Source organism: Triticum urartu, chromosome 3 (genome assembly GCF_003073215.2).
Source record: "Triticum urartu cultivar G1812 chromosome 3, Tu2.1, whole genome shotgun sequence".
In the NCBI taxonomy this organism is placed as follows: domain Eukaryota; kingdom Viridiplantae; phylum Streptophyta; class Magnoliopsida; order Poales; family Poaceae; genus Triticum; species Triticum urartu.
In genome coordinates, this window is record NC_053024.1 from 619,826,639 (window position 1) to 619,897,909 (window position 71,271).

General features: G+C 47.8%; 3 protein-coding genes and 1 pseudogene across 6 annotated transcripts; 3 read left to right on the plus strand and 1 right to left on the minus strand.

Annotated features, from left to right (window-relative positions):
* Nucleotides 1-5,993: 5,993 nt before the first annotated feature.
* On the plus strand, nt 5,994-10,617 carry LOC125545405 (protein NRT1/ PTR FAMILY 5.10-like). The gene is made up of 4 exons (XM_048709330.1): nt 5,994-6,155; nt 6,273-6,490; nt 9,081-9,571; nt 9,645-10,617. The coding sequence occupies exons 1-4, from the start codon at nt 6,083-6,085 to the stop codon at nt 10,432-10,434; spliced, it is 1,572 nt and encodes a 523-aa protein (XP_048565287.1). The 5' UTR covers nt 5,994-6,082; the 3' UTR covers nt 10,435-10,617.
* A 5,137-nt stretch (nt 10,618-15,754) lies between these two features.
* On the plus strand, nt 15,755-34,665 carry LOC125545404 (protein NRT1/ PTR FAMILY 5.10-like). Of its 4 annotated transcripts, XM_048709328.1 has the most exons (5): nt 15,756-15,941; nt 16,028-16,248; nt 18,270-18,760; nt 18,879-19,081; nt 19,182-19,494. In XM_048709328.1, the coding sequence occupies exons 1-5, from the start codon at nt 15,827-15,829 to the stop codon at nt 19,238-19,240; spliced, it is 1,089 nt and encodes a 362-aa protein (XP_048565285.1). In that variant the 5' UTR covers nt 15,756-15,826; the 3' UTR covers nt 19,241-19,494. The 4 variants fall into 4 exon arrangements, with proteins under 4 accessions (XP_048565284.1, XP_048565285.1, XP_048565282.1 ...); XM_048709327.1 differs by lacking the exons at nt 16,028-16,248; nt 18,270-18,760; nt 18,879-19,081; nt 19,182-19,494 and adding exons at nt 31,568-31,785; nt 32,905-33,395; nt 33,519-34,665 and having other exon boundaries at nt 15,755-15,941; XM_048709325.1 differs by having other exon boundaries at nt 18,879-20,443.
* Nucleotides 34,666-48,557: 13,892 nt separating this feature from the next.
* LOC125545407 lies at nt 48,558-51,228 on the minus strand (annotated as a pseudogene).
* A 397-nt stretch (nt 51,229-51,625) lies between these two features.
* Nucleotides 51,626-53,617, plus strand: LOC125545408 (protein NRT1/ PTR FAMILY 5.10-like). Its single transcript, XM_048709333.1, has 4 exons — nt 51,626-51,850; nt 51,936-52,153; nt 52,248-52,678; nt 52,772-53,617. The coding sequence occupies exons 1-4, from the start codon at nt 51,727-51,729 to the stop codon at nt 53,559-53,561; spliced, it is 1,563 nt and encodes a 520-aa protein (XP_048565290.1). The 5' UTR covers nt 51,626-51,726; the 3' UTR covers nt 53,562-53,617.
* The last annotated feature ends 17,654 nt before the right edge of the window (nt 53,618-71,271 follow it).

Sequence of the window (71,271 nt, forward strand, 5' to 3'; positions counted from 1 at the left end):
ATGATTGGCCTCTTGCGCCGGCCACGCTACACATCAGGGAGCGGTAAGAGGGGGGCCTGTATGTGATCACGGATCTGAGATAGGACCTGCTCGAGCACGGTAGGCGGGGTGGACGGGCCGGATGCAGAATCTCGAGCGGGGGTGGCCAGCATATGGGGTGACGAAGCGGGATCAAAGGGGCTGCTGCATGGGGGTGTAGCTGGGTGGGCCAGAGCTGCATGGGTACTTATTGGTGAAAGCCCGCGTGGGTCTGCCTGGGGAGAGCAGCGCGCATGCAGCGGGGAGACCGATGCCTCGAAGGCGGGGCCAAGGTCAACTGAGAGGCGGACCCCGCCCGAGCCGGTGCTGCGGACCGCCCAGGAGGCCGACCAGGAGGCAGCAGAAGCATCACGAGAGCGCCCGCGCGCCCCTGCCGAACTGCCACGTAGAGCAGCAATCATACTGCCCACCTCCGCGGATTGGACGGACGAGCCGCTACATGCAGAGGGAGTGCGTCCAACATCCATCCGATCTATATCCACTCCGGATGACCCGCCCGAGGCGGGCCCGAGGCCGGTCCGTACCCGCGATTCCTGGTACCAGGTCCCAGAGTCCATCGTGGTCAAAGCCCGCATGGCCTCAACGGGCCCCATGGCAGCGCAACCTGGCATGCACATAGAGCCAGCCCCACACGGCGTGATGTCACCAACGCCAGCGCCGGCAGGCGCCCGCCGACGATGATCCGGAACCGCGTCCACCTTCCCGGCGTAGGAACGCCGGAAATATCCACCGCTGGGCTCCTCCACGCACCTCGCAGACGAGCCACCCTCCATCCAGCGTCCCGACGAGCCAGCATCGGGGCCATGGCCATCAGCGGAAGGCGGGGAAGGAGGCGGTGGCGGCGGTGGCCGTGGTGAGGAGGGAGGCTGCAGCGGGCGAGGCATCGCCGGGAGGTCGCCCACCCGACGGATCTCGATGGGGTACCGCAGGGTACCAGCGCGAGCCCGAGAGGAAACCCTCGGGCGGCCACGCGCCGCCGGCGCGGACGGCAGGGCCGGCTCCTCCACGAAGAGGAGCTTGCGGGACGGAATGCGGCAGAGGTCCGCCGTGCGAAGCCAGACGCAGAAGTGAGACATGTCGTTACGGCTCGACTTTTCCTCCGCCACGTCCACCACGAACCCATAGCCGTCTAAGATGACGTCCGCCGTCCTCCGCGTCCACGCGTTGGCCGGCACTCCGACGAGGTCAAGCGGAATGAGGAAGGGGAGGTTTACCGCCGTAGCCTGCGCCTGTCTAATCCAGGGCCTGAGCGTCAGTGTGAAGCCCGGGCCGTCCGCCCGACCGCGATCCGCCATGCGCTGCCGGAGGTGAATGGAGTCGCAGAGCACCAGGAAGTCCTCGGGGAAGAAGGCCCGGATGGACATGGACGCCGGCCCGACGTCGAACGCGGCATGAAGAGCCTCCGCCGCACTGGCCAGATCCATCGCCGGGCGATTTCCGACGATGGTAACCACAACCGCGCGCGCGAGCTCCGCCTCCAGCCGCTCCATCTCCTCGGAGCGCTCAAGGTAGCAGCAGGATGGCTCCTCCACCCGCTGCGCCGGCGGCAGCCTTACAACCTCCACCCGGGAGGGAGCCCGGCGAAGGGGATGGCGAAAGCCGGGCCATCCACCGATCCCTCACTGGAGCCCTCCCGCACAACATTGCTCCAAGAGCGCCCAAGCCGGACGGCCCCGGGTGGCGGGGGGCCCAGCGGCGGGGGCGGGGGGACCGCACCCAGCAGCGGCCTAGACGTCGGCGGAGAGGAGAAACGCTGCCGACGAGCAGGCGGCCTGGGGGAGCTGCCACCGGACGAGGAGCCACGTCGCAGCGGGCACTCCCTGGAGCTGTGCCCGGTGCCCTCACAGCGAACGCACTTGGTTGGGTTCGTGCACTCCCGCGAGATGTGGTCGTCTTCTCCGCAGTTGTAGCAGCAGCCGAAGAAGCGCGCCAGCAGCCGCGAGTGCGGCGGCGGCCTAGGGGCCGGAAGAGTGCGCGCACCCTGCGCGCGCGGGCGCGCCAGGCGACAACGCTCCCGGCGCCCCCGCTTCGTCCGCCACGGCGCGTCGCCGGCTGCCGGCACCGTCGGGCCGCCCGGGCCCAGGGGTCCCAAGGCGGAGCCCACCACCGGCACCAGCAGCGAGCGCAGGGGAGGGGGGGGGCGCCGGTGGGGAACTGGAACTGGATCCACCAGATCCCGAGAGGGCCACGCGCTCAGCCATGGCGCGGCGCTGAAGGAGGGGCGGGGGGAAGGGAGGGGGGAGGGGTGGCTGCCGGCACCGTAGCGGCGACCGGCAGGAGCAGTGGCCGCCGGCGCCGGAGTGGCGCGCGGCGCAGATAGCGAGGGATCAATTACAAGGGAGCGGAATGACAAGTCGTCCCTTCACTCACGCCTAACAATGCAAGATACTCGTAGTCGCAACGTTACTCGTAGTCGTCCCTTAACTGATGCTTTGTGCATGCAACGTTACTGATCCAACCCATGCTCATTCTAGGGTTTCGAGTATGAACTCAAAGATATTGTGCATTGGCAATCAATCTGCGAAGGTCCCAATGCATGGTACTACCATCGCAATATCACTATGAAAACTAAAGGAGTTGATGATGATGCGGGCAGTGTCAATCAATTCTTCGCTGAAGTCACACTTGATCAAAGCGATACGCCGGGATATTTTCTCAGCAGTTTCTGCAGAATCGACCCTAACAGCAAGGGTGGTGTACACTCTTATCTTAAATTAAGCATTTTTGGAATACTGTTTGAAATTAGCTGTTAGATATAGGTCAAAACATTGCGGCAGGATATTTTCTCAACAGTTTCTGCGGGGTTAACCCTGACGGCAAGGGTAGTATACACTCTTATATTAATTAAGCAGTTTTGGAATACAGTTTGAAATTAGCTGATAGATATAACTGCGAATGTGTTTCTGGTTATTGTGGAGCTGTTACTATTGACTGTTTGCCCATTTTGTGCCATCTTCTACCATACATAGCTTTATGTTTGTAATATCGCAATCGAACTGGTTCACACACAACCAGTTGTATGTGCTGCTGCAATCATGCTTTTTTTTTGCCACTTATTCAGCTATCCTCGTGTATCTGAGCCAGGCTGGTTATCTTGCACTTAAATGACAAATCTCACTCATATCTTCCTTTAGATGTTCACTGCCATGGTTGTACGAACAATGGAAGTATTCATCTGAAGCACCCCCCTACTCATTTTGATTGCGGCCACACTGATCTCTCCCTTGGTTATGATACATGTAACGACGAGGTGTGTCGCGACGCCCAGAACAAGGTATGGTAACATATATAATAGCTAGCGTTTTAGTATCTTCAGTGTTACTTACCTGTGGTCCATCTTTTGCAGTGGCATATTTGTTTTGCTGCGCCAACGTTAATTATGTGTTTTTTCCTCGGGTGCAGGAAGACGACGATGAAGAAGAAGAACTGAGAGAAGAGGAGGAAAGGATAAGAAAGTCATTTGATGTAATGCCATAAATTGTGTGGTAAAGAACCATTTTGTGGGAAATTGATTGACCAGTTGACTAATTATTTCTTGTGTGTTTATCTTCTGAAGTACCTTGACGATGTGGAATTTATGGAGAAACTCCGCAAGAAACGTGCTGAGCTCTTAGCCTTACATTCCAAAATCCAGGTTCGAGTCCCAATCTCCTTCAATTTGTTAGTGGGTGTATGTTTGTATAGTTTTTGTGCGGTTCACTGGTGTTTGTACCTCCTAAAACTTGATGATTGTATCTCCTAAAATCTGTTAGCTCTTAGCCAAATCTGTTTGGTGTTTGAAACTGGTCTGCTATTTGTTTTTCTTTGCTCTGTTTAGTTGTGCCATGTACAAGATTAGTGGTGCCGTTGCATGTTTTTGTTTAGATGACTCCATATACTCGTTGACCGTACTGAGAAAAGTAGTGTTGCTGCTGTGATTTCAGAACGTGAACCACTATGTAATCAAGAACCCTAGTTGGTCTGTAACAGGACTGGAATAGAACATCATGGTTGACTACCACTCCCTCCATTCCCAATTAGTTGACGCAGATTTGTACTAAATATGCGTCAACTAATTTGAAACGGAGGGAGTATATTGCGACTATATTTTTCGCCATCAGCCAAGCCTTTGAAATGTCGGTATGTCAGTCTTTCCCAATTCTCCATCTCTGATGTCATGTGGAGGCACTGCCAGTGTATGAAAGTGTTGAATATGTGACATCGCTGTAAAGTCGTTTAAATATTCAAATTTTGTGTTCTTTACTAGTTCTATCATTGCTGCCATCTTGTAGGAGGATGAAGAAACGACCTGTAAAGAGTGAAGAGTGGAGATGTCCCTGCTTATTATCACATGTTTTCATTTATGTCAGTAATTTGAACTCAGTGAAGCTTGCGAGTAATTGTTGTTTGTGAACTTGCTATCAAGTTAAACACTTTAGCTATTATGACGTTTGTGTGTTGTCATGTGTGAAGAAGGCTCTGGAAGACGGGTTAACAGCCCAACCCCATGTCACGGACGAGTAAACAGCGGCACGAACCCTAGAAACATCTAGTTGCAAATGGGGGCCCTCCTCCTCTCGACTCTGCCCTAGCACCGTCTCCTCAGGAGGCGGCCGGGGCGGCGCGAGCCCCTTTTCTCTTCGTCCACCCCCCCCCCCCCCCCCCCCCCCCCCCCCCCACGCCACCGCCGGCAAGCGCTCCTATATCTGGTCGGGTTGGTGTTGGCGGCGGCGGGACCTCCCATACCCGCGCGCGGTTCCCCGTCCCGGGGCAGAGGACGACGGCAGTAAAGCTCGGACGGTGGTGTTCCGGCAACCTAGAGACGGTGGCTGGCGGCGGGCGCGGTGGTGGCGCTGTGTGACGCCCCCGAAATTAATGGTGCACTAAACATCCACGCAGCATGCATGATCAAGATCAGTGACTCACGATATAATATCACAACACAACTCTATTACTCAAATATAAACAAAGAAATAGTATATTACAAGCCCTCTAACCAGGAATCCAGAAATAAATGCCACAATCCCTCTAACCATGAACATCAAAATACAGGTTGGTTCGCATGCTAGGAGAGTAGTTTTTTCGGTCCCATCGAGCCGACCAGTTAAAATCCGGACCAGACCGGATGTTCTTTCGGACTGATTTCACTAACCAGACCGGTCACAAATTTTGGGCGGGCCTTCCTTCTCCGGCACGGTGCGGTCCGGTCCACGAGCGGGACCCCAATCATGATGCTCCGGCGCATCGGCGTCGGCATGGCCATAGCGTCCGTCGCCATGGCTGTGGCGGCGCTGGTGGAAGCCGTGCGCCTCCGCTCGGCCAGGGACGCCGGCCTGGTCGACCGCCGGCAGGTAGCTGCGCCGCAGTTGGTGCTGATCGATCGGCTTCGCCAACGAGTTCACCATCGTCGGCTTCGAGGAGTTCTCCTACGACTAAGTGCCCGGCGCGCCACGGAGCGTCGGGCTCGCCTGAGCATCGCGGGCGTGAGGAGCTACACCAGCGGCACGCTCGTCTCGGCGGTTGACTGTGCGACGAGGAGCACGAGGGGGAGAGCTGGTTCTCGGACAACCTCAACCGGCTTTTTTTTTGCGAGGAATTTAGAGCTTTATTCAAACAAAAGCGTTCTCTGAACAGTCAGCTAAAAGACTGCTGATCAGGAAGCTCTTCTGCTGCTTTGGAGGTGCTCGGTTTCCTGTATTTTTCCAAGCGAGATACGTCTACACCAACAAATGCGAGCCTGTAATGTAGACTCGACGAGACGACCGGAGTGCAATCTGCATCTCGCCCCTGAAAAGTGAGAAGCCAACCGATCTGCATCTCACACTTGATTTCACGGAGAGACATGCCTTGATCCACACTCACAAAGTCACAATAATAGTGGGGCAGTTATTAATTCCATCGATTTAGACAGGCCCCTTCTCCATCACGAGAGACACGTGGATGGTAGTAGTGTAATAAGTACCGCCCAGGGCAGCTGTAACCTGCAGGTCCACCAGCAGAAGGCACACACTGAATAGATCACGCACCGGCACCACCTCCGGCCAGAGCGCCAAGGCGCGAAGCGATGGAGTCGGGCGAGCCACTCCCACGTCGCGACGGCCGCCGCGGCGGCTGGCGCGCCGCGCTCTTCATCGTCGGTAATCTCGCCGATCATTCCCCGCCGTGCGAGCTAATTTGTTTCGTCCTAAACGTCTCTCGCTTAATATGTGTTTAAAAGCCTGAACTAACCATCTGTGCGCCGTGCCTGCGTGCAGCCGTCGGGTTCTTGGAGCGCATCGGGTTCACCGGCGTGGGGGGCAACCTGATCACGTACCTGACCGGCCCGCTGGGCATGTCCACGGCGGCCGCCGCCGCCGGCGTGAACGCCTGGTCCGGGACCGTGCTGGTGCTGCCGCTCGTCGGCGCGCTCGCCGCCGACTCGCGCCTCGGCCGGTACCGCGCCGTCCTGATAGCCGGCGTGCTCTACCTGCTGGTCAGTGCTAGCACAAACTTCGCCCCCTCCCCTGTTCCGAGCATCTTTAGAGCATCATCCATGCCGCGCCTTGATTCCCTTGCCATTATTGCGCGGTAGGCGGTCGCGCGGCGGAGGTGACAATGATTTGCTCCACCGTAGAATTTCGCCAAGACTTCATTCTGGGGCGTGTGTCAGTACTATGCGAAACCTTTTGGAGTTGCCATCCAGCCACGGCAAAAGGTCTGCTTCAATTGCCGTCGGCGAATTGATGCATCGTCGCCTATCCTTGGCACACAACCGAGAAATGTCTGGATCGACCATCTCGTTGAGGTTCCAGACCGCGGGGTTAGCGGGGAAGTAACCAGAAGGCAACCGACAGATGACACATCCATGTGATGTGATGCGTACTGCTGCTGTCATTCTGAGATACTCCAGCGCTAGGAGCCAAGCTGGTCCCGTCCGTACAGAATTGGGCGTGGCTGGATCTCGTGAGTCAGCTGAAAATTTCTCTTGGGGTCAATCAATTTTGTGAACGTCAGATGCGAAATCAACGGACATAGCCTTTTTTTCAACCTCCCGCACATCTACTTTCTCCCCGCAGCCAGCTACCGCCGCCTCCTGCGGCCGGTGGCGCTCCCACGACCGCCTCGCCGTCCCGCCCTTACCTGAACCACTCCACCACCGGTCTTTCATCGCCCCCGGTCATCCCTCTAGCCACCCTCCCCTTCCCGTGTCGAGTTTTTTCTTCGGCGAAGCCCCGCCGCTGCCCCACCACGCCATCACTCTGAACCCTAAGATAGATAATGGGGTGATGACTTGTGAGCCCCTTCTTTAGCTCCGGCGAGGCCCTTCCTCTTTCTTCCGTTCAAAAATCGACCGACCTAATTGTGAAAATCAATCGACTGATATGTAGCTAAAATAGAAAAAAATAAATAGATACTCCCTCCGTCCAAAATGTAAGATGTTCTTACGTTTTGGGATGAAGGGAGTACATAAATTTTAATTTTCTCTAAACGATGGTTCTTGGTTGCCATATTGGTCGTCAGATAAAACGTAAGATTCTCCGTTAAAAATAAAAGATAAGATTTTTGGTTGCCGTAGTCTACTCTTTTTTTTTGTGAGAAACCACACTCTACTTTATCTGTACTGTTTGTAAGAGAGTAACATGCCAAAGTGTCCTTCTCAGTTCGAGCACAACAGTAAAAACAAATGAAAAATAAATTCAAAACATTCTGATTTTTGTGTGGCAAATACTAAGGAATGTTCGAGTGCTTGCAAAGTTCCAAGATGAAATCACATTCGTAGAAGTCGCAGCCAAACAAAAAAGCAGTGCTCCGAAATGTGTTCGGAATTTTTGGAGTATCATTTTTTCCCCATGACTTCCATGATTGTGATTTCATGATGAAACTATCCAAACGCCCAAAACTTTCCTCACTGTTTGTAAGAAAAATAGATTTTTTTTAAAAAAATAACCCTTTTCTCGATTTTACTATTTATACGGGAGCATGTGAGTCCAAGAGCAGATACTCTGGGTAACATGCAATCTCTTCAAATAAAAGATAAGATTGCCGAAAAAAAGATAAAACAAAAAAATTCTGTTATAGCACTCTATTTTACTTCACATATTAATTTTATTTGAAGTTTAACTTTCTGAAGTTCCACCAAGTTTACATAAAAGTATAATATTTTTTCAATTATCAATATACCATTTTTAGGGCATCTTCAACGGCAACCCGGTAAAAACCTCCCGCATCCGTCCGTGGACAGGGGTGACCAGTCCGCGAACACGGATACAGGAGGTAGCCATCCAACGTTAGCCGCATTCTGTCCGTCAGCAAATTCAAATTCAAATCTATGCTGAACCACACAATGCGTCGGATCACACCCGCCGAATCGCATCTCCGATCACAACCAAAAGGAGGCAAATATGCTTAGGTTTTACATGCACAAATTCAAAAGAACATCAGTCCGGCAGTCCGTGCATTTCTGCTGCTGCTAGTGATTTCGAGAAAGGGCTAGTATCCAAGGTGAAAATATCCTACGATACCATGTATCACGTGATACCACGTTACAAATTTTTTACATTTGTTGAAAATTTCTTAGTTTTTTTAATGTTCACAAAATATATTTCTACTATCCCCAAAAAGTTCAGATCAAAATTCAAAATACACATTAAGAGAAAAAGGATGAATGGTGTCAAAAAAGGCTGATGGAAAAAATGACACTATTCACACGGGGACTTCTATTTTTTGTTTCTCCATGTATATTTTAATTTTGGACTTGAACTTTTAGGGATTGTGGACACATGTGTTTTGAACATTCAAGATTATTTTTTTCATTTTTTTTGGATTTTTTTGAATAAATAAATATTCCCAATTAAAATGAAGACCCCTCTGTAATGCTTTCATGTGCATACTTTTATACAGTTTTGCTAATTGGTTATGTCTCAGTCGATGCTATATTCGTTCGAGCTTGTGTGAAGATTTATGCATTGTTTTCTTCTTATATACTATATGTCACTTGAGTGAGATTTTGTTAAATCTCTTAGTTGACTGACACCTAACCACACCCTACTTTACATCCCGTTACTAATGTTGATGATGAGCAGAGCTTGGGAATGCTGACGGTCTCATCCATGCTGCAAACGCCGCAACCTCATCCTGCCGGCTGCCACAGCACAGGCAGCACCTGCTCGCCGCTGCCCTCGGCATCATCGCCTGCCCGGCTCGCCTTCTTCTACACCGCGATCTACCTGCTAGCACTGGCGCAGGGCTTCCACATGCCATGTTCGGAGGCTTTGGGCGCGGACCAGTTCGATCCCAGCGTCGGTGCGTCCCGGAGCTCCTACTTCAACTGGTTTCACTTCTCCATATCGTGGGGCTACGCCATCGCGGCGATCGTGGTCACCTACATCGAGGAGAATGTCGGCTGGACGGAGGGGTTCGCCGTGTGCTGGGCCACCATGGTGGTGTACCTCGTCGTCTTCTTGCTCGGCACGAGGACTTACCGTGTAGAGCAGCCCGTGGACAGCAGTTCCTTGGCGCACCTCACCAAGAAGCTCACATTTGGAACCAACAATGCCACCACTGACACACAACGGTGAGTGCAAATTGACGTGACAGAGAGATGGTGTCATAGTAGTGAGTAATGGCGGATGTTTTTACTTGTGCAGGCTTTTGGCGACGGACCAAGATGTGGACGGCAAAGGGTTCCTCATTAAGCTGCTTCCTATCTGGTTGTCAAGCATAGTCATCGCCGCGGCCACCTCGCAGGTCTCCACCCTGTTCACCAAGCAGGGCAGCACGATGGACAGGCGCCTGGGCGCGGCCACGGGCCTCGTCGTGCCGCCCGCGGCGCTTCAGAGCTTCGTGAGCTTCACCTACATCGCGCTGGTCCCCGTCTACGACCGCGCCCTCGTGCCCCTCGCGAGGCGCCTCACCAGGCACCCAGCGGGAGTCACCATGCTCCAGCGCATCGGCGCCGGCATGGTCATGTCCTGCGTCACCATGGCCGTCGCGGCGCTCGTGGAAGCCAAGCGCCTCCGCGTGGCCGCTGACGCCGGCCTGCTCGACCGGCCCGACGTGGCGGTGCCGATGAGCCTGTGGTGGCTGGTGCCGCAGTACGTCCTGGTGGGCTTCACAGAGGTGTTCTGCTTCATCGGGCTGGAGGAGTTCTTCTACGACCAGGTGCCCGACGGGCTCCGCAGCGTGGGGCTGGCCCTGTGCCTGAGCATCTTCGGCGTGGGGAGCTACGCCAGCGGCATGCTCGTGTGGGCGGTCGACTGGGCCACGACGAGGGGCGGGGGAGAGAGCTGGTTCGCCGACAACCTCAACCGCGCGCACCTCGATTACTTCTACTGGATCTTGGCTGGCCTCAGCGCCTTGGAGGTGGTCGTGTTCTTGTATTTTGCAAACCGGTATGTGTACCGGAAGAATTCTGAGCAGCCAGTCGCCCTCCATTAGGGCATCAACAACTGGATGCACAACGGTGTCCAGTGGCATAGAAAGCTGCACTCTGCAGTGCGCTACAAACACCTTCCTACAGTGCATTGTCGATATATATAGATGCATATATGTATAAGCCTCCAGTTATGAAGAAACTCATAACATATGATGATCAAAAATTAATTTTATCTTTGTGCTGTACATTACATTACACGAGATGAAATGGGAAAAATCAAAGCTTGTCAAGCATCTATCGGCCCTGGTTCAAACCGAGCGACACAAAAGGGAGGAACCGAAGAACAGAAGCATCAACGCTCCCAAATCAAGAAGACCACAATAAACGCTAGACACAACCTTTTAAATATAGGCCGATACGACCAATATATGGGCATATTTATTGGTTTGGGAGATCTGGCGATGTAAACACGAATATCATTTTGTAAATATCATTTTTACATGTATCATCTGACATGTATTGAAATATCCACCGATATGGCATATATTTGGCCGATATGGCCACTGATATAGACCGATATGTAGATGACAATAATTCTTTATCAGAAAGTAACGAAAATACAATTATGTATTTACCACTTCATCATATTATCAAAGTCATGCTTAATATTTTGTAGAAAAGCATATATAACGTATTTTTTTATTTTAGATTAAGGATTTTGTGAATCTCTCTTAAGGACTTTCTTGATTAAGAAGTTAATAAAAGTAGAGTCTAAATTTGTTATGTCAGAGCATTGACATCAAATATTTTGTTTTACTAAAATGGTTTGCCCCCGCAAAAAAACGACATGTTTTGAACAAGAATAATGAAAACAATTCACATACATTCTCTCCAATATATTGACATATTGATAACCCACAAGTATAGGGGATCGCAACGGTTTTCGAGGGTAGAGTATTCAACCCAAATTTGTTGATTTGACACAAGGGGAGCCAAAGAATATTCTCAAGTATTAGTAGCTGAGTTGTCAATTCAACCACACCTGGAAACTTAATATCTGCAGCAAAGTAATTAGTAGCGAAGTAATATGATAGTAGTGGTAACGGTAGCAAAAGATAACAGTGGTAAAAGTAGTGTTTTTGGTATTTTGTAGTGATGATAGCAATAGCAACGGAAAAATAAATAAGCGAAGAATAATATATGGAAAACTCGTAGGCAATGGATCAGTGATAGAGAATTATGCCGGATGCGGTTCATCATGTAACAGTCATAACCTAGGGTGACACAGAACTAGCTCCAGTTCGTTGATATAATGTAGGCATGTATTCCAAATATAGTCATACATGCTTATGGAAAAGAACTTGCATGACATCTTTTGTCCTACCCTCCCGTGGCAGCGGGGTCCTTACGGAAACTAAGGGATATTAAGGCCTCCTTTTAATAGAGAACCGGAACAAAGCATTAACACATAGTGAATACATGAACTCCTCAAACTACGGTCATCAACGGTAAGTATCCCGATTACTGTCACTTCGGGGTTAACGGACCATAACACATAATAGGTGACTATAGACTTGCAAGATAGGATTAAGAACACTCATATATTGATGAAAAGATAATAGGTTCAGATCTGAAATCATGGCACTCGGGCCCTAGTGACAAGCATTAAGCATAGCAAAGTCATAGCAACATCAATCTCAGAACATAGTGGACACTAGGGATCAAACGCTAACAAAACTAACTCGATCACATGATAGATCCCATCCAACCCATCATCGTCCAGCAAGCCTACGATGGAATTACTCACGCACGGCGGTGAGTATCATGAAATTGATGATGGAGGATGGTTGATGATGACGATGGCGACGGATTCCCCTCTCCGGAGCCCCGAACGGACTCCAGATCAGCCCTCCCGAGAGGTTTTAGGGCTTGGCGGCGGCTCCATATCGTAAAACGCGATAATTTCTTCTCTCTGATTTTTTTCTCCCCGAAACTCAATATATGGAATTGGCGTTGGAGTCGGAGACGCAACAGGGGCCCCACGAGGTAGGGGGCGCGCCCCCCATCCTCGTGGCAAGGTGGTGGGTCTCCTGGCCTTCATCTTTTGTAGATATTTTTCTTATTTTCTGAAAAGTGGCTCCGTGAAATTTCAGGTCATTCCGAGAACGTTTGCTCCTGCACATAAATAACACCATGATAATTCTGCTGAAAACAACGTCAGTCCGGGTTAGTTCCATTCAAATCATACAAGTTAGAGTCCAAAATAAGAGCAAAGGTGTTTGGAAAAGTAGATACGTTGGAGACGTATCACATATCATCCGATATGTCGAAGCCAAACTGGCAAGAACCCAATGTCTGATATTTTGAACCTTGATGCTAGGCCCTGCCAATAAATATGAGAGGAAGGAAGGATTAAGAGAACCAATGGTTGGAGTAAGAACATCGAGGCATCTACGGGACCCACGCATATCCATATCCCGTTATCTAATTTTTGCTTTTGACCGCCTTAGTGCCCTTAGAAAAATCCCGTTGTCTGGGCTTTTTGTCTAAGAGCCATATAATTTTGTAAGGATATCTAAGACAAACTTTGTAAGGATATCTAAGACAAACTAACTTGCTCAATAGATATATATCAGCCCAATCATGATGTCCGCCTTTTCGAAGTCCATCCTGCCAGCTCATGCTTATTCATCATTTCCCTCATATTGTACTTCTACATATGGAAGGAGATTTCACGCACACAAGGGCGGGGGCACCAACCCCATTTTTTCTTTTGGCTTTCAATTTTCAATCTCTGTATCTTTTGAATTGAACGTCCAAATTTAGCGCCGTTTTCATATTCATGTTTCTTGTGACAAGGGCTTTGAAATAAAACCTATTTTGAATACATTTTGACGAGTTTTTAAAACTTCTTCAAGTTTTAACCGTTGGAACTTGATACAACAAACGACAAAAGTCACAACTTTCAGAAACTAAAACTTGGTGTGCCCTCATGCGAAATTGAATGACTTTGCGGATCGCGAAGCAATGCTGCGGCCGAGCACAGCTGATAATATGTGTGCCTCGACCCCTGCATGCTCCTGTGATTTTTCCTTCTACATGTTTGTCATGACAAGTAACTTCCATAAGGCTAACTTTTGTATTGTCTTCGAATCTAGCAACTACGTGCAACTTCCATATTTGTGTACTAGACCATGGCACATCAAATTTAATTAGAGTAAGTGTCCCTTAAATGCCTTCTTTCGTCTGCTTTACGGTGGCTTCTTATTAAATGAAAGACATCTCCACTACACTTGTGCCTTGAAACCTGAAAACAATGGTTATTATGACACGAGGTGAAATAGTTGATTTTTCTTCTCTTCCTCCCCTAGACCTACTGAAGTTGAAGGTATGTCCAATTATGAAAACAACAGGTCCGACAACAACTATCTATGAAGAATCTAATTTTTATCTTAGGATTTTGATCATGTGACTAATATGCTGGTGCACACATTAAACAGTCATGCCGACGGAGTGATATCAACTTCTTGTCAAGCTGAGCCCCCCCCCCCCCCCCCCCCCCCCCCCCCCACACACACACACACATCCCTCGGATTTTACTCTTGATGTTCTTGCAAACAATGTAACTATATATTGTTTCCAATCAATAAAATGTGTCATGAGGCTTCCCATAAAAATATGAATACCATGTAGTTATGGGTTAACAATGCTTAGAATTGCTAACGTAGTTAGATATTTTTCTATAAACACAATACAAATGCCATTAGATTTTGGAAGTCGTGTATGCACGATTTTTTATGTTGGACAACATTTTTTATGAAATTTGATAATAAAAGTATTATAGTGTCATTGAATTAAAAACAATCCAGGAATCAATCAAGCAATATACACTGTAGAACCTACTTCCTTGCCTTCCCATCATAAGCGGATAAGCCACATCTAGGGCAAACTCTTCCCCTCAAGGTTGCGCCGGTGCCTCGCCTCCGTCTACTAGTTTAGTTTAGGATTTTTTAGTCCTCGCAAGGGTGGTGCTCGGACGGATGATGCGCTTCTTCGTTGAGTTGGATTTTGGGCTCTGATCCTCCTCGAGTTTGTTTGTCTAGACGAAGTCAATAGAGCTCTGACATATATTTATGTCAGCTTGTTGGTCGGTGAGGTTAGGGTTTTCTTCATGTGTACATGATGCGCAAGATCTGGTGCCAAGCGTTCTGTACGGATTTAGGGGTTCGACGCAATGGCTACATGGCACTAGTCAGCATTGGCATGTGCAGAAAGACTTTTCGGTTTTCATCGAGAAGGCCAGGCTGACTCCTGTAGGGGAGCGACAACAACGACACGTCGGTGGCGATGGTTCTAGTCCCTCATTTTTGTTTTTACTCACTTTGTCTCTGAAAACAAGGCTTATATTTTTGTCTTAAGTCAAATGATGCAGATTATGATCAGATTTGTACGAAAAATCATCAACAACTACAAGCTTAAACATATACGCCCTCCAATTTGAATTAATTGACGCATCCTCTAAACAATATGTATTTTACATTGTATAAAGGTCGTGTCAGTTAATTCAGATAGGAGGGAGCATAAGATATGATGTATCTAATGATACGAATTTGGTGTCATAGTCTTGATAATCCTTTGCTACAAACTTTGTACCCTTATTTTCAGAAGAAGAAAAAAGTGCATGCTTTCTTTTAAGACATGAAGGGAGTATTTTGTTGAGCATTGTACTTTTAATGAACTTTATAGTAGATCTAATCCTTTTTAGCCTTTTTTCTAAGTTTTGTTAGGGTTTATGCCATGTTGAAGAAGATGAGGCGGTGGTGGCTTCTTGAATATGGAATAAGGTCCCCCGGCCTAGCCCTTGTCCTGGTGATGTTTCAAGCGTTGTTAGAAGGCGTGTGGAGGTTTGTCTTCGACGGATCTCGTGGGATCCGATCGACGTTTGTCTTCGGTGGATCCGACTCGATCCGGTCTTCGTTCGTCTACGTCCGTAGGGTTCTTAGCACGGCGACTTCCCGACTGTCTACTACAACAATGTTTGCCTGGCTCCGACGAGGGATGGGTGATGACGGCGGCGCAGCTTCAGCTCGCTCCAGTGATTGTAGCCGTCGCTAGGTGGTCTACGGACCTGGATGTAAATTTTACTCCTAATGTTCTTTGTACTACGTTGACAATTGATGAAGATCGAAAGTTTTTTCAAAAAAAAAAAATCAGATCTTTTTTTAAAAAAGTGTCACTTAGTTCATGTGAGACATGTGGTAAGCAATTAAAACAATTCAAAAAAAAAGTGTCACTTAGTTCTTTCTGCTGTATGGAAATTTAGGGAAAGATATTATCCATTGCGCCCTCGCAGCAAAGTGAGGTCAACAGTTTTCCTAAAAAAAGGGGGGGGGGGGGGGTCAAAGCAACCGGACGACCTCGGCCAGTGGAGAGGAGGGGAACAGGTGGACGTCCATGGACGCCACGGCGGATCCCCTGCTGCCCCAGCCGGCAGCCGCCGTGGACCACCTCGGCCGCCCAGTCTCCCGCCTCACCTCCGGCCGGTGGCCCGCCGCGTTCTTCATCATCGGTACCGCGAAGCACCAGCAAGGCAATCAATCAGCCATGCCCTCCCAGCCTCGATCCTCTTTGACCCGCTTGCCGTCGGTATCGCAGGCGTGGAGATCTCGGAGCGGTTCGCCTACACCGGCATCTCAGGGAACCTCATCGCCTACCTCACCGGACCGCTAGGGCAGTCCACGGCGTCGGCCGCCGCGACCATCAACGCCTGGAACGGCGTCGCGCTCCTGCTGCCGCTGCTCGGCGTGGCCGCCGTCGCCGATTCCTGGCTCGGCCGTTACCGGACCGTAGTCTGCGCCTCTCTGCTCTACATCCTGGTATGTGTGCCATACTGATGTGCTCTGGTCTCACGTGGTCGCAGCGAGTAGCGTGCGGTCTGGATCATCCAGCTGCTGATTGAGGCCGAGCACCTGATACTTGGTACTTTTGGATGATTTAAAATCTGGAAAAGTTAAAGCTATAGTTGACATTGACTTTGCCAATTGTAAGTCGAACCTTTTTGCCGGTGCTAATTTGGCATACAGAATAGATATCGCAAAAAGAAACGTCTGGAGTTCTGGAATAGAGTACGTAGCCTGGTACAAGAATGGATCTCTTGGGACTCTACACTCCTTCAAAGAATTCGTGCGCAATCTCATAAAACATAGGAGCGCATTCTAGTGAGCGTGTTACTAAGAGTGATGGTCTTGTGGTCTGCTTCACAAACTAGCAAGAAGAAGAAGGCCTCCTAAAAAGCTGTTGTTGAACCAGCTTAGAAGATGTACAAGAAGTAATAAAGTGCAGGGCGAGTTTGGGTATGCAGAGTTGCGGGCTCATGATCAAGTGCAGATTATGCTGTAACAGTTCTCTAGCAAATCTTGTTTTTGGTGTATGGCCTTTATCTTTGCCTTGGATTCCCCAGTTATATAATAAGTGGCATTAAGAAGTCTCTCATGGCCTGGCTTCCATTTGTGTTGCTTTTTTCCTTACCTGCCATCATTGAGCCGGCCTGGTCTCTCTCAAGCCTGCACTTTATTGATCCAGCACTGTTTTTCCTGATCCCCAGCGTACGGTTTGGGTGGTTTAGTGCCTCCTCCTTTTCCCCCATGGCTAAATAAATAGCATTGGAATATCTTAGATTGGAACATTAGAGGTAAAAATTCCAGTGATAAATGGGTGCATATTTACAATAAAAGTTAGGAATCTGGTTGCTCCTTTTTTTTCACTCCATTATTTGCTTCCAGGAAACTAAGAAAGAGTTTATGGAACTAGAATTCCTTAGGAATTTTTGTCCTAGAAAATTTGCTTTGGCAACTAGACTGAGTTACGTATGCCAAGTCCAATACCATTCCCATCACTATATCTGGTGACAGGGTCCTTGCCATTCACTTACCTTGGCCTCTCCTTGAGCACCACCAAACCCAGGAAGGAGTTCTCTATGCCTCCTTAGTTGTGCTCACCATCTAAGCTATGGAAGTAAACTTCAAGTTGTGAACTCTGTGCTTTCATCTCTACTTATATTTCATCTCAGGTCCCTAAAAACTACCAATGGGTTATTGATGAGCTGGATAAGTACATGAGGCATTGCTTATGGAGGCATGAGGATCTCCCAAAGAAAAATCCACCTCTTGCTGCCTGGTATCTTGTTTGTAAGCCAAAGAGCCAAGGAGGGCTAGCTGTCCCGAACCCGAGGGTGCAAAATGGTTGTCTACTGATCAAACACCTTCACAAATTCATTAACAGAACGGCCTCCTCAAAACATGGATATTTAGAACATAATTGCAGACCTAAGGCAGATAATTCAGCTACCATTTGCCATGGAAATTATCATGTTGATCAGTTGGGCAATCTGGATTACTAACAACTTTATTTTCAACAGAATTTCACCAATCCTCTATAGATGCAGGTTCAAGTTCAAAGCAGAAATATCCCTGTTAGCACATAGAGCCAGGAAGAAATCCCTTTCAGGTCTTCAATCCTGGGTTGAAGCCTTTTGTAATCTGTGTTTTTAGAGGCCTTGGGACTTAAACTAGGATTCCCCCCCCCCCCCCCCCCCCCCCCCCCCCCACCCCCCCCCCCCCCCCCCCCCGCGCTTCCTTTTCCCTGTACATATCCTGTAAATTTTGGACATTTTACAAAATATAAAAATACATACAGTAGGCAACCTACTATTCTTCCTCAAAGAAAATTCTGCAATACTTACTCAGGCATCATAGTACCTGCTTGACGTTTTCTTTCCTCCATGTAATAGCCTGGAATTTCCCCCCTTTTTGTAGTCTACTTGGAAAATTATTTAATTGACACACTATGCATCACTGTGCTAAAATACTTCTTTCATGGAATTAAATCCACCATCCAGGGCCTGGGCATGCTCACACTATCATCAATTCTTGCGACACAACTACCAGCACAACTTGGAGACTGCATGGATTCCGCTCTATACTCAACTTCGACTGCTCATTTACCTTTTTTCTACATCTCCCTCTATATGGTGGCCTTTGCTCAAGGTGGGCACAAACCTTGTGTGCAAGCATTTGGGGCAGACCAATTTGATGAGAATGACCCTGAAGAATATGCCTCGAGAAGTTCCTTCTTCAACTGGTGGTATTTTGGGACTTATGGAGGCACTCTTGTTACAGTTTCAATCTTGAATTACATTCAAGAGAACATAAGCTGGCAGTATGGGTTTGGAATCCCGTGCGTCGTCATGTCTCTGTCTCTTGCGGTTTTCTGGCTTGGGACCAGGACTTACCGCTTTTACCCTGTAAGAAGTGATGGAAGTCTATTTGGAGAGGTTCGCAGATACCTTTTATCATTAATTAGAACCTGGCATGCATCATGGTGTTTGAGGTAAGTTTATTCTAAATTCTGAAACTTCGTATCACTGTATGGAGTTCTTTGTTCAGAAACACTGACTTTATTCTTCTCTGTTTGGTGTGTGCGTGCACACTGTGATTTTGATTGGCAGATCAACCGATGATTCTGACTGCATGCCAACATCGACATCCAGCGGAGCCAAGGATAATGCAGAAATGATATGTTTCCCTGATGAAGCCAAGTCAGTGCTTAAGTTGTTTCCGATAGGGGCAACCTGCCTGATCTATGCAGTTGTTTTTGCCCAGTGGACCACGATGTTCACTAAACAAGCAAGTACACTAGATAGGCGGGTAGGTAGCCTACAGGTACCAGCTGCTGCCCTACAAAGCCTGATCAGCATGTCAATCATCATCTCAATTCCTATATATGACCAGATACTCGTTCCACTAGCCAGAAAATACTCAAAGAACCCCAGTGGTATCACACCCTTGCAAAGGATTGGAACTGGACTAGCCATCTCCGTGATCTTGATGGTTGTCGCGGCCCTCGTGGAGATGAGAAGGCTCAGGATAGCCAGAGAATATGTCCTAGTGGACAAACCTGAAGCGACCATTCCGATGAGCTTTTGGTGGATGGTACCCCAGTTTGTCCTGGCCGGTCTGGCGGACATGTTCACAGTGGTCGGCCTGCAAGAATTCTTCTACGACCAAGTGCCTGAGGATCTGCGCAGCATGGGCCTTGCCTTATACCTGAGCATACTCGGGGCCGGGAGCTTCGGCAGTAGCATTCTGGTGTACGCGATCGACTGGGTAACCAGCAACAGCGGAGATAGTTGGTTCTCGGACAATCTAAACCGAGGTCATCTCGATTACTTCTACTGGCTTCTGGCCGTGCTCAGTGTTCTCGGGTTGGCTGCTTTTCTTTACTTTTCACAAGTGTATGTCCACAAGAGAAAGGGCATTTCAGCAGAATGATGGTATGCGAAGGGACTGGCAACTGAGTCCTGAAATCCATGGGTTGCCGCCCATAGCCTTTTCAAAGTCCATGAATCTGGAAGATGGGCTGAAGCTTTGCTTTAGGCTGTTGTACATATATAATAGGACATTCTTCGTAAATAGGTAAAGTCACCACAGTAAGCTGAGGCGAATGATCAGGCATGCTTGGACGCTGCTGCTTCAGCCGGCCGGACAAAATCAGCGCTAGATCCCTCAACAATTACACTGCCAGATCCAATGAGAATTTCTGCAGGGAAGTTTTCCCTGCGCGCCAACGTCCTGAGGTGAGATATTAGTTTGCATACGGCCTGTCGATTCAATCTGTGAGGTCTGCAGCATACAAAGAATTATTGCATTGAGACTTTTGAAAAATACAGTTTCTCCAATGTCGCACAACTGTTCCAGTACAGTGCGAAATGCTGTGTCGACTCTTCTGTTCAGTACAGTGGTAAATGCTGCACTCAGTACTCAACGGTGAGTCCAGAGAATCACAGGTAGGAACCTGGGTTTTCCAGCTGATCGACTGGACGGCCGAGCGACCTGGAATAGTTGTGTAGGAAACTGTTCCCGTCATGGTTCTGGTGCTTTGCACGTTTTGTGCGGATGATGTTTGCTGATTATTCTTATCTGTTTTGGGTAGTGGAGTGGCAACGCTCCGAGCAGGCAATCAGTGATGTAGTAGCAGTTTGCAGAGAAGACAATTAAGGGGCTGTTGGTTCTAGTCCTTGCCATGGGCATGAAACCGTGGAAACCGGTAGGTGAGGGGCTCAGACGGGGTAGGTGAGGGGCTCAGACGGGACTTTGAAATTCCCATCTTTGCAAAGTGTGTCGGGAAGACGGCGTTGACCCCGCTGCCCCGTCCATAGGACTCGGGGAAGGCGGAAGCCGCCGCCGATCGGATCTTTTTTTTTTGAAAAGGAGGTCATTCCCCGGCCTCTGCATTGGAAAGATGCATACGGCCACCGATCGGATCTACTAGCACTTGAGCGGATTTTTCTTGGATGAGGAATGTAGTCTGGGTGGTCTATGCGATCGAAGGTGGTGGTGGAGTTGGACCACTCCAGATATTCTGCGTGGGTCGGTGCAGTTGTATAAACTGCCCGATGCGTGTTCTTCTGGGCTCCTCGTGTATAGCCTGAAAGATCATGTTCACTTCATGCGATGGGGCGGACTGGCGGGGTGATGAAGATCCAGCCACCCTGAGGTTAGCCACGATCGGCACTGCTTCGCATGTCAAAGGTGATGGCGGGACACGGAGGCACACATCATCGACGTGCTGGTTGAGGTGTAACTCGATGCTTTTGAAGGTCATGATAGGGAAGGGCGACAGGTTGTAGTAGAGTAGCCTCGCTTGTCGACAATGAACTTGAAGGGACCGAAGACGAAAGTTTGGCCCAACATGAAGTTGTTGGGCATGACTAGAGATTCATTCTGGACTCAGTCTCCGTCCGACAGAACACATGACTGACGTGGTTGAGGTGTAACTCGAGGCTTCTGAAGGTCATGGTCCTGATAGGGAAGGGCGGCAGGTTGTAGTAGAGTAGCCTCGCTTGTCGACAATGAACTTGAAGGGACCGAAGACGAAAGTTTGGCCCAACATGAAGTTGTTGGGCATGACTAGAGATTCGTTCAGGGCTCGGTCTTTGACCGACAGAACACATGACTGACGCGCCAAATGACGGTGCAGAAAACTGTCGGTAGCCTCGGTAGGGTGGAGAACACGGTTGTAAGTATCAGAGGGGTGAAGGAAATATGGCCTAGAGGCAATAATAAAGTTGTTATTTATATTTCCTTATATCATGATAAATGTTTATTATTCATGCTAGAATTGTATTAACCGGAAACTTAGTACATGTGTGAATACATAGACAAACAAAGTGTCCCTAGTATGCCTCTACTTGACTAGCTCGTTACTCAAAGATGGTTAAGTTTCTTAGCCATAGACATGAGTTGTCATTTGATGAACGGGATCACATCATTAGAGAATAATGTGATGGACAAGACCCATTGGCTAGCTTAGCACTATGATCATTTAGTTTATTGCTATTGCTTTCTTCATGACTTATACATGTTCCTATGACTGAGATTATGCAACTCCCGAATACCGGAGGAACACTTATTGTGCTATCAAACGTCACAACGTAATTGGGTGATTATAAAGATGCTATACAGGTGTCTCCGATGGTGTTTGTTGAGTTGGCATAGATCGAGATTAGGATTTGTCACTTCGTGTTTCGGAGAGGTATCTCTGGGCCCTCTCGGTAATGCACATCACTATAAGCCTTGCAAGCAATGTGACTAATGAGTTAGTTGCAGGATGATGCATTACGGAACGAGTAAAGAGACTTGCTGGTAATGAGATTGAACTAGGTATGATGATACCGACGATCGAATCTCGGGCAAGTAACATACCGATGACAAAGGGAACAACGTATGTTGTTATGCGGTTTGACCGATTAAGATCTTCGTAGAATATGTAGGAGCCAATATGAGCATCCAGGTTCCGCTATTGGTTATTGACCGGAGATGTGTCTCGGTCATGTCTACATAGTTCTCGAACCCGTAGGGTCCGCACGCTTAACGTTTGATGACGATTTGTATTATGAGTTATGTGATTTGATGTACCAAAGGTTGTTCGGAGTCCCGGATGAGATCATGGACATGATGAGGAGTCTCGAAATGGTCGAGACATAAAGATTGATATATTGGAAGGTTACATTCGGACACTGGAACGATTCGGGTCGTTTCGGAGTACCAGGGTTACCGGAACCCTCCGGGAAGTTATTGGGCCTCATGGGCCTAGTGGTGGAAGAGAGGAGGCAGACCAAGGTGTGGCGCCCTCCCCCCTAGCCCAAACCGAATTGGACTAGGGCTATGGGGGCCGCCCCCCTTTCCTTCTCTTCTCCCTCTCCTTCCCCCCTTCTCCTTGTGGAAGTAGGAAAGGGGGGGGGGTGAATCCTACTTGGAGTAGGACTCCCCCCCCTTGGGCGCGCCTCCTCCTGGCCGGCCTCCTCCTCCCTCCCTCCTTTATATACGTGGGGAGGAGGGCACCCAAAGGCACAACAAACAAGCTCTTAGCCGTGTGTGGTGCCCCCTCTACAGTTTTACACCTCGGTCATAACGTCGTAATGCTTAGGTGAAGCTCTACGCTGGTAACTTCATCACCATCGTCGCCACGCCGTCGTGCTGACGGAACTCTCCCTCGGCCTCAACTGGATCAAAAGTACGAGGGACGTCATCGTGCTGTACGTGTGCTGAACACGGAGGTGCCGTACGTTCGGTGCTAGGATCGGTCGGATCGTGAAGACGTACAACTACATCAATCGCGTTGATATAACGCTTCCGCTTTTGGTCTACGATGGTACGTAGACACACTCTCCCCTCTCGTTGCTATGCATCTCCTAGATAGATCTTGTGTGATCGTAGGAATTTTTTTGAAATTACTGCGTTTCCCAATAGTGGCATCCGAGCCAGGTTAATGCGTAGATGTTATATGCACGAGTAGAACACAAAAGTTGTGGGCGATAATAGTCATACTGCTTACCAGCATGTCATACTTTGATTCGACGGTATTGTTGGACGAAGCGGCCCAGACCGACATTACATGACCGCGTTCATGAGACTGGTTCTACCGACGTGCTTCGCACACAGGTGGCTAGTGGGTGTCTGTTTCTCCAGCTTTAGTTGAATCGAGTGTGACTATGCCCGGTCCTTGTTGAAGGTTAAAACAGCACACTTGATGAAAAAATGTTGTGGTTTTTGATGCGTAGGTAAGAACGGTTCTTGATAAGCCCGTAGCAGCCACGTAAAACTTGCAACAACAAAGTAGAGGACGTCTAACTTGTTTTTGTAGGGCTTGCTGTGATGTGATATGGTCAAGACGTGATGATATATAAATTGTTGTATGAGATGATCATGTTTTGTAAAAGTTATCGGCAACTGGCATGAGCCTTATGGTTGTCGCTTTATTGTATGAATTGTAATCACCATGTAATTGCTTTACTTTATCACTAAGCGGTAGCGATAGTCGTAGAAGCAATAGTTGGCGAGACGACAACGATGCTTCGATGGAGATCAAGGTGTCAAGCCGGTGACGATGGTGATGATGACGGTGTTTTGGAGATGGAGATCAAAGGCACAAGATAATGATGGTCATATCATATCACTTATATTGATTGCATGTGATGTTTATCCTTTATGCATCTTATTTTGCTTAGTACGGCGGTAGCATTATAAGATGATCTCTCACTAAATTTCAAGGTACAAGGGTTCTTCCTGAGTATGCACCGTTGCTACAGTTCGTCGTGCCAAGACACCACGTGATGATCAGGTGTGATAAGCTCTACGTTCACATACAACGGTGCAAGCCAGTTTTGCACACGCAGAATACTCGGGTTAAACTTGACGAGCCTAGCATATGCAGATATGGCCTCGGAACACTGAGACCGAAAGGTCGAGCGTGAATCATATAGTAGATATGATCAACATAGTGATGTTCACCATTGAAAACTACTCCATCTCACGTGATGATCGGACATGGTTTAGTTGATTTGGATCACGTGATCACTTAGATGATTAGAGGGATGTCTATCTAAGTGGGAGTTCTTAAGTAATATGATTAATTGAACTTTAATTTATCATGAACTTAGTACCTGATAGTATTTTGTATGTCTATGTTGTTGTAGATCAATGGCCCGTGCTACTGTTCCTTTGAATTTTAATGCGTTCCTAGAGAAAGCTAAGTTAAACGATGATGATAGCAACTACACGGTCTGGATCCGTAACTTGAGGATTATCCTCATTGCTGCACAGAAGAATTACGTCCTAGAAGCACCGTTAGGTGCAAGAACCACTGTAGGAGCAACACCGGATGTTGTGAACGTGTGGTAGAGCAAAGCTGATGACTACTCGATAGTTCAGTGTGCCATGCTTTACGGCTTAGAACTGGGACTTCAACGACGTTTTGAACGTCATGGAGCATATGAGATGTTCCAGAAGTTGAAGTTAATATTTCAAGCAAATTCTCGGATTGAGAGATATGAAGTCTCCAATAAGTTCTATAGCTGCAAGATGGAGGAGAATAGTTCTGTTAGTGAACATATGCTCAGAATGTCTGGGTACCACAACCACTTGACTCAACTGGGAGTTAATCTTCCTGATGATAGTGTCATTAATAGAGTTCTTCAATCACTGCCACCAAGCTACAAAAGCTTCATGATGAACTATAATATGCAAGGGATGAACAAGACTATTCCCGAGATCTTCGCGATGCTAAAGGTTGCGGAGGTAGAAATCAACAAGGAGCATCAAGTGTTGATGGTCAACAAGACCACTAGTTTCAAGAAAAAGGGTAAAGGGAAGAAGGGGAACTTCAAGAAGAACGGCAAGCAAGTTGCTGCTGAAGTGAAGAAGCCTAAGTCTGGACCTAAGCCTGAGACTGAGTGCTTCTACTGCAAAGGGACTGGTCACTAGAAGCGGAACTGCCCCAATTATTTGGCGGATAAGAAGGATGGCAAAGTGAAAGCTATATTTGATATATATGTTATTGATGTGTACCTTACTAATGCTCGCAGTAGTGCCTGAGTATTTGATACTGGTTCTGTTGCTCATATTTGCAACTCGAAACAGGGGCTACGGATTAAGCGAAGATTGGCTAAGGACGAGGTGATGATGCGCGTGGGAAATGGTTCCAAAGTCGATGTGATCGCCGTTGGCACACTACCTCTACATCTATTCGGGGTTAGTTTTAGACCTGAATAATTGTTATTTGGTGCCAGCGTTAAGCATGAACATTATATCTGGATCTTGTTCGATGCGAGACGGTTATTCATTTAAATCAGAGAATAATGGTTGTTCTATTTATATGAGTAATATCTTGTATGGCCATGCACCCTTGATGAGTGGTCTATTTTTGCTGAATCTTGATAGTAGTGGTACACATATTCATAGTATTAAAGCCAAAATATATAAGTTTAATAATGATAGTGCAACTTATTTGTGGCACTGCCATTTGGGTCATATTGGTTTAAAGCGCATGAAGAAACTCCATGCTGATGGGCTTTTGGAATCACTTGATGCTTGCGAACCATGCCTCATGGGTACGATGACTAAAACTCCGTTCTCCAGAACTATGGAGCGAGCAACAGACTTGTTGGAAATAATATATACCGATGTATGCGGTCCGATGAGTGTTGAGGCTCACGGCGGGTATCGTTATTTTCTTACCTTCACAGATGATTTGAGCAGATATGGATATATCTACTTGATGAAACATAAGTCTGAAACATTTGAAAAGTTCAAAGAATTTCAGAGTGCAGTGGAAAATCATCGTAACAAGAAAATAAAGTTTCTACGATCTGATTGTGGAGGTGAATATTTGGGTTACGAGTTTGGTCTTCATTTGAAACAATGTGGAATAGTTTCGCAACTCACGCCACCTGGAACACCACAGCGTAATGGTGTGTCCGAACGTCGTAACCGCACTTTATTAGATATGGTACGATCTATGATGTCTCTTACTGATTTACCGCTATCGTTTTGGGGTTATGCTTTATAGACGGCTGCATTCACGTTAAATAGGGCACCATCTAAATCCGTTGAGACGACACCTTATGAACTGTGGTTTGGCAAGAAACCAAAGTTGTCGTTTCTTAAAGTTTGGGGGTGCGGTGCTTATGTGAAAAAGCTTAAACCTGATAAGCTCAAACCCAAATCGGAGAAATGTGTCTTCATAGGATACCCAAAGAAGACTGTTGGGTACACCTTCTATCACAGATCCGAAGGCAAGATATTCGTTGCTAAGAATGGATCCTTTCTAGAGAAGGAGTTTCTCTCGAAAGAAGTGAGTGGGAGGAAAGTAGAACTTGATGAGGTAATTGTACCTGCTCCCGAATTGGAAAGTAGTTCATCACAGAAATCAGTTTCAGTGATTCCTACACCAATTTGTGAGGAAGCTAATGATAGTGATCAGGAAACTTCAGATCAAGTTACTACCGAAACTCGTAGGTCAACCAGAGTAAGATCTGCACCAGAGTGGTATGGTAATCCTGTTCTGGAGGTCATGTTACTTGACCATGACGAACCTACAAACTATGAGGAAGCGATGATAAGCCTAGATTCTGTGAAATGGCTTGAGGCCATGAAATCTGAGATGGGATCCATGTATGAGAACAAAGTATGGACTTTGGTTGAATTGCCCGATGATTGGCAAGCCATAGAGAATAAAGGGATCTTCAAGAAGAAGACTGGCGCTGACGGTAATGTTACTGTTTACAAAGCTCGACTTGTTGCGAAAGGTTTTCGACAAGTTCAAGGAGTTGACTACGATGAGACTTTCTCACCCATAGCGATGCTTAAGTCTGTCCGGATCATGTTAGCAATCGCCGCATTTTACGATTATGAAATTTGGCAAATGGATGTCAAAACTGCATTCCTGAATAGATTTCTGGAAGAAGAGTTGTATATGATGCAATCAGAAGGTTTTATCGATCCAAAGGATGCTAACAAAGTGTGCAAGCAGCAAGCTCCAGCGATCCATTTATGGACTGGTGCAAGCCTCTCGGAGTTGGAATAAATGTTTTGATAGTGTGATCAAAGCATATGGTTTTATACAGACTTTTGAAGAAGCCTGTATTTACAAGAAAGTGAGTGGGAGCTCTGTAGCATTTCTAATCTTATATGTGGATGACATATTGTTGATTGGAAATGATATAGAATTTCTGCATAGCATAAAAGTATACTTGAATAAGAGTTTTTCTATGAAAGACCTCGATGAAGCTCCTTACATATTGGGCATCAAGATCTATAGAGATAGATCAAGATGCTTAATTGGACTTTCACAAAGCACATACCTTGATAAAGTTTTGAAGAAGTTCAAAATGGATCAAGCAAAGAAAGGGTTCTTGCCTGTGTTACAAGGTGTGAAGTTGAGTCAGACTCAATGCCTGACCACTGCAGAAGATATAGAGAAAATGAAAGTCATTCCCTATGCTTCAGCCATAGGCTCTATCATGTATACAATGCTGTGTACCAGACCTGATGTGTGCCTTGCTATTAGTATAGCAGGGAGGTACCAAAGTAATCTAGGAGTGGATCACTGGACAACTGTCAAGAACATCCTGAAATACCTGAAGAGGACTAAGGATATGTTTCTCGTTTATGGAGGTGACAAAGAGCTCGTCGTAAATGGTTATGTCGATGCAAGCTTTGACACCGATCCAGATGACTCTAAGTCACAAACCGGATACATGTTTATATTGAACGGTGGAGCTGTCAGTTGGTGCATTTCTAAACAAAGCGTCGTGGCGAGATCTACGTGTGAAGCGGAGTACATAGCTGCTTCGGAAGCAACAAATGAAGGAGTCTGGATGAAGGAGTTCATATCCGATCTAGGTGTCATACCTAGTGCATTGGGTCCAATGAAAATCTTTTGTGACAATACTGGAGCAATAACCTTGGCAAAGGAATCCAGATTTCACAAGAGAACCAAGCACATCAAGAGACGCTTCAATTCCATCCATCATCAAGTGTCGGAAGGGGACATAGAAATTTGCAAGATACATACGGATCTGAATATTGCAGACCCGTTGACTAAGACTCTCTCACGAGCAAAACATGATCAGCACCAAGACTCCATGGGTGTTAGAATCATTACTATGTAATCTAGATTATTGACTCTAATGCAAGTGGGAGACTGAAGGAAATATGCCCTAAAGGCCATAATAAAGTTGTTATTTATATTTCCTTATATCATGATAAATGTTTATTATTCATGCTAGAATTGTATTAACTGGAAACTTAGTACATGTGTGAATACATAGACAAACAAAGTGTCCCTAGTATGCCTCTGCTTGACTAGCTCGTTAATCAAAGATGGTTAAGTTTCCTAGCCATAGACATGAGTTGTCATTTGATGAACGGGATCACATCATTAGAGAATGATGTGATAGACAACACCCATTCGTTAGCTTGGCACTATGATCGTTTAGTTTATTGCTATTGCTTTCTTCATGACTTATACATGTTCCTATGACTATGAGATTATGCAACTCCCGAATACCGGAGGAACACTTAGTGTGCTATCAAACGTCACAATGTAACTGGGTGATTATAAAGATGCTCTATAGGTGTCTCCGATGGTGTTTGTTGAGTTGGCATATATCGAGATTAGAATTTGTCACTTTGTGTTTCGGAGAGGTATCTCTAGGCCCTCTCGGTAATGCACATCACTATGAGCCTTGCAAGCAATGTGACTAATGAGTTAGTTGCAGGATGATGCATTACGGAACAAGTAAAGAGACTTGCCGGTAACGAGATTGAACTAGGTATGATGATAGCGACGATCGAATCTCGGGCAAGTAACATACCGATGACAAAGGGAACAACGTATGTTGTTATGCGGTTTGATCGATTAAGATCTTCGTAGAATATGTAGGAGCCAATATGAGCATCCAGGTTCCGCTATTGGTTATCGACCGGAGATGTGTCTCGGTCATGTCTATATAGTTCTCGAACCCGTAGGGTCCGCACGCTTAACGTTCGATGACGATTTGTACTATGAGTTATGTGATTTGATGCACCAAAGGTTGTTTGGAGTCCCGGATGAGATCACGGACATGACGAGGAGTCTCAAAATGGTCGAGACATAAATATTGATATATTGGAAGGTTACATTCGGACACCGGAATGGTTCGGGTCGTCTCGGATAAGTTTCGAAGTACCGGGGGTTATCGGAACCCCCCCGGGAAGTTATTGGGCCTCATGAGCCTAGTGGTGGAAGAGAGGAGGCAGGCCAAGGTGTGGCACGCACCCCCCTAGCCCAAGCCGAATTGGACTAGGGCTAGGGCCCCCCTTTCCTTCTCTTCTCCCTCTCCTTCCCCCCTTCTCCTTGTGGAAGTAGGAAGGGGGGGGGGTGAATCCTACTTGGAGTAGGACTCCCCCCCTTGGGCGCGCCTCCTCCTCCCTCCCTCCTTTATATACGTGGGGAGGGGGCACCCAAAGGCACAACAGACAATCTCTTAGCCGTGTGCGGTGCTCCCCTCCACAGTTTTACACCTCGGTCATATCGTCGTAGTGCTTAGGCGAAGCCCTGCGCCGGTAACTTCATCATCACGGTCGCCATGCCGTCGTGCTTACGGAACTCTCCCTCGGCCTTAACTGGATCAAAAGTACGAGGGACGTCATCGTGCTGAACGTGTGCTGAACACGGAGGTGCCGTACGTTCGGTGCTAGGATCGGTCGGATCGTGAAGACGTACGACTATATCAACTGCGTTGATATAACGCTTCCGCTTTCAATCTACAAGGGTACATAGACACACTCTCCCCTCTCGTTGCTATGCATCTCCTAGATAGATCTTGCGTGATCGTAGGAATTTTTTTGAAATTACTGCGTTTCCCAACAAGGGGATCACACATGTTTTTTACCCATGTTTGGACCGTCATGATTGAGGTAATACACTACTCCTGCTTCGATTATTGATGGTGGAAAAACGCCTACGTGAGGGGATTGCAAATACAAGGTGTTTCTAGCCACCGAACGATCACCATCCGATTCTCCCCTAAGGTATCCTTCGGTTACAAAAACGCCAGAATGACCCTGCAAAAGTACAATGGGCTTGCTTCCTCATGAAAATGGTTGTAATTCCTCGGCCTCACCCGAGGCCTGTTGGCGGCATTGCCCTCGTTCACCTCCTTGCCCTTCGAGCAGCCCTCTGCCAACTCCTTGCCCTTCGGGCAGTTGCCCTCAACAGCATTGCCGAGGATGAGCTTCTTTGCAAAGCACTGCATTGAAAAACCGAACAAGATCAATGGAGCTTCATCTAACCCTATATTGACACGGTAATTGACCAAAATCTGACCCTATACCGACATGGCAACTGGCCCAAATCGGACCCTACATCAACATGGCATCTGACCAAAATATATCCCTATGTCGACACCCAAATCTGACCGGACTTCAACACTGAAATCGATCTGTATGAACCCCCAAATAATATCCTTACATGACATGCTAAATGGACACCAATATGGATGACCAAATTGTGCTTTTAGTCGACACCTCAAATCTGATCGGACTTCAACACTGAAATCGATCTATATGAACCCCCAAATAATATCCTTACCTGACACGCTAAATGGACACCAATATGGATGACCAAATCATGCTATTAGTCGACACCTCAAATCGAAGCCTAAATCAAATGTGTGAAGTTTAAATTCAGGGCTAAATCGATGCCTATATCGATCCCTAATCGGGGAGACAGGGCTTACCGCCACTGATGAAGCGGCGACAAAGGGGAGATGAAGCGGTGATGAAGCCGTTGGTTGTCGCTGGTGTTTGTTTTCGAGATTGCCTTCTATGATTCTCACCGCCGTACGTGAAAGAGGGGGAGTGAGCGGTGCGAAACAGGCCCACGTGGGGATGGGATCATGGGAAAGATGATTACCTCAGCCGTTTGTTTTGTATAAACTTGATAAAATTTATTGACCTTAGTTAAATATAATATGCAAAGTGAATAAAAACAGAGTAAATAAAAACGGAGGGAGTATTAAAATGACGTCAAAGCGTCGTGGAGACTTGAGCGAGACTTTTTTACCACCCTTTTTCGAGGGGAAGAGACTCGAGCGGGACTACTGGAGAGGAGGGGAACAAGTGGGCGCCCATGGACGCCGCGGCGGAGCCCCTGCTGCCGCAACCGGCAACCGCCGTGGACCACCTCGGCCGTCCAGTCTCCCGCCAAACCTCCGGCCGGTGGCCCGCCGCGCTCTTCATCATCGGTACAGCAAGGCACTCGCCCGCACTCTCGTCTCGATCCTCTTTGACCCGGGTGTCGTCGCTTCCGCAGGCGTGGAGATCTCCGAGCGGTTCGCCTATGGCGGCATCTCAGGGAACCTCATCACCTACCTGACCGGCCCGCTAGGGCAGTCCACGGCGTCGGCCGCCGCGGCCATCAACGCCTGGAGCGGCGTCGCGCTTCTGCTGCCGCTGCTCGGAGCCGCCGTCGCCGATTCCTGGCTCGGCCGTTACCGCACTGTAGTCTGCGCCTCCCTACTCTATATCCTGGTATGTACGCCATACTGTTCTGGTCTTGCTTGCTCGTAGCGAGTAGTAGCATCTAGTCTGAATCTAGACCACTCAACGTATACTGAACATCTGACAGTATATTGTGCCCGTGTTCTGATCTTACATTGGTGCTGAACATCTGACAGTTACTTGTATTTTTGGATTGGTTCAAATCTGCAAAGTTAAAACTATACTCTACACTGACTTTAGCAATTGGAAGTCGGACCTTTTATCTGTGCTTTTGGCCTTGTAATTTCTGTGAATTTTGAGTTCCTACCCTCCTAGGCTTTAGTTAACGATACGTTTTTGTTTTCTATGAAGTTAGTGGTATGTATATTTTTATAAAAGGGAGTAGCTCCCGACTTAGCCTTTGATGGTGTACTGCAGTTCATTTAGCGAGCCCGTGATGGAGTACTGCAGTTCATTTAGCCTTGTCAGTGTTAGTGTTCTGGGTTCAACTTTGAGGATCCGACTGCACTAACCCCTTGTGTTAACCGTGACATAGCATTTTTATCCGTTGATTGCAAGTTCAGGTATAGCATTTTTATCCGTTGATTGCAAGTTCAGGCATAGCATTTTTATCCGTTGATTGCAAGTTCAGGCAGGACTGTTGCGCTGCTGTGATATACTCCCTCCGTTCCAAAATAAGTGACTCAACTTTGTACTAGCTTTAGTACAAAGTTGAGTCACTTATTTTGGGACAGAGGGAGTACAATATATAATATATATTTTGCTTACTACTAGTTCCTGAACTCCAACCAACTGCTAGATTCTGGATTGGATTTTGATTACCCAACTACATTATATAAAACTTGGTCCTGGCTTCAATGAATCTTGATACGAGTACTAAAGTTTCTGTTTTGGTAATGACCAAATTATGCAAGATACATCCAAAATGCATGTTTGACATGTTGAGGTCTGAAGCAAAAGGATTTCCGCGATTAATTCAGCTAAATATTTTTTGTGTGTGCAATACTTAGGCATTGTCCTAGCAACTGGACAACTTTTATCCTGCATGTAAATAATCTGGAAATCTTTTTTTCTTTTAAATCCACTTGGAAAATAATTTAATTGACACGATAAAGTACTTCTTTCACTGAATTACATCCACCATCGCAGGGCCTGGGCATGCTCACACTATCATCAATTCTTGCACCACAACAACCAGCACAATTTGGAGACCACATGGATTCCGCTTTATTCTCGACTTCAACAATTCATTTAGCTTTCTTCTACGTGTCCCTGTATATTGTGGCCTTTGCGCAAGGTGGCCACAAACCTTGTGTGCAAGCATTTGGGGCAGACCAATTTGATGAGAACGATCCTGAAGAATTTGCCTTGAGAAGTTCCTTCTTCAATTGGTGGTATTTTGGGACGTATGCAGGCAGCGTTGTTACAGTTTCAATCTTGAATTACATTCAAGATAACATAAGCTGGCAGTTTGGGTTCGGAATCCCTTGCATGGTTATGTCTCTTTCTCTTGCAGTTTTGTGGCTTGGGACCAGGACTTATCGCTTTTATCCTGTAAGAAGTGATGGAAGCTTAATTGGACAGGTTGTCAAACACATTTTATCATTGGTTAGAACCTGGCATGCATCATGGAGTTCGAGGTAAGCTTATTCTAAATTCTGAAAGTTTGTATCACTGCATGGAGTTCATTCTTCAGAAACACTAACTCTATATGTTCTCTGTTTTGTGTGTGTGTGCGTGCGCACTGTGTGTCTGTTTGGCAGGTCATCTGATGATTCCCACTGCATGCCAACATCGTCATCCAGCAGACTCAAGGATAAAGCAGAAATGACATGTTTCCCTGATGAAGCCAAGTCTCTGCTTAAATTGTTTCCAATAGGGGCAACCTGCCTGATCTATGCAGTTGTTTTTGCCCAGTGGATGACGCTGTTCACTAAACAAGCAAGTACACTAGATAGGTGGATAGGTAGCTTACAGGTACCAGCTGCTGCCCTACAAAGCCTTATCAGCGTGTCAATCGTCATCTCGATTCCTATATATGACCGGATACTTGTTCCACTAGCCAGAAAGTACTCACAGAAGCCTTGTGGCATCACAGCCTTGCAAAGGATAGGAACTGGACTAGTCATCTCCGTGATCTTGATGGTTGTTGCAGCCCTCGTGGAGATGAGAAGGCTCAAAATAGCAAGAGAGCATGGCCTAGTGGACAAACCCGAAGCAACAATTCCAATGAGCTTTTGGTGGGTGGTACCTCAGTTCATCCTGACTGGCGTGGCGGACATGTTCACGATGGTCGGCTTGCAAGAGTTCTTCTACGACCAAGTGCCAGACAGTCTGCGCAGTTTGGGCCTTGCCTTATACTTGAGCATATTCGGAATTGGGAGCTTCATCAGTGGCTTTCTGGTGTATGCAATCGACCGGGTAACCAGTGACGGTGGAGATAGTTGGTTCTCAAACAATCTGAACCGAGGCCATCTTGATTACTTTTACTGGCTTCTGGCCGCGCTCAGCGTTGTCGGGCTGGCTGCTTACCTCCACTTTTCACAAGTGTATGTCTCCAAGAAAAAGGGCATTTCAGCAGAATGATGGTATGCGCCAAGTGACTGCCGACTGAGATGCCTGAAATCCATGAATCCATGACTGCCAACTGGTATGCGAAGCTTTCTCTAGGCTGCTGTACTTCGTAAATAGGTGACGTCACCACTGTAAGCTTGTGGCGATTTCTCAGTGTGATTGTTTTTTTTTTGAGGCATCACAGTCTGATTGTTGAATCCGGAAGTTTTCACTGCGCGTCAGTGTCCTGAGGTGAGATGTCCGTTTGCAAGCTCAACTGTTGTACTAAGCGGCTGTGAAATCAATTTATAAGGTGTGTGCCTAGAACAAAAAATTTATAAGATGTGTACAACTGCACGGTGCTCTCTTAGAGCAACTCCAACGCGCTGACCCAAACGGATGGCGATTTCGTTCGTTTTTTTATCCGTTTGGGTCGGCCAGACGGACACGGATGCCCGCTTCCGCATTTGGGTTGGCACCTGCGCCTAACGCTGGCCTGCGACCCATTTAGACGGCGCCAAAAAAATGAACGCATGCATATTTAAAAAAAGAAAAACTGCATTAATTAAACATTAAAGCCGGCCATGAAGGCCGGCGAGAGTCCACGCGTCCACATTTGCATAAAAAAACAGCCTAAACTACGAGCCCTAGGCGTCGTCGTCGTCCTCGGGGTCCGTGAGGTCGATGAGCGTCGGCGCCAGCCCGGCCCAGGCGAACGCCGTGTTTGTGATGCCCCGAGACCGTTGCGCCAGGTGTCTTCCAGTTATTCGTTGTTGTTGCCTTGTCTTTTGCTTGCGTGTTGTTTTTCATCATGTCATCATGTGCATTGCATCATCATGTTTTCAAAACTTGCATCCGTTCGGGTCTCCTCGTTCTTCCCGTTGTCCGTTCTGAGCCCAGACACACTTGCACGCGCCCGTGGCATGTCCGAAATATTATTTTATAAGTGGCCCGAAAATGTTCTCGGAATGGGTTGAAAGTTGGCGTGCGGTCTTATTTTAGTGTAGGAAGACCGCCTGTCAAATTTCATCGTGTTCGGAGTCTGTTTGATAGCCCAACCTTTAACTATAGCGGCAGTATAGCCGGTCTAATGTCGGACGTTTTCGGTCTTCGGAAACAGTTGCCGGGTTGCTTTCCCCTTCTCTCTTCTCAGCCCACCACCACTCTCCGTCAGGCCTTACCTAACCTCTCTCGTCAGCCCGCGGCCCTCCTTGCGCGCGCGTCTGAAAAGTTGTCCCGGACCCGACTCGGACAGTCGTTACCGTTGGATCCGGATCATCCCCAAACATCTACAAAACGTCTCCGTTTTGTTAATTGGACTTCCTAGTCTATTTTTCTCGACCGCTCGATTTATTTGGAGGAACGGATTAGCCCCTATATGTCTCCCTCTTCCTTTATATATATATATACTCTCTAGTCTAAATCTAGACCAAACCCTAACTTCTAGGCACTTGTCCATGCGGCCGCCGCCGCACTTATCTCCAAAATCCCCATCGGGATCTCACCCACAGCCAACCACTAACCTTCCCTGTCTCTCTCGTTTTCCTCGCCGCCGCCTCCACCCCAATCCCCTTCCTTGGGATCCATCCCCGACCAACCAGAGCCAGCACTCACTCGATCCACCTCCCTGGTTCTCCGCAGCCCCGCAAGGCCCGAGTGCCTCGTCCCGTGCCTCGATCCAGGAGGGATCGAGAGCAGCTATGCCCTTCGCACGCCGCCGCTAGCGACCTCAACCACCACCACCGAAGCCTCTAGGTCCGGCCGTCGCCGGCAGCTACAACCAACAGATGAGCGCCGCCCCTCTTCTATTTCTTCCCTCGTTCTTCCTCCTCCTCTCCTTTTCCTGCTATCTCTCCCGAGCTCACCTCTCTCTCTCCCTCCCGTTCTGCAGGAAGCCACCAGGACGGCGCCGCCATGAATGGGAGCCACCTCCTGCCGCCGTTCACCTCGCCCTGCGCATCAAGTTCCTCCCGCCGGAGCCCAAAGTCCACCTCGCCCGCGCGAAGTCCCGTGCCGCCATGGCCGCCCGGGAACATGGAGACCCGCCGCCGTCCTGCCGTTCCCCTTCGACGATGGAGCTCCCCGCTGCCAAGTCCAGGACCCCGTCGCTGCGCTGCCGTTTTAGGCCGTCCTCCGCCTAAGTCCCGCTGCTGCCTTTCTGTCAAGCACCGCCGCTACTCTGTTTTCTGACGAGCAGAGGGACGCGCTAGATGCAGTGCCTCCCCGCTGTCTAGATCGAGAGAGAGAGAGCAAGGTCGCCCGATCCCCTACCTGCGTTGACTTCGCCCCTCGACCCCACACGCAGGAACCGGCCTCGCCTGCCCAGATCCGCGGTTGGACCGCGTCTTCCTTCCGCGCCGCGCCAAGGCCCAGCCTGCGTACGGCCTGCCTCTTGCCTCGATCAGGCCCAGTCGCCTGTGCCCTGCCAGGCCGCCTTCTCCACAGTATTGGGCCGCGACCCATGGTGAGAAACCCCCAGCCCTCCTGTGCACTGTTGGCCCAGCCAGATGCGGCCTGTGTTATTTTTTCCCTGCGCTGCGATTTTAGCTATTATCCAGAGTTTGCCAGGTTCACAAAAAAGCCCTCATACATCATGCATATCATATCTCACAAACCGTGCATCCAAATTAAACAAACTTTATATGAAAGTTGCTTAGAATTTTGTGTAGTTTCACAATATGACTTTTTCATCCATGTCTAAAATGTTTAAAATGATGTTTGTTTAAATTTTCTTAAATAACTTGTTAAAATGCTTTAATGCATAACTAAATAACCGTAACTCCAAATTTAACAAACTTTATATGTAAATGGGGTGGAAAAATGCCTAGTTTAACATGGTGGCATCACTTTGCATGTTTAACAACTCTAAAATATGGTTTAGGGCAGAACAGTACCATAACCAAAAATATGCACATGAGGATTTTTCCGGACTTGTTGCTTGTTGTTCCGGACTCATTTAAATTTGCCTAGTTAGGTACTTTTATTATGCTTCACCCTCTTGCCATGTTAATCAACATTTAATATTGTTGGGTACATAAACAAGATCGAACTAAATAAGTCATGTGGTGTTTTCTTCAAAATGCAACTCCGTTGCATTTGAGCTCCACTTATTTGTAGGATTGCTTGTGCACTTTGCCATGCCATGCCTCATTAAATCGGATATGCATCATACTTGTTTGCGCATCGTGCCATGCTTATGTGGTGGTTGTTTACTATGTTGTTTGCTTTCTTTCCGGTGTATTTTCTTCTCGGTAATCCGGTAATGTCGCGTTTGTGAGGACCCGTTCGACTACGTCCGTTTGTCTTCTTCATGGGCTCGTTCTTCTTCCTTGCGGGATTTCAGGCAAGATGACCATACCCTCGAAATCACTTCTATCTTTGCTTACTAGTTGCTCGCTCTTTTGCTATGCCTATGCTGCGATACCTACCACTTGCTTATCATGCCTCCCATATTGTTGAACCAAACCTCTAACCCACCTTGTCCTAGCAAACCGTTGTTTGGCTATGTTACCACTTTGCTCAGCCCCTCTTATAGCGTTGTTAGTTGCAGGTGAAGATTGAAGTTTGTTCCTTGTTGGAACATGGAGATGTTATTCCTTGTTGGAACATGTTTACTTGTTGGGATATCACAATACCTCTTATTTAATTAATGCATCTATATACTTGGTAAAGGGTGGAAGGCTCGGTCTTATGCCTGGTGTTTTGTTCCACTCTTGCCGCCCTAGTTTCTGTCATATCGGTGTTATGTTCCCGGATTTTGCGTTCCTTACACGGTTGGGTTATAATGGGAACCCCTTGACAGTTCGCCTTGAATAAAACTCCTCCAGCAAGGCCCAACATTGGTTTTACCATTTGCCACCTAGCCTTTTCTTTCTCTTGAGTCGGCCGGCTCAAAGGTCATCTTATTTTAACCCCCCCGGGCCAGTGCTTCTCTAAGTGTTGGTCCAACTGAGCGATGTCCGCGGCTACCAGGGGCAACTCTGGGCTGGCTTACTCGACGTCTTGCTCATCCGGTGTGCCCTGAGAACGAGATATGTGCAGCTCCTATCGGGATTTGTCGGCACATCTGGGTGGCTTTGCTGGTCTTGTTTTACCATTGTCGAAATGTCTTGTAACTGGGATTCCGAGCCTGATCGGGTCTTCCCGCTAGAAGGAATATTCTTCGTTGACCGTGAGAGATTGTGATGGGCTAAGTTGGGACACCCCTGCAGGGATTTGAACTTTCGAAAGCCGTACCCGCGGTTATGGGCAGATGGGAATTTGTTAACGTCCGGTTGTAGACAACCTGAAGTTGACCTTAATTAAAATACATCAACCGCGTGTGTAACCGTGATGGTCTCTTCTCGGCGGAGTCCGGGAAATGAACACGGTGTTGGAGTTATGTTTGACGTAGGTTGTTCTAGGATCACTTCTTGATCATAGTTGTTCGACCGTGCTTTTGCCTTCTCTTCTCGCTCTCATTTGCGTATGCTAGCCACCATATATGCTAGTCGCTTGCTGCAGCTCCACCTCATACCTTTCACCTTACCCATAAGCTTAAATAGTCTTGATCGCGAGGGTGTGAGATTGCTGAGTCCCTGTGGCTCACAGATACTTCCAAAACCAGCTTGCAGGTGCCGAGGATACCGTGCAAATGACGCAACCGAGCTCAAGGAGGAGCTCGAGGAAGATCTTGTCTTTTATGTTGTGTCGTTCTAGTTGATCAGTAGTGGAGCCCAGTTGGGGTCGATCGGGGATCTGTGTAGCATTTGGGGTAGTCTTCTTTTATTTTGGTTCCGTAGTCGGACCTTGTGTGTATTTGGATGATGTAATGCTTTATTCTTGTATTTGTGTGAAGTGGCGATTGTAAGCCAACTATGTATCTCTTTCCCTTATGTATTACATGGGTTGTGTGAAGATTACCTCACCTGCGACATTGCTTTCAATGCGGTTATGCCTCTAAGTCGTGCTTCGACACGTGGGAGATATAGCTGCATCGAGGGCGTTATAAGTTGGTAATCAGAGCCTTCCCCGACCTTAGGAGCCCCACTGCTTGATCGAATTAGCGGATGAGTTGAGTCTAGAAAAATGTTTTGAGTCATTTAGGAATTATATATCGGAGAGTTTAGGAATTCTTTTTACTCCCCAGTCCCTTCGCCGCTCTGGTGAGGCATCCTGACGTAGAGTTTTGACTCTTCTCTTCTCAAATTTCACTAATTTTTTTTTAGGATCACACGGGTATCTTGGAATTGTTCCGATGGTTTTGTGACGAGAACATTGTTCTTGGTGCCTCCTGACTTTTAGAGGTTGTGGCAGTGTCCCGGGGAGTTGAGCTCCGAGGTGTTGTCGTCACAATTTTATCGCTGAAGTTCTGGAATACCTGAGTTTAGTTCGCCGACATCGAAAATCTCTTTTATGCAGTTGTTGGTGAGATAACCTCGACGCCACCCAGTACTGGGGCGGGAGTTCGGGAGTATTGCCATAACTCGTATAACGGATCCTTTTCGAAGGTTGAGGTAGACGATTTCCGAAGGTTTCTTGGTTATGTGTTGAAGGATGGATACAGCTGGATGTAGGATTTGCTAGATTTGGGTGAGATATTATGCTTCCCCTGTATCCCCAACACGTGATTGCATAACCGGAAAATTTCGGGAGTTTATAAGTGGGAATTCAAGTAGCTCTTAGGATATCTTTCCGCCAGAGGTATGATATGAAATTGGGGTTCGACGTCTAGTGGTCCGCCTATCCACGGTTGGTTTTACAGTGGTCTCGTTGTGTCTTAAAGAGTCCTTGGCTATGCCGACTCGGGGACGCTTCGTATGTCATGTGCACTGCCTTGTACATGATGGTGCTGTACGATCGAGCCCGTGTAGGCCCCACCACGAAAACTTCGGATGAAATCTCTATCATATGTTTGTTCCGGCTTATTTTGTAAGCCAATCCTTTGTTTTTGTTTTGAGTTGTGGTATTCGAGTTGCTTCGAAGTCAAATGTTGATTCCATACCTTTTCCTAAGTGGTGTTCTCATACTCCTATGTGAATACTAATCCTTCTTGTTCATCGAGATTGTCATGTCAATCCTTTTCACCGGTGTGCTTCTCTTCAAGTGGATCCGATCATTTCAACATCAGCAAGATCTATTACTAGTTCATTTCAACAGTGTTTGTTTCAGCCGTCTCCAAGTTGCCTTTGTTTTTTCCCGCCCTCCCTCCCTTGTTTTCTCCGAGGACTCAGAATTTTTACTCAACTATCCTTTTATTGATGGGAAGTCTCTCCATTCCTTTTCCGTCAATGTTCTTACCCGGTGATGCTCATGAAGATTCTAACGGAGCCTCAAGTTTATCATTCTTTGTTCTTTTATCTTCTCCGGTGGATTCAATCCAAGCTTTTAGTGTTGATCATATCCTTTCCTCATTTCAATGCTTTCTCATGCCGGTGCAATTCTTAATCATTCACCTCTCGCTATTCAATTGTTCCGGAGTGCTCAAGATATTTTGAAGATTCATGTTTCAACTCTGCTTTCGTTCAAACTCTTTCGAGGATGTTATATCATTCAAGCCATTTAATTCAACCGGTGCAATCTCTCTTCAAAAAAATGTTCAACGATGTATCTTTTTAGTGGAACCTAACCCACAGGTCTTTTCCCAGGATCTTACCTGACTCTTCTTATGTACCCGGAGTTATTCTCAAATTCATTTCAAAGTTTGACGTAAGAATGATTCATCATCAGTCATATGTATTTCTCCAAGATCTTTCAAATTCTTTTCATCGTTGGCTCAACTTTTCCATTCTTCATTCTGGTGTGCCTCAATAATTCTTGGTGGTGTTTCTCGTCGTCATTTGAAGACCGAAGAAGAGTTTTTTTCCTACATATCTTATCCGCTTTCTCAGAGAGTCGTGGTTCTAGTTCGAGACCATCCTCTCTTTATTGTTTTCGATCATCAGAATTCTTTTCACCTATCCGGAGCAAATTCAGGAGTATTTTCAGTTTGATCATCCGGAGCTCATCATCTCAGATTTATTCTTTCTTAGCTTTCAGCTATCATTCTCCAATCTTACCGGTGCATCGTTCAAGTGATCTCTAATCAGTTCGTGATCCCTTCGTTCTCATGTATCTAGATTGTCTCAAGTATCTTCGTTCATTTCACAATTCTTACCCGGTGATTCATCCCTTTACTTCATTCATTTTTAATTCTTACGCTGGTTCGTTCAAGATTTCTCTTCCTTATCAATTCATTCGTGGTTTCAATTCTACCGGTGGTTCGTTGAAGACCTTCCTTAAGGTTGCGCTATATCTATATTAATCCTTTCTACGAGAATAAGTGGTATGCCAAATCTGTTGCTTGTCATCAATTTAAATTGGTGAAGGATACGCATAACATAATTCTTATTCTTGTTTCATCCAAGCGATTAATTCCTTATTCCGGAGGTTCATCAAAATTCTTGATTTCTTTTGTTCATCTTCTTTTCTGGAGCTCCAAGCTCTTTCAATTATATCACCACGAGGATCCATCTAAATCATTACAAGGTTTCACCTTGTGTTTTCAACTTCTCTTTCCTTTCGTTGGATCATTCCTTTTGTGTACCGGAGTTCTTCATGAAGGTTCTACATGATGGTTCATCAAGGATTTACATCCCTTCTCCCAGTGTTCATTGAGATTTTTTTCTAAGGAGCTCAAGCATTCTTCATCTTCCAATCCGGAGTGCAATTCTTTCACGCATATATTTTGAGGTGGTGCTATGTCATTCTTGATATTTCCCTTCGTGCTTCGTGATTCACAAGTTATCAAGAATGAGATATCTTAAATCCATCAACCTCTTCGTTGGAGTTATCTTGGGTTATAGTTCACCTAAAGTTTTCCCTAAGGATTGTTGCTATTTGTGGTGCTTATAAATGATCCAAGTTCTTCATTTATCCTTCCGGTGAAAATAATCTTCTCGTCTCCTTATTCATATCAATCCAATTTATCATTTCCGTTAGTGGCAGAATTTCACCTCGTAGTTTTGAGATGTTCTTCATAAGCCCACACAAGCTTACTCTTTTCGTTGTTGGTTTCCAACAAATCCATTCGACCCTTCTCCTAAGGATGCCTTTTCAAACTCTTTTGTGTCAGAAGTTGGCATTTCTTCTCCATTCTTTTATTTCAATTATCTATTTTCTATTTCTTCCTTCCGGAGGCATTGTGATGTTGCTCTCTTCAACCCATCTTCTTGTTTTGTCAGAATCGTGTTCGTTCTTTTTGCTTATCCATATAACCGGAGTGTTGTGCCCTTTTGCTCAAGTTCTTTTCATTTTATCAAGTTTTTGCCTTCCGTTTCAACCGGAGTGATTGTCGAATTTGTTCTTCCTTGAAACTCTTCCCTACGGAGTGCTTTCAACTTTGTTCTACTTCGTTGCATTCTTTCTTTCAATTTTCAAACCTTTTCAAGGTTCTTTGGGTTCACTCATTTGTCAAAGAAGCAACTTAGTTTTACCTCTTCTCTTTTCTCATCCGTTTTCCCTCCGGTGCCATTCTAGATCTCGGGACGAGATCCTCTCGTAGTGGTGGAGTGTTGTGACGCCCCGAGACCGTTGCGCCAGGTGTCTTCCAGTTATTCGTTGTTGTTGCCTTGTCTTTTGCTTGCGTGTTGCATCTTTTCATCATGTCATCATGTGCATTGCATCATCATGTTTTCAAAACTTGCATCCGTTGGGTCTCCTCGTTCTTCCCGTTGTCCGTTCTGAGCCCAGACACACTTGCACGCGCCCGTGGCATGTCCGAAATATTATTTTATAAGTGGCCGAAAATTTTCTCGGAATGGGTTGAAAGTTGGCGTGCGGTCTTATTTTAGTGTAGGAAGACCGCCTGTCAAATTTCATCATGTTCGGAGTCTGTTTGATAGCCCAACCTTTAACTATAGCGGCAGTATAGCCGGTCTAACGTCGGACGTTTTCGGTCTCCGGAAATAGTTGCCGGGTTGCTTTCCCCTCCTCTCTTCTCAGCCCACCACCACTCTCCGCCAGGCCTTACCTAACCTCTCTCGTCAGCCCGCGGCCCTCCTCGCGCGCGCGTCTGAAAAGTTGTCCCGGACCCGACCCGGACAGTCGTTACCGTTGGATCCGGATCATCCCCAAACATCTACAAAACGTCTCCGTTTTGCTAATTGGACTTCCTAGTCTATTTTTCTCGACCACTCGATTTATTTGGAGGAACGGATTAGCCCCTATATGTCTCCCTCTTTCTTTATATATATACACTCTCTAGTCTAAATCTAGACCAAACCCTAACTTCTAGGCACTTGTCCCTGCGGCTGCCGCTACATTTATCTCCAAAATCCCCATTGGGATCTCACCCACAGCCAACCACTAACCTCCCTTGTCTCTCTCGTTTTCCTCGCCGCCGCCTCCACCCCAATCCCCTTCCTTGGGATCCATCCCCGACCAACCAGAGCCAGCACTCACTCGATCCACCTCCCTGGTTCTCCGCAACCCCGCAAGGCCTGAGTGCCTCGTCCCGTGCCTCGATCCAGGAGGGATCGAGAGCAGCTATGCCCTTCGCACGCCGCCGCTAGCGACCTCAACCACCACCACCGAAGCCTCCAGGTCCGGCCGTCGCCGGCAGCTACAACCAACAGATGAGCGCCGCCCCTCTTCTATTTCTTCCCTCGTTCTTCCTCCTCCTCTCCTTTTCCTGCTATCTCTCCCGAGCTCACCTCTCTCTCTCTCTCCCTCCCGTTCTGCAGGAAGCCACCAGGATGGCGCCGCCATGAACGGGAGCCACCTCCTGCCGCCGTTCACCTCGCCCTGCGCCTCAAGTTCCTCCCGCCGGAGCCCCAAGTCCACCTCGCCCGCGCGAAGTCCCGTGCCGCCATGGCCGCCCGGGAACATGGAGACCCGCCGCCGTCCTGCCGTTCCCCTTCGACGATGGAGCTCCCCGCTGCCAAGTCCAGGACCCCGTCGCTGAGCTGCCGTTTCAGGCCGTCCTCCGCCCAAGTCCTGCTGCTGCCTTTCTGTCAAGCACCGCCGTTGCTCTGTTTTCTGACGAGCAGCGGGACGCGCTAGATGCAGTGCCTCCCCGCTGTCCAGATCGAGAGAGAGAGCAAGGTCGCCCGATCCCCTACCTGCGTTGACTTCGCCCCTCGACCGCACATGCAGGAACCGGCCTCGCCTGCCCAGATCCGCGGTTGGGCCGCGTCTTCCTTCCGCGCTGCGCCAAGGCCCAGCCTTCGTACGGCCTGCCTCTTGCCTCGATCAGGCCCAGTCGCCCGTGCCCTGCTAGGCCGCCTTCTCCACAGTATCGGGCCGCGGCCCATGGTGAGAAACCCCCAGCCCTCCTGTGCACTATTGGCCCAGCCAGATGCGGCCCGTGTTATTTTTTCCCTGCGCTGCGACCTTAGCTATTATCCAGAGTTTGCCAGATTCACAGAAAAGCCCTCATACATCATGCATATCATATCTCACAAACCGTGCATCCAAATTAAACAAACTTTATATGAAAGTTGCTTAGAATTTTGTGTAGTTTCACAATATGTCTTTTTCATCCTTGTCTAAAATGTTTAAAATGATGTTTGTTTAAATTTGCTTAAATAACTTGTCAAAATGCTTTAATGCATAACTAAATAACCGTAACTCCGAATTTAACAAACTTTATATGTAAATGGGGTGGAAAATGCCTAGTTTAACATGGTGGCATCACTTTGCATGTTTAACAACTCTAAAATATGGTTTAGGGCAGAACAGTACCATAACCAAAAATATGCACATGAGGATTTTTCCGGACTTGTTGCTTGTTGTTCCAGAATCATTTAAATTTGCCTAGTTAGGTACTTTTATTATGCTTCACCCTCTTGCCATGTTAATCAACATTTAATATTGTTGGGTACATAAACAAGATCGAACTAAATAAGTCATGTGGTGTTTTCTTCAAAATGCAACTCCGTTGCATTTGAGCTCCACTTAATTTGTAGGATTGCTTGTGCACTTTGCCATGCCATGCCTCATTAAACCGGACATGCATCATACTTGTTTGCGCATTGTGCCATGCTTATGTGGTGGTTGTTTACTATATTGTTTCCTTTCTTTTCGGTGTATTTTCTTCTCGGTAATCCGGTAATGTCGCGTTTGTGAGGACCCGTTCGACTACGTCCGTTTGTCTTCTTCATGGACTCGTTCTTCTTCCTTGCGGGATTTCAGGCAAGATGACCATACCCTCGAAATCACTTCTATCTTTGCTTACTAGTTGCTCGCTCTTTTGCTATGCCTATGCTGCAATACCTACCACTTGCTTATCATGCCTCCCATATTGTTGAACCAAGCCTCTAACCCACCTTGTCCTAGCAAACCGTTGTTTGGCTATGTTACCGCTTTGCTCAGCCCCTCTTATAGCGTTGTTAGTTGCAGGTGAAGATTGAAGTTTGTTCCTTGTTGGAACATGGAGATGTTATTCCTTGTTGGAACATGTTTACTTGTTGGGATATCACAATACCACTTATTTAATTAGTGCATCTATATACTTGGTAAAGGGTGGAAGGCTCGGCCTTATGCCTGGTGTTTTGTTCCACTCTTGCCGTCCTAGTTTCCGTCATATCGGTGTTATGTTCCCGGATTTTGCGTTCCATACGCGGTTGGGTTATAATGGGAACCCCTTGACAGTTCGCCTTGAATAAAACTCCTCCAGCAAGGCCCAACATATGTTTTACCATTTGCCACCTAGCCTTTTCTTTGTCTTGAGTCGGCCGGCTCAAAGGTCATCTTATTTTAACCCCCCCGGGCCAGTGCTTCTCTAAGTGTTGGTCCAACTGAGCGATGTCCGCGGCTACCAGGGGCAACTCTGGGCTGGCTTACTCGACGTCTTGCTCATCCGGTGTGCCCTGAGAACGAGATATGTGCAGCTCCTAGTGGGATTTGTCGGCACATCTGGGTGGCTTTGCTGGCCTTGTTTTACCATTGTCGAAATGTCTTGTAACTGGGATTCCGAGCCTGATCGGGTCTTCCCGCTAGAAGGAATATTCTTCGTTGACCGTGAGAGCTTGTGATGGGCTAAGTTGGGACACCCCTGCAGGGATTTGAACTTTCGAAAGTTGTGCCCGCAGTTATGGGCAGATGGGAATTTGTTAACGTTCGGTTGTAGACAACCTGAAGTTGACCTTAATTAAAATACATCAACCGCGTGTGTAACCGTGATGGTCTCTTCTCGGCGGAGTCCGGGAAGTGAACACGGTGTTGGAGTTATGTTTGACATAGGTTGTTCTAGGATCACTTCTTGATCATAGTTGTTCGACCGTGCTTTTGCCTTCTCTTCTCGCTCTCATTTGCGTATGCTAGCCACCATATATGCTAGTCGCTTGCTGCACCTCCACCTCATACCTTTCACCTTACCCATAAGCTTAAATAGTCTTGATCGCGAGGGTGTGAGATTGCTGAGTCCCTGTGGCTCACAGATACTTCCAAAACCAGCTTGCAGGTGCCGAGGATACCGTGCAAATGACGCAACCGAGCTCAAGGAGGAGCTCGAGGAAGATCTTGTCTTTTATGTTGTGTCGTTCTAGTTGATCAGTAGTGGAGCCCAGTTGGGGTCGATCGGGGATCTGTGTAGCATTTGGGGTAGTCTTCTTTTATTTTGGTTTCGTAGTCGGACCTTGTGTGTATTTGGATGATCTAATGCTTTATTCTTGTATTTGTGTGAAGTGGCGATTGTAAGCCAACTATGTATCTCTTTCCCTTATGTATTACATGGGTTGTGTGAAGATTACCTCACTTGCGACATTGCTTTCAATGCGGTTATGCCTCTAAGTCATGCTTCGACACGTGGGAGATATAGCCGCATCGAGGGCGTTACAGTGTTCCAGAGCGCTGCCATGTCGGGCTGTGCCGGTGCAGGCAGTGCCAGAGCGGGGGGCTGTGCGGCCACCTGTGTAGCTGCGGCCTCGCGCGCCTCCTCCTCGAGGTCGGCGCTCGAGCATCTCCTCGTACTCGCCTTGTCGGCGCTCCTTTGCCAGCCGGCGCTGGCGCCACATCTCGAGGTAGGCCTACTCCTGCGCCGTCGTCGCCCCTAGCCAGACCGATGGCGCAGACACCCACTCGCGCACCACTCCATTCCAGGAGAAGCGCGCGATGGGCTCGGGCTCCGGCTCCGGCTGCGGCTTGATGGGGTACGGCGGGGCCACCGGCGGCACCACGCTATCGCCCGCCGCGGGCCTCCTCTTCCGCCTCCGCCGCCTCCGCTCTGCGCCGTTCATCCTCTTCGCTCTCATGGTAGACGGCCGCAAGGGCCGCCTGGTCCTCCTCGCGGATGACCAGCGGCGTTGGCCTCCGGTCGACCTCGCGCATGCCCCGGCGCCTCACCTCCTCGTGCTCGAAGGCGAACCACCTCGCCCAGTTGGGCGAGTCGGTTGCGTAGGCGGAGTCGCGGCGCTGCTCCGCCGTCAGCAGCGCCCGCCGGCGCCGCACCTCCTCTGCGTGAGCACGAGCCGACCGCGGCACCGCCGGCACTGGGATCCTATCTGGATCCAGATGCCAGTCGTGCGGCAGCGTCACGTCGGGATACGGCAGCGGCTGGCGGTTCTGCCAGTGCCACTCCGCCTGGTGCACTGGCACGCTGACGCGCTGCCTCTGCCGGCGAGGCGCTGGCGGGGGTGGGAGAAACTCGGAGGGGAAAGGGGTGGCGGGGGACTTGCCCTTGGCCTTGCTGCCGCTGGCGCCGGAGAAGAGGCCCATCGTCGCTATGGCTGCGGTGGCTAGGGTTTGCCGGCGACGAGGGAGCAAGGGTGGGCAGATGGGGACGGCGAGTTTGGATGAGGACGGCCCCGCCGCACGTTCGGCTTAAAAAAGGACGAGCGCCGTCGCTGATGTGTGGGCCCGTTGTCATAAATTAACCTGACGGCGTGAACAGCGGGTAGTTGGACGGCCGCCATGTGGGGACGCGACGGATAGCGAGAAGGCGCGCGAAGCGTCCGTTCGGCGTCCGCGCCGACGCATTTGGGGCGCAAATTTGGGCCGCAAATGCGTCGGCGCGGACACGACGCGGACATGATTTGGGTTTGGGTCGGCGCGTTGGGCCGCCACTTTTGTCTGTGCCGACCCAAACGGACGCAGGCGAACGAAATGGGTCAGCCCTTTGGAGTTGCTCTTAGGTCTTTAACTGTTGGATGTGCTGTTTTCACTGTCCTCTTCAGTAAAGTTGCAGTAAATGCAGAAATTGCACTCAGACTAGCCATAGTGGGTAGTAACATATAGTAGTAACATGCATATGTTATTAGTCTATGTTACTACCTCTATAGTGGGTAGTAACATAGAGGTAGTAACTTGAGATTTTCATTTATTGTTTTGTGGGATCTATACTAGTACTTCAACTTTGTGATCTATATGTGGCATGTATCAATATGAAATTTTGTTTGCCAGTACCCATATATAAATACAAGAACACAAATTTGAACGGACCCATAATAAATAATAAGTGCCAATATAATATAATTAAAATATATAAAACATGTTTAGAGCCTTATGCTCTATGTTACTCAATAATAAGTGCCAACATGGATCAAGTCTCGAATATAATCTATCGTCGCCCAAACTTTCTCCATATATGCTCAATCAAATCATTTTTAGAGCCTTATGCATCAGACGATTACGAATTCTAGCATCTCTTTGAAGTACCTCGGCAAATATTGGCATGCCACCGTGAGTAAATACTGATGGGAAAACAATTGATGAGCCTGCTTCCTCATTCAAATCAAGCATATTCCCCGCCTCTTCTTTTTCATCCTCAACTATCATGTTGTGTAGAATGATGCAGGCTAACATAATATGATGGAGATCGCCCCGGTCATATAAACGTGCCGGGCGCCGTAAAATAGACCATCGCGCCTGGAGCACACCAAATGCACGTTCCACATCCTTCCTTGCACCTTCTTGATGTTTAGCAAACAACCTCTGTTTTTCTGTTTGAGCCATCGGTATCGACTTCACGAATGCTGCCCACTCTGGGTATATTCCATCTACAAGGTAATAACCAAGTTGATATTCCTTCTCGTTGACATTATAGTTCACTCGAGGAGCTTGCCCTTTCAGTTGCTCAAGGAACAACGTTGACTGATTAAGCACGTTGATGTCATTGTTGGATCCAGCAACACCAAAAAATGCATGCCATATCCAAAGATCCTAAGAAGCAACCACCTCTAGAATAAGAGTAGGGACGCCTTTATACCCACTGGTGAATTGTCCCTTCCACTCCATGGGACATTTGTCCCAACGCCAGTGCATACAGTCGAGGCTTCCTAACATGCCAGGAAACCCATGACTCTCTCCAATATCAAGTAAGCGCTGCACATCGTTGACATTGGGTTTTCGCATATACTCATCACCAAATATATGAATCACGCCTTTGACGAACAGCTTTAAGCACTTAATTGATGTGCACTCGGCAATCTTCAGGTACTCATCGAGAGCGTCAGCGGGAGTACCATATGCCAATTGGCGAATAGCTGATGTGCATTTCTGCAATGGAGATAGTCCATCACGGTCAAGAGCATCTTTCCTTTGCGTGAACTCTGGAGACCACTCTCCTAGTGCATGTATGATACGCTCGAAAAGGGGCCTTCTCATCCGAAATCTTCTACGAAATACCTTCTTCTTGTAGGTAGGATCATCACAGAAATAGTCGCGTACCAATTGCTCAGCAGCTTCTTCACGTGGCCTGTTCACGTAAATCCTCGGACCACTTCTGCTTGATCTTCCTTGAGCGTCAAGGCTTTCCTTCACTTCTATTGCGATCTCCTTGGCGAATGAGTCTAACATGTCCATCTGGACAAGGTAGTGATCTAGTGTGTAGAGGGAGGAAGGATCAATGATACTTGCTCCAGCTTCATCATCGGAACCATCAGCCGGTTGATTGGTATCCATATTTTGGTGCCCTTGTATAGGATGCTGCACTTGCGGAGGTTGAAAATTATAATTATGCATTGGAAGGAATTGTCCAAAACTTAGCAAGTCTTCAGGTGCAGGGGTGTACATTGGCCTCCTGTTACAAATATCAGAAGTCATGAGTATAGTACAGTAGCAATGAAATTTTGTACAACACCTCATCTCTCTAACAGAAGTATTGTAAATATTAAATTATCAAGCGCACTAAACAAATTCATGAGGTATGCAATTGGATTTGGTCAGAAACAGACTTAAACAAGATATTTTTTAGGCTACTGTAAGAGATAGACTTAACACAGAACACATCTATTTTGGTGACCTGGAGTATTTGGACTGTTCGAAATGATTGTATTTGGTCAGGCACATAACTTATTCCTCTTTGTATCAAAGTCTAACTTGTGAATACTTATCTTAATAAAACTGCAGTAGGATAATCCTACTGTTTCTGCTATATATGAACCATAATCAATCCTTTGTTCAAAAAGCATGTCCTAACTAGTGTCTCGATGTGATATATCACTTGTTCAATGAAGAAAGCAAAAGCAAAAGGATGTCAACTGAAGCTCACGGTTTTGGTAATTCAGGCCACACCTACACACGCTAAATCAGATTTAGAAATTCAGACTTAGATGTGAGTAAAGACTTGGCAGTACAGAAATTCCCTGAAGATCTACACACGCTGAATCAGGTATTCGAGCTAAAGGAATTGCAATTGGCGAAGATTGAATTAAAAGCAGAAATTTATACCATGTAGGGTTTGCAGTAGAGGATTCCATGAGAGGGACGTACATGTACGGTGGTGTGGAGGGGCTGGCGGACGAGCTCGTCGGAGCGCCGGGGTAGAAGAGTTGCTGTGGCCAGCGGTTGGCGCACGAGCTTGCCGGGGCGCCGGGGATGTGCTGTTGCGGCGGAGAGGTCGCCGATGACCGGACTGGTGCCGCCTCCTTACGGGCACCAGACTTGGCCATGATTCAGGTGGACTCGCGTCGCCGGCCAGTGCTGCCGCTGGGCGGCAAGACGGAGAGTGGGGCGAGGGAGATGGAGGCGGCAGGGAGGGAGAGAATGGAGGCGGCAGGGAGGAAGAGGATGGAGCGGTGGGGAATTTTCCTTCGCGATGGGGACGCCGCAGTGGATCGATTTGCATTAAAAAATTGTGGGACCAAGCTCGAAGTTACGGTAACCAGCTATGTTACTGCTATACTCTCTTTCCTCATTAAATCATTGCCACGTATGCAAATCTGCTGAGTTGAAATTTATGTTACTGCTAAGTTATTACCCACTATGGCTAGTCTCACTGCTTGCAGTGGAGGTTCACAGGGGCGCCGTTCAGAGGTAGAAGTAGGATCTGCCGTATCTTCCTGGCTGACCCACCGTGGCTTTGGCGCTGTGCACGTTTTGTCTAGATAATGTTTGCTGATTATTCTACTATATGTTTTTGGAATCTTGGATGTTGGAGTAGCCACAGGCAATCAGTGATGTGGTAGCAGTTGGCAGAGTAGAAAATTGAGCAGGAGGTAGGCAAGGGGAAAGGAGCGGGCAATGGAGGCGGAGGCGGAGACGCTCCTGCCGCGGCCGGAGCCGCCGCTGTCCGCCGTGGACCACCTCGGCCGGCCCGCCTCCTGCGGCAGCTCCGGCGGGTGGCCCGCCGCGCTCTTCATCATCGGTACGCCTCGGACAGAGACATACTAGCACATCCTCGCCTTATCTGTGTCTGAAGTCTGAGGTTCTTCCGGGGTGTAACAACGTAGGGGTGGAGGTCGCGGAGCGGTTCGCCTTCTGCGGCATCATGGGCAACCTGATGATCTACCTCACCGGCCCGCTCGGCCGGTCCACGGCGGCCGCAGCGTCGGCCGTCAACGCGTGGCTCGCCGCCGCCATGCTGCTGCCGCTGCTCGGCTCCGCCGTCGCCGACTCCTGGCTCGGCCGCTACCGCACCGTCATCTGCGCGTCCCTCCTCTACATCCTGGTACCACACCAAAGCATACTTTGGCTCACAGCCTCACACTACTTCTGCTGTGCCTGTGCACCATCATCAGTCTGGCTCCTCAACTGTCCTGCAGGGGCTAGCCATGCTCACCCTGTCGACGGTGCTCGCGCCGGGAGAGCGACCAGGATGCGCAGGCAAGGCGCCGGGCTCAGCCGGATGCTCGACGAGCTCATCGTCCGCGCAGGTGGCGCTCTTCTTCTTCTCCCTCTACCTGGTGGCGTTTGCCCAGGGCGGCCACAAGCCCTGCGTCCAGGCGTTCGGCGCCGACCAGTTCGACGAGAACGACCCCGGGGAGCTGGCCTCCAGGAGCTCCTTCTTCAACTGGTGGTACTTCGCCTCCTACGGCGGCAACACCATCACCGTCTCCGTCCTCAACTACGTGCAGGAGAGCGTAAGCTGGCAGCTCGGCTTCGCCATCCCCTGCACCGCCATGGCCCTCGCTCTCGCCGTCTTCTGCCTCGGAACCAAGACCTACCGCTTCCATCCGTTACCAAGTGCTAACAAGTAAAATCCCGTTGATTCTGAAGACCTCCTGTTGTTAAACGTGTTCTTCTGAAACTGAAACCTTATTTGCATACCATCTTTCTTGGCATGCAGATTGCCCGATGATTCTGAGAATTTGCTGGAGCCGCCGAGGGGGGATCATGGAGCCACCGGATTGCTGAAGCTGTTCCCCATATGGGCATCCTGCCTGATCTACGCCGTTGTCCTCTCGCAGTGGTTCACTTTCTTCACCAAGCAGGCAAGCACACTGGACAGGAGGATAGGCACCCTGGTGGTACCAGCTGCCTCGCTGCAGAACCTGGTAAACGCATCGCTCATGATCTTCCTGCCGGTCTACGAGCGGGTCGTCGTTCCGCTTGCCAGGAAGCACACCAAGAACCCTTCCGGCATCACGGCGCTGCAAAGGATCGGCGTCGGGTTGGCGATTTCGGTCGCCATGATGGTCGTTGCTGCTCTTGTGGAGACGAGGAGGCTCCGGGTGGCAAGGGACTACGGCCTGCTGGACAAACCTGAGGTCACCATCCCCATGAGCGTGCTGTGGATGGTTCCGCAGTACCTGCTGATCGGTCTGTCCGACGCGTTCGCCATCGTCGGTTTGCAGGAGTTCTTCTACGACCAGGTGCCTGACGGTCTGCGCAGCTTGGGCCTGGCTCTGTTCCTGAGCATAGCCGGAGCCGGGAACTTCATCAGTAGCTTCGTCGTGTATGCCATTGACAGGGTGACCACTAGCGCCGGGGGAAGCTGGTTCTCCAACAACCTGAACCGAGGGCACCTCGATTATTTTTACTGGTTTCTCACCGTGCTCAGTGCTCTAGGCATGTTTGCTTACATGTACTTTGCGCGGGTGTATGTGCCTAAGAAGAAGGGTGTTTTGGTGCAGTGATTTTCTGCCCTATAATAACTGGCTACTAGTCTTGCATTTTGGTGGCCTATAAATCACATATCGAAGTCTGCTAATTGGCCCACATTTATACATAAGGATGATGTAGGACAGGCGGTACGATACTAGGAGGGGTTTCGCTCTCAGAAAATGGAAAACAACTTATACCGGCATACCGCATAGGTAACACTCCTTCCGTCCCATAATGTAAAGACGTTTTATAACACTACACTAGTGTCAAAAAACGTTTTAGTGTCAAAAACGTCTTACATTACGAGACGGGGTACTATATGTCTATATTCCCTAAAAAAGCACTATATGTCTACAACTTAAAGCTTGTTTAGGGTTATTTGTTGGAATTGTGATGATATTTCGATGAAATTATACTATTTGCTGTGTAATTTCACATATTTTGAACATATGTTCACACATTCTTCATGTAAACCATGGAACCCCCAACGCTAAGTGCAACGAGTCGCCACATAGCCCTGATCAGCATAATGACCGTCAATATGGCGATCTTGGCTGAAAGGGCCACTCTAGCATAGTGGCCATCCGACACAGTCGCCATAATTTATGGAGCGCGCTTCATGTACGGCCCGTGAGACTTTGTATTTGGAGTCTTTGGGCGTTGATATGAAGGGCACATCATCCACCAATCGCTCGCATGGAAGGGAAGTTTCAACTCTTTCTCTCTTCTTGTCTTCCCATGGGGCCCATTTCCTCGCCTATCAATGGTACAGTGAGCAGAAGACGTCATGGCACTAGGAAGCGCGCCAATTAATGGTTGTCGGCCTCGTGCCGACTGCCTGTGTCCATCAACGCCACGTTTCCCACTGCCTGGTCCCTCCCCCAGTGGCTATAAAAAAGGTCGTCACCATGGTCAAATATCTCACAAGCTCCTGTTCAAACATGATTACTCACACCCTCCACTTCCCTCTCCTCATAGCCATGCCGCTTCCCGCGCGGCTTGGTTGGGTTCCACTCTCAAAGGAGGAGTTGATCAAGGACGAGGCATCAGCGGCGGAGGAGGCCAACCTCATTGCCGAGGAGGAGGATGATTGTTACACATTGGAAAAGGCGCTGGAAGATCCAACCCTCGATGAGTGGCCAGATTGGAATCCAAAAGCACACTCAAGAGAGATCTTGCCCCCGCATCTACCACCATGTGCTCCCCTTCGCCTCACCATCGAGGAGGCATGGGATGAGCTATACGAGGACTTTGCCTCTGCTGTCTGCCCCGACGAAATCTTCGAGCATACCGATGGGGGAAGGTGTCGCTATTAGAGAGGGGTCATGTCGTCTGGCTCCATTACGACGAAAGCAGACAGACTTGCCACAGGAGAGCGGGCGGTTCAGATGGCGCAAATTCTACATAGAGATGTTGTCATGGACCGAGACGAATCACGTCATATTACTATATTAGGTATTAGCTCCTCGACGACAACCAGCGGGAAGGGGGCGAAGACGAGGTCGTCAGACCGTCAACTGTCGTGCGTAGACGACGACTCTAAACATATGCATATGCCTCGTGCGTTGCATTCACCATCATCGTGGCAAGGAGCAACTAGTGCTTCTCCCGAGACGTAAAAAGTCATCGGTTTAGTGAAAAAAATTGCTAATCGACTTTACACCTATGTAACCACATTGTGATGCAATGTTATCTTGTATTTAGCGTTTTAATCCCTCAATCGAGTGTGTGGTTATTGGGTTGATGCAAACAAAAAAGAAAACAAAAGATATGGAGGCCTCATATGGCGACTCAGTGTGTACGCACAACGGCCTCGGCCTCCATATCCATATGGAGCGAGCTTCAAAACTCGAGTTATTTATTCAAAACCACCACATTTGTGGCTAGGATAACAACTTAGTATCAGATTTATGTCAGGGCACAAAAACCCACCAAAATTGCGTCTAATCTGTAACACGGAGCACTGATGCTCAGATTTGGTCGAGAAAACAGCAAAACTGACAAGTTGGGCCCACCTGTCAGGCTGATGTGGCATGCTTGTGTGGACAATATGTTGAGTTGGAGGGGGTCCCACATGTCAGCCTCATGTATTTTCCCCCTATTTTCTTCTTCCTCCTCATCTCTATCTCTCTCTCCCCACTATATCCCACCAGGATCAAGGACCACTCCGAAGTCACCATCGCCGACGACTTGAGGCCCTCGCGCACCAGCTCGTCGAGGAGCTCCGCTTGTGCCGCCTTCGTAAGGCCATCGCCGCCGTCGGCCAAGGCAGCCCGCCGCCCCCCTTATCCTCCTAAAGCTTTGCATATGGCATTGCCCTGAGCTGCTCCGCCAGCCGCCACATGAGCCCATGGCCGCCGCACAAACCGCCCCTTAGCTCGCCATTGCTCCAGTCGTGTGCAACAAACGTGTTTGCTGCGCGCTCCCACGATCTTCTCTTGCAGCACGTCGAGCTGTTGGCCACGGGGGCAATAGCGGCGACGACACTTGACAAGGGTGTCCCCCGCCGAGCACGAGCAGCCTGAGACCACCGTGGCCTTCACAACTACAAAAGAACACCATGGCTCCACCCGAGCTACTCCTTGCCGCGGTTGCATCCAAGGTAGTCAGAATCCCGACTTGACTCCTAGAATCCTATGACTTCACGGCCCTACAGAAGCATGTCGATCCAAGTCCCACTATGAATTCGGATCAGGTAGAATCCACGCCGAGTCGCGATCCAAATCATAGAATCATGTACAAAACTGTAGAATCCCGACTATGCTATGGACTATGTAATATTCTACTAATTTATCTAAGTCATTTGTTTAGTTGTATCATAATAGTATGCCATAATCCAAACCTTTTACACATGCCTCATGGCCCTTTATTCCCCTCCCAAGCCAAAACGCTCAGCCATCGATACCTTTGATCTGGCTCTCAGATACCCTAGATCGAAACTAAGTATTAGGTTGTCGACGGATGGAATTGACGTGAGAAGAAGGATGCCTCAAGATTGATCAGACAAGGAGAGCAAGACCCTTCAAGGTTCAGCACTGCAAGTCATCTATACAAGTGGTCGGCTATTTAAGTACTCTAAAAAACCTCCTAAGTAGGTTGCATGAGTTGAAGATTTAAATGTTCTATATATTTCCCTCTTATATATGTTCCATACATGAAAGCTAGATAGTAGGATAGCCATGAAAAGAAGCGGAATACAACTAGCTTTGATATGTACTTTTTGTGCTCTATATTTAGTGTTAAAATTCTATAGAACCCATATAAATTTCTTGCGTGGATCCAAAAATATTTTATTTGAGAAAATCTAGTAGAATCCTTGATTCCACGACTTAATACTACGACTCGATTCTGTCTAGGGAAAATCGATCCAACTATGAATCCCGACTCTAACTACCTTGGTTGCATCTGTCAGCTCCATGGTGTGCCACCGGCGCAGCTTCGCCTATGCGGTGTCTGTTGGCTTCATGGTGCGCAGGCTCGCCTGGTCGTAGCTGCGGTCGAAGGCTAGCACCGAGCCTGGTGTACCTCGAGAACACGGCACCCCGGCGCCAAGCAGGTGAAATTTCCAGGCGTCGCCCATAACCTGTTTGTTGAAATGCCTAGGAGAAAAAGGAAGAAGTAAAAAGGAGAATGCAAAAAAAAGAACGCTTGAGTCACTAACAGGTGGGACCCTCGTCCAACTCATCATATTGTCCACACAAGCACGCCACGTCAGCCCAACAGTTAGGCCCAGCTTGTTAGTTTTGCTGTTTCTTGAGGTTATCGGACAATCAGTGCTTCGCATTAGTCGTTAGGCACGAATTTGGTGGTTCCTCATACCCTACCTCAAATCTGGTACTAAGTTGTTATCCTAGCCCCAAGTGTGGTGGTTTTGGATAAGTAACTCTCAAATATCATATGGTGAATCTGTTAGAGTTACTCTAACATCCTAGATCTAACAACACTAAAATTACAAATTTACCATCATAATAGGTCGCATATTTTTGTTGCAAAATCCAAAACAGCTACATCATCGTCACTATCATAAATACTTTCATAAACATGATACCAGGTATAATGATACACCTATTTATTCACACATTAATTTTATGCATCATCATTAAATGAACGATAATCTTATGTGGTGCACGACAACCATCCTAGCTATACTACATAATGATACTCTTATGCACTCAAAAATGCGAAATGGATTTCGTGGAGCATTTTTTTGAAAATAAAGAATCAAAAATATTATTTGACAACTTCAAAAATTCTAAAAAATGTTGTAATTGTGCTTATAGACGTGTCTTATGCATGGATGAATTCTCATTAATATAGCTCTTCATTTGTGGTGCGGTGTATAGAAAAAAGGACAAATATGTGGATCATAATGGAGTACAAATCACATATTATTAATCTTACATATATGATATATGTAAAAACATCTATATGTATACATAGAGAAGATATTTGAAACTTTAATGTATTCTTAATTATTTTAAGCATATTAGAATATTTATTACTCCTCGTGTTGTGGAGGTTCGAGAGACCAACAAACAAAAATATATGCGGCGGTGCTGAGTCACCTCGATAAATTCCTCAAGACAACTCTTTTTTTTGGAGCAATCCACCAAATTTCACCACACACTTACGATGGTGACACAATCTAGCAAAAATAATTCAGATCTCAAAATAATGTGTGCTGGTATATGCAAAATTAGTACCATATTTTTTCTGAAAACCGAGTGTTAGCATTTGTTAACCACCACTTATACTCAAAAATTGTTTTATTAGACGAATTCAAATTTTGATTTGAAAACTGTGATAAATTGTTAGCATGGATAAACTACAGAGTATGAAAACTCGGTGAGTTTGGTTGGTGCACAAAAGTGTGGTCTGTATAACGAGCACATTGGTGCTCGTGCACCTACTCAATTTTAGATAATGCCACAAAATTGCCTAAAAACGATAATGCCACAACAATAATAAATAGGTTTCGAGGGGTCAAGATGTGCAACGAAGTTTTCACATTTTCACATAAGAATGAGTACCCAAGTACACACAACAAAACTAAAGTCACATCCCACTTACATAAGATAAACAACACTGTCGGCGTTCTGGGAATGGGGGTCCCCAGACTTACCTGACTGCGGCCCACGACGTGGCTTCGCTAGCAGGCCTGTACGGCCCATCTTCATCAACAAGGAATCAAGACCCTCGCGAGGGGCCAAGCCTCGCGAGGCGGACGACACAAGATTTCCTCAGGAGCGGCCTCACCGGGTTGGCTCGTGAGGGGCGGAGAGTTCAAAGTTGGGCAAACCTCGCGAGGTTCTCGTGACATAAGCCATGACGATCGAGATCAGGCGGGCGCCAAGCGGGCGCCAGCGCGCGTAGCATCCTTGTTTCCTCTTTGGTGCTAAGGGGGCAAGCGCAGGCGCGGAGTCCCGAGGCATCCAGCAAAGGTTCCCATATTGGTGCAATGAGACCAAGACCAGAAGGACGACAAGACGGAGGTCACCATGGAGCCCAGGACGGCGTCACCACCAGAACCTTTGGTAGACGAAGGCCACCTTTTGTCAGGATAGCTTGTACTAGTTGTCCCCTTTTAAATTGGCAGTTGTTGACTCCCTTCCCGCTCAATATTTGGGGAGAGGACCAGGGCCTCTATAAATAGGACTAGCCACCACCATAGGGATGGAGAGATCATTTTTGAAGATCATTCTCAACCACACAAGTTCATCAAGCACAAGAACACCTCAACCTCAGGAGGCTGTTCTTTCCCTTGTACTGTTCGTCATCAGCCCAAGAGGCAATCCATCACCACCACACTAGAGTAGGGTATTACACCACAACGGTGGCCCGAACCAGTATAAATCTTCTGTCATTTGTGTTGCCAGTTCGTCGAGTTAGTACGTGAGATCTTAGCTAAGTTAGGACGTGGATCGACAGGAGGGAGATCTTCGCGCGCACCCCAGTGTTCGAACCTTAAGTGTTTTGCCGGAACCCGTGATCCGACATATGGCGCGCCAAGTAGGGGTGCGCTGAAGCTTCCTTCCCATCGCTCCGCGTCACGTCGCTTCATCGTCTCCATGGCGGACGCACTGTTGGGGAACGTAGTAATTTCAAAAAAATTCCTACGCACACGCAAGATCATGGTGATGCATAGCAACGAGAGGGGAGAGTGTTGTCTACATACCCTCGTAGACCGTTCGCGGAAGCGTTATATCAACGCGGTTGATGTAGTCGTACGTCTTCACGTCCGACCGATCCAAGTACCAAAAGCACGGCACCTCCGAGTTCTGCACACGTTCGGCTCGGTGACGTCCTCGCCTTCTCGATCCAGCAAGAGGGGCGAAGTAGTAGATGAGTTCCGGCAGCACGACGGCGTGGTGACCGTGTTGGTGAAGAACAATCTCCACAGGGCTTCGCCTAAGCACTATGAAAACTATGACGGAGGATAAACTAGAGGGGACGGGGTTGCCGGCACACGGCTTGGTGTTTCTTGATGTGTCTTTGGTGCTAGCCCTACCCCTCTATTTATATGTTGAGCCCTGGGGTCGAAACTTGGAGTAAAAGCCTCCTCAAAGTCGGTTTCACCCGAAAGGCAAGAGTCCTTCTTGGACTCCAGGGCTAGACGCCAGGGTTCCCGGCGTCTACCCCCTAGACGCCAGGGTTCCTGGCGTCTAGCCTCTGGTCTCCGCAAAACTTCCTTTTGCATTTTCCAAAAGCCTCGTGGGCTTTCCCCTTTGGCCCAGATAAAGTGTTTTCGTGCCCAAACATTTCGAGACTCATCCGGAACCCCTTCCAGTGAATTCCGGAACCCTTCTGGAGATCAAACACTACTATCCCATATATCAAACTTTATCTCCGGACCATTCCGGAGTTCCTTGTCATGTCCGTGATCTCATCTCGGACTCCGAACAACATTCGGTCATCAACATACATAACTCATATAGTACTATATCGTCAACAAATGTTAAGCATGCGGACCCTACGGGTTCGAGAACTATTATGTAGACATGACCGAGACACTCTCTGGTCAATAACCAATAGCGGAACCTGGATGCCCATATTGGTTCCTACATATTCTACGAAGATCTTTATCGGTCACCGCATAACAACATACGTTGTTCCCTTTGTCATCGGTATGTTACTTGCCCGAGATTCGATCGTCGTATCTCAATACCTAGTTCAATCTCGTTACCGGCAAGTCTCTTTACTCGTTCCGTAATACATCAATCCCGCAACTAACTCATTAGTTGCAATGCTTGCAAGGCTTATAGTGATGTGCATTACCGAGAAGTGGGCCCAGAGATACCTCTCCGACAATCGGAGTGACAAATCCTAATCTCGAAATACGCCAACCCAACAAGTACCTTTGGAGACACCTGTAGAGCACCTTTATAATCACCCAGTTATGTTGTGACGTTTGGTGGCACATAAAGTGTTCCTCCGGTAAACGGGAGTTGCATAATCTCATAGTCATAGGAACATGTATAAGTCATGAAGAAAGCAATAGCAACGAACTAAACGATCAAGTGCTAAGCTAACGGAATGGGTCAAGTCAATCACATCATTCTCCTAATGATGTGATCCCGTTAATCAAATGACAACTCATGTCTATGGTTAGGAAACATAACCATCTTTGATCAACGAGCTAGTCAAGTAGAGGCATACTAGTGACACTCTGTTTGTCTATGTATTCACACATGTATTATGTTTCTGGTTAATACAATTCTAGCATGAATAATAAACATTTATCATGATATAAGGAAATAAATAATAACTTTATTATTGCCTCTAGGGCATATTTCCTCCAGTCTCCCACTTGCACTAGAGTCAATAATCTAGTTCACATCGCCATGTGATTTAACATCAATAGTTCACATCACCATGTGATTAACACCCATAGTTCACATCGACATGTGACCAACACCCAAAGGGTTTACTAGAGTCAATAATCTAGTTCACATCGCTATGTGATTAACACCCAAAGAGTACTGAGGTGTGATCATGTTTTGCTTGTGAGAGAAGTTTAGTCAACGGGTCTGCCACATTCAGATCCGTAAGTATTTTGCAAATTTCTATGTCAACAATGCTCTGCATGGAGCTACTCTAGCTAATTGCTCCCACTTTCAATATGTATCCAGATTGAGACTTAGAGTCATCTGGATCAGTGTCAAAACTTGCATCAACGTAACCCTTTACGACGAACCTTTTGTCACCTCCATAATCGAGAAACATATACTTATTCCACTAAGGATAATTTTGACCAATGCCCAGTGATCTACTCCCAGATCACTATTGTACTCCCTTGCCAAACTCAGGGCAGGGTATACAATAGGTCTAGTACACAGCATGGCATACTTTATAGAACCTATGGCTGAGGCATAGGGAATGACTTTCATTCTCTCTCTATCTTCTGCCGTGGTCGGGTTTTGAGTCTTACTCAACTTCACACCTTTGTAACACAAGCAAGAACTCCTTCTTTGACTGTTCCATTTTGAACTACTTCAAAATCTTGTCAAGGTATGTACTCATTGAAAAACTTATCAAGCGTCTTGATCTATCTCTATAGATCTTGATGCTCAATATGTAAGCAGCTTCACTGAGGTCTATCTTTGAAAAACTCCTTTCAAACATTCCTTTATGCTTTGCAGAATAATTCTACATTATCTCCGATCAACAATATGTCTTTCACATATACTTATCAGAAATGCTGTAGTGCTCCCACTCACTTTCTTGTAAATACAGGCTTCACCGCAAGTCTGTATAAAACTATATGCTTTGATCAACTTATCAAAGCGTATATTCCAACTCCGAGATGCTTGCACCAGTCCATAGATGGATCGCTGGAGCTTGCATATTTTGTTAGTACCTTTAGGATTGACAAAACCTTTTGGTTGCATCATATACAATTCTTATTTAATAAATCCATTAAGGAATGTAGTTTTGTTTATCCATTTGCCAGATTTCATAAAATGCGGCAATTGCTAACATGATTCGGACAGACTTAAGCATAGATACGAGTGAGAAACTCTCATAGTAGTCAACACCTTGAACTTGTCGAAAACCTTTTTGCGACAATTCTAGCTTTGAAGATAGTAACACTACTATTAGTGTCTGTCTTCCTCTTGAAGATCCATTTAATCTCAATGGCTCGCCGATCATTGGGCAAGTCAATCAAAGTCCATACTTTGTTCTCATACATGGATCTCATCTCAGATTTCATGGCCTCAAGCCATTTCGCGGAATCTGGGCTCATCATTGCTTCCTCATAGTTCGTAGGCTCGTCATGGTCAAGTAACATTTCCTCCAGAACAGGATTATTGTATCACTCTGGTGCGGATCTCACTCTGGTTTACCTATGAGGTTCGGTAGTAACTTGATCTGAAGTTACATGATCATCATCATTAGCTTCCTCACTAATCGGTGTAGTAGTCACATGAACAGATTTTTGTGATGAACTACTTTCCAATAAGGGGGCAGGTACAGTTACCTCATCAAGTTCTACTTTCCTCCCACTCACTTCTTTCGAGAGAAACTCCTTATCTAGAAAGGATCCATTCAAAGCAACGAATATATTGCCTTCGGATCTGTGATAGAAGGTGTACCCAACATTTTCTTTTGGGTATCCTATGAAGACGCACTTCTCCGATTTGGGTTAGAGCTTATCAGGTTGAAACTTTTTCACATAAGCATTGCAACCTCAAACTTTAAGAAACAACAGCTTAGGTTTCTTGTCAAACCATAGTTCATACGGTGTCGTCTCAACGGATTTAGATGGTGCCCTATTTAACGTGAATGTAGTTGTCTCTAATGCATAACCCCAAAACGATAGCGGTAAATCAGTAAGAGACGTCATAGATCGCAGCTTATCTAATAAAGCACGGTTACGATGTTCGGACACACCATTACACTGTGGTGTTCCAGGTGGCGTGAGTAGTGAAACTATTTCACATTGTTTTTAACTAAAGGCCAAACTCGTAACTCAAATATTTTACTTCTGCGATCATATCGTAGAAACTTTTATTTTTGTTACGATGATTCTCCACTTCACTCTGAAATTCTTTGAACTTTTCAAATGTTTCAGACTTGTGTTTCATCAAGTAGATATACTCATATATGCTCAAATCATCTGTGAAGATCAAAAAATAATGATACCTGCCGCCAGCCTCAATATTCATCGGACCACAAACATCAGTATGTATGATTTCCAACAAATCTGTTGCTCGCTCCATTGTTCCGGAGAACGGAGTCTTAGTCATCTTGCCCATGAGGCATGGTTCGCAAGCATCAACTGATTCATAATCAAGTGATTCCAAAAGCCCATCAGCATGAATTTTCTTCATGCACTTTACACCAATATAACCTAACCGGCAGTGCCACAAATAAGTTGCACCGTCATTATTAACTTTGCATCTTTTGGTTTCAATATTATGAATATGTGTATCACTACGATCGAGATCCAATGAACCATTTTCATTGGGTGTGTAACCATATAAGGTTTTATTCATGTAAACAGAACAACAATTTATTCTCTTACTTAAATGAATAACCGTATTGCAATAAACATGATCAAATCATATTCGTGCTCAACGCAAACACCAAATAACACTTATTTAGGTTCAACACTAATCCAAAAAGTATAGGGAGTGTGCGATGATGATCATATCAATCTTGGAACCACTTCCAACACACATCGTCACTTCACCCTTAACTTAGTCTATGTTCATTCTGCAACTCCCGTTTCGAGTTACTACTCTTAGCAACTGAACCAGTATCAAATACTGAGGGGTTGCTACGAACACTAGTAAAATACACGTCAATAATCTGTATATCAAATATACCTTTGTTCACTTTGCCATCCTTCTTATCCGCCAAATACTTGGGGCAGTTCCGCTTCCAGTGACCAGTCCCTTTGCAGTAGAAGCACTTAGTCTCAGGCTTAGGACTAGACTTGGGCTTCTTCACTTGAGCAGCAACTTGCTTACCGTTCTTCTTGAAGTTACCCTTCTTCCCTTTGCCCTTTTCTTGAAACTAGTGGTCTTGTCTACCATCAACACTTGATATTTTTCTTGATTTCTACCTTCGTCGATTTCAGCATTATGAAGAGCTTGGGAATCATTTCCGTTATCCCTTGCATATCATAGTTCATCACGAAGTTCTACTAACTTGGTGATGGTGACTAGAGAATTCTGTCAATCACTAATTTATCTGGAAGATTAACTCCCACTTGATTCAAGCGATTGTAGTACCCAGACAATCTGAGCACATGCTCACTGCTTGAGCTATTCTCCTCCATCTTTTAGCTATAGAACTTGTTGGAGACTTCATATCTCTCAACTCAGGTATTTTCTTGAAATATTAGCTTCAACTCCTGGAACATCTCATATGGTCCATGACGTTCAAAACGTCTTTGAAGTCCCGATTCTAAGCCGTTTAAGCATGGTGCACTAAACTATCAAGTAGTCATCATATTGAGCTAGCCAAATGTTCATAACATCTGCATCTGCTCCTGCAATAGGTTTGTCACCTAGCGGTGCATCAAAGACATAATTCTTCTGTGCAGCAATGAGGATAAACCTCAGATCACGGATCCAATCCGCATCATTGCTACTAACATCTTTCAACTTAGTTTTCTCTAGGAACATATCAAAAATAAAATAGCGGAGCTAAACGCGAGCTATTGATCTACAACATAGATATGCTAATACTACTAGGACTAAGTTCATGATAAATTAAAGTTCAATTAATCATATTACTTAAGAACTCCCACTTAGATAGACATCCCTCTAATCCTTTAAGTGATCACGTGATCCAAATCAACTAAACCATGTCCGATCATCACGTGAGATGGAGTAGTTTCAATGGTGAACATCAATATGTTGATCATATCTACTATATGATTCACGCTCGACCTTTCGGTCTCCGTGTTCCGAGGCCATATCTGTTATATGCTAGGCTCGTCAAGTTAAACCTGAGTATTCCGCGTGTGCAACTGTTTTGCACCCGTTGTATTTGAACGTAGAGCCTATCACACCCGATCATCATGTGGTGTCTCAGCACGAAGAACTTTCGCAACGGTGCATACTTAGGGAGAACACTTATACTTTGATAATTTAGTGAGGGATCATCTTATAATGCTACCGTCAATCAAAGCAGGATAAGATGCATAAAAGATAAACATCACATGCAATCAATATAAGTGATATGATATGGCCATCATCATCTTGTGCTTGTGATCTCCATCTCCGAAGCACCTTCATGATCACCATCATCACCGGCGCGACACCTTGATCACCATCGTAGCATCGTTGTTGTCTCGCCAATTTTATGCTTCCACGACTATCGCTACCGCTTAGTGATAAAGTAAAGCATTACATCGCGATTGCATTGCATACAATAAACGACAACCATATGGCTCCTGCCAGTTGCCGATAACTCGGTTACAAAACATGATCATCTCATACAATAAAATTTAGCATCATGTCTTGACCATATCACATCACAACATGCCCTGCAAAAACAAGTTAGACGTCCTCTACTTTGTTGTTGCAAGTTTTACGTGGCTGCTACGGGCTTAGCAAGAACCATTCTTACCTACGCATCAAAACCACAACGATAGTTTGTCAAGTTGGTGCTGTTTTAACCTTCGCAAGGACCGGGCGTAGCCACACTTGGTTCAACTAAAGTTGGAGAAACTGACACCCGCCAGCCACCTGTGTGCAAAGCACGCCGGTAGAACCAGTCTCGCGTAAGCGTACGCGTAATGTCGGTCCGGGCCGCTTCATCCAACAATACCGCCGAACCAAAGTATGACATGCTGGTAAGCAGTATGACTTATATCGCCCACAACTCACTTGTGTTCTACTCGTGCACAACATCAACGCATAAAACCTAGGCTCAGATGCCACTGTTGGGGAACGTAGTAATTTCAAAAAAATTCCTACGCACACGCAAGATCATGGTGATGCATAGCAACGAGAGGGAAGAGTGTTGTCTACATACCCTCATAGACCGTTCACGGAAGTGTTATATCAACGCGGTTGATGTAGTCGTACGTCTGCACGTCTGACCGATCCAAGTACCGAAAGCACGGCACCTCCGAGTTCTGCACATGTTCGGCTCGGTGACGTCCTGTCCTTCTTGATCTAGCAAGAGGGGCGAAGTAGTAGATGAGTTCCGGCAGCACGATGGCGTGGTGACCGTGTTGGTGAAGAACAATCTTCGCAGGGCTTCGCCTAAGCACTACGAAAACTATGACGGAGGATAAACTAGAGGGGACGGGGTTGCCGGCACACGGCTTGGTGTTTCTTGATGTGTCTTTGGTGCTAGCCCTACCCCTCTATTTATATGTTGAGCCCTGGGGTCGAAACTTGGAGTAAAAGCCTCCTCAAAGCCGGTTTCACCTGAAAGGCAAGAGTCCTTCTCGGACTCCAGGGCTAGACGCCGGGGTTCCCGGCGTCTACCCCCTAGACGCCAGGGTTCCTGGTGTCTAGCCTCTGGTCTCCGCAAAACTTCCTTTTGCACTTTCCAAAAGCCTCGTGGGCTTTCCCCTTTGGCCTAGATAAAGTGTTTTCATGCCCAAACATTTTGGGACTCATCCGGAACCCCTTCCGGTGAATTCCGGAACCCTTCTGGAGATCAAACACTACTATCACATATATCAAACTTTATCTCCGGACCATTCCGGAGTTCCTCGTTGTCGGTGTCAAAACCGGCGGATCTAGGGTAGGGGGTCCCGAACTGTGCGTCAAGGCCGGATGGTAACAGGAGACAAGGGACACGATGTTTTTTACCCAGGTTCGGGCTCTCTCGATGGAGGTAATACCCTACTCCTGCTTGATTAATATTGATGATATGGGTAGTACAAGATTAGATCTACCACGAGATCAAGGGAGGCTAAACCCTAGAAGCTAGCCTATGGTATGATTGTTGTGTATGGAGTTGATTGCCTACGGACTACAACCCTCCGATTTATATAGACACCAGATAGGGTTAGGGTTACATAAAGTCGGTTACAATGGTAGGAGATCTTGAATATCCGCATCGCCAAGCTTGCCTTCCACGCCAAGGAAAGTCCCATTCGGACACGGGACGAAGTCTTCAATCTTGTATCTTCATAGTCCAGGAGTCCGGCTGAAGGTATAGTACGGCTACCCGAACACCCCCTAATCCAGGACTCCCTCAGTAGCCCCTGAACCAGGCTTCAATGACGACGAGTCCGGCGCGCAAATTGTCTTCGGCATTGCAAGGCGGGTTCCTCCTCCAAGTCCTTCATACAAGATTGTAAACACCAAGAGTAGTGTCCGGTTCTGCAAAATAAGTTTCCACATATTTCCATAGAGAGAATAATATTGACACAAATCAAATTTGCCGACGTATTCCGCAGTGCGTCATCACACTACGGCCAAGTCCTTTACTCGAATCGTTTTTACTTTTCCACCTCAGCATGTTTTGCGAGGCGGTTTCCTTGGCACGTCTTGTCAAAGCAGAGATCGTGTACCCCCCTTTACGGGATTCTCATCAATACGGACGCGGATAACCCAACTGCGCCATTTATCACGGCGCTTGGGAGGCAAGTGAGTTTTACTAGGCTGGTGGGGACGCACAACCGCATCCGCCCATATAAGGGGATAAAGATCCACTTTTTTACCTACGCCTTCTTCCTCCTTTGCCTACCCATCTCCTGCGCACTCGAGCTCCAGCGCCCAAGCCCGCACTTCCCACCTCGACCTTCTCCAGCGATGTCCGGAGCGGGAGGCAAGTGGAAGGTCTCCTCCGTCACGGAGGGCGACGTCAAAAAGCTTAGGAAGGCCGGATACTTGTCCAAAGACATCGCGCACCGGCTTCCCGAGAAGGGGCAGCTCCTCCCCACCCCAAGGCCCCACGAGAGGGTAGTATTCCTTCCCCACTTCCTCCGCGGACTGGGTTTTCCACTTCACCCATTCGTCCGGGGGCTCATGTTCTACTACGGCCTGGATTTCCACGATCTGGCCCCGAACTTCATCCTCGACATCTCAGCGTTTATCGTCGTGTGCGAGGCTTTCCTCCACATCCGCCCCCATTTCGGCCTCTGGCTCAAGACCTTCAACGTCAAGCCCAAGGTGGTGCGCGGCAGCCAGGCGGAGTGCGGAGGCGCCATGGCGGGCAAGATTGCCAACGTCCTGTGGTTCGAGGACTCCTTCATAGAGACCCTAAAGGGGTGGCAAGCCGGGTGGTTTTACATCACCGAGCCGCGCGATCCGAAATGGATCACAGCCCCCAAGTTCCGATCCGGACCCCCCACGCGGCTCATGTCCTGGAAAGAGACAGGCCTATCGTGGGGTAACGAGGAAGAGGTGACCGGACTGAAGACATGCATCCAGTCCCTGGTAAACAAGACAATCAGGCTTGTAAATGTAGTCCAGGTCATGCTCGTTCGCCGAATCCTCCCGTGTCAACAACGGGACTTTATTCTGTGGGAGTTCGACCCGGCACAGCATCGAACCCTTAACAGGCTCTTCGGCACGACGTATGAAGACGTCTGGAAGGCGCTAATCAAAGGTGCCGAGGCTCCCGCATCCGCTTCTGAGGACCGCGGATACAGCTCGCAGCGTCACGCTAGCGAGGTAAGCTATTTTCACCTTTTACAGGGTGTTCAACTTTTTTCATAGTTTAACTCTATGCGGGATCTAAACTCCCTTACCTTTGACAGGCTTGGCGGGCGATATCCGGACCGATTAACTGTCCGGCTCCGCTGCCCAAAGACCCAGCCCCAGCTCTACTAGTGAAGCTGCTGGTTCCGGCGCCTTATGTGGTGCCGGAGAAGAAGGCCAAGAAGAAGAAGGCCACGGGGACTCGAACGAGTTCCCGTAATGTGGTGGTGTCAGACTCGTCATCTGGCGAGTCCGAGACGCTCTCCTCCCGTGAGAACGAGGAGGAGGAAGAAGAAAACTCTCCCCCTCCAGCGGGGGAAGGAAAGAAAAGGAAGGCCGCCCCAACGGGGGAGGCCGAAGGGTCCAGGAAGAGGAAGACCCCTCCGCCGAACTACTCCCCCGACGCCGAAGAGGACGAAGAGGAGTGGCCAGATAGGGCCAAGCGTCCGGCAAAATCGTAAGTTCGGATACCAGAATAACTCATGATGTTCCTTTGTTGCACAGCTTTCCCTAATGTCGAACATAATTATGCAGCCCGCCTCGGGCCGAACTCAACGAGTCGTCGAGCGGCTCCCTGGATTCATCGGACGTGAACTCAGTTCCGCCCGCTGTCTCCCCCCGCACTGCGGACGACGCCGAAGTGGCGTCGCAACGAGCTCCGGGGCAGGAGGAGGTGGTCCTGGAGGAGCCGCAAGGCGACCTCCCGGACCCCAGGAGTAAAGGGGACAAGACCCCCCAGGGCTCCAAGTCCGGCTTTGTGTCGGACACCGCGCCGGAATCTTCAACAGTTCCGGACCGCGGTAGGCGAACTCCTTCCAAGAGGAGCAAGCCTTCTGAGCCGGCGGCCTCCGTCCAACCGGAGGTGCCGGACAATCTGCTGGAGGTGCTTGACGGCGCCTCCATCAACGAGGAGCACCGTACTATTATGAGTACGGTGATCCAGAAGGTTCAGTCCGCCAAGAGCGGACTGAGTGAAGCTTGCGCTAGCCTTCTAACAGGCTTCGAGGTAAGTAAAAATATAAAAATAGTACCGCATAGACAGTAGCCCCTGATGCTCTGTTTGGCGTTCGGAAAGAAAAGCCGAATAGAGGATCTAGTAAATTTCGCAGGAGTCTAACAATAAAGAGTCAATATGCGTGTGCAGGCTTCGCTGCTATCCACCGCTGCACTGACTGCGGAGGTGGGTGTCCTGAAACAGGACCTCAAGCGGACCGAGCAAGAGCTCGGCCTTGCCAAGCGGCAGCTCAAGGAAAAAGAAGGTAGGAAATACCTTACAGAAAAAGTGCCTATAGAGAGGCGTGATTGCAAAAAATAACAGGATTGCACTGCTTATTATAGGGGCCAAGACTGACGTGGCGACCCTCAAGCAGGCGCTATCCGAGGATGAAAAGAAAACGGCCGCGGAGCGCACCGAGCGAGAGAAACTTGGGGCTCAGGTCGGCGAGGTGCAGCAAGAGCTTCAGGCTCTCATGAAAAAACATGAGAGTTTGGAGCTTGAGTCAAAGACCCAAGCGTCCGAGCTCGCGGTGGCCCTTGAGACTGCCAAGTCTGCCAAGGCCGAAGCCCAAAAGGCCCTCCAAGAGTTGGAGGAGATGAAGAAGATAGCAGCGGGTAAGGCATTCTTTATGAAAAGCAGAAATATAAAAGTAAACTACTTGTTACTTACCCGAATCCGGAGTTCTCCAGGGGCATTCGCAGATCTTCCCCGCAGCGAGTCCGCCGCCGCCGCATTCTACCGAGCTGAAGAGGGCAGCTCGACGGAGAAGGTGTTCTGGTCTCAGTATGCTGAGGCCGGACACCCTGTGCCCTTGAGCGACCAGCTGAAACAGCTGGTCGAGCTCCACAAGGCGGCCGAACAGGCCATGAAGGGCTTCATAGTTTGGCTGTGGCCCGGAGAGGCCCTGCCTGGGAGCTACTTCGGGCTGGTGCGGCAACTGGTGGAGGCCTGTCCAAGGCTCGAGGTCATCAAGCACTCCGTCTGCATCGAAGGTGCCCGTCGGGCCCTTGCCCATGCAAAGGTGCACTGGGGTAAGCTAGACGGTGAAAAGCTTGTGAGGGACGGGCCGCCGCCGGGGAAGGAGCATCGCAAGCCCGAGAACTACTATAAGGATGTTCTTGCGGG

Coding starts and splice junctions, on each gene's coding strand:
- LOC125545405 (XM_048709330.1), top strand. CDS start 6,083: ATGGAGTCGGGCGAGCCACTCCCACGTCGCGACGGCCGCCGCGGCGGC. Junction 6,156..6,272: donor CGCCGCGCTCTTCATCGTCG/GTAATCTCGCCG, acceptor GCCTGCGTGCAG/CCGTCGGGTTCTTGGAGCGC. Junction 9,572..9,644: donor GCCACCACTGACACACAACG/GTGAGTGCAAAT, acceptor TTACTTGTGCAG/GCTTTTGGCGACGGACCAAG.
- LOC125545404 (XM_048709325.1), top strand. CDS start 15,827: ATGGACGCCACGGCGGATCCCCTGCTGCCCCAGCCGGCAGCCGCCGTG. Junction 16,249..18,269: donor CCTCTCTGCTCTACATCCTG/GTATGTGTGCCA, acceptor TCCACCATCCAG/GGCCTGGGCATGCTCACACT. Junction 18,761..18,878: donor CATGCATCATGGTGTTTGAG/GTAAGTTTATTC, acceptor TTTGATTGGCAG/ATCAACCGATGATTCTGACT.
- LOC125545408 (XM_048709333.1), top strand. CDS start 51,727: ATGGAGGCGGAGGCGGAGACGCTCCTGCCGCGGCCGGAGCCGCCGCTG. Junction 52,154..52,247: donor CGTCCCTCCTCTACATCCTG/GTACCACACCAA, acceptor ACTGTCCTGCAG/GGGCTAGCCATGCTCACCCT. Junction 52,679..52,771: donor CCGTTACCAAGTGCTAACAA/GTAAAATCCCGT, acceptor CTTGGCATGCAG/ATTGCCCGATGATTCTGAGA.